The sequence below is a fragment of the Thalassophryne amazonica genome, chromosome 3, assembly GCF_902500255.1.
Source record: "Thalassophryne amazonica chromosome 3, fThaAma1.1, whole genome shotgun sequence".
In the NCBI taxonomy this organism is placed as follows: Eukaryota; Metazoa; Chordata; class Actinopteri; order Batrachoidiformes; family Batrachoididae; genus Thalassophryne; species Thalassophryne amazonica.
The window spans coordinates 128,332,151-128,397,447 of NC_047105.1; the positions used below are offsets into that span (position 1 = coordinate 128,332,151).

General features: G+C 43.3%; 1 long non-coding RNA gene across 1 annotated transcript; it reads left to right on the forward strand.

Moving 5' to 3' along the window:
* Positions 1-55,349: 55,349 nt before the first annotated feature.
* Positions 55,350-60,630, forward strand: LOC117507585. Its single transcript, XR_004559771.1, has 3 exons — positions 55,350-55,403; positions 60,354-60,424; positions 60,599-60,630. It is a non-coding gene; the product is annotated as an uncharacterized LOC117507585 (long non-coding RNA).
* Positions 60,631-65,297: the final 4,667 nt, after the last annotated feature.

Sequence of the window (65,297 nt, forward strand, 5' to 3'; positions counted from 1 at the left end):
TGCCTGGCTGCCTTTTGTTTCTGTCTTCTGTTCTGTCTTTTGTTTTTCCTTCCAGGTGGCATGCGTTCAGGACTGAGTGGCTGTGTGGCTGAGTTATCAGGACCTCACCCTGATCACCTGAAGCTTGTCATGTGCAGCTCGTCAGGACTCACAGCTGTGGTGCATCTTTATGGATTGGGGCATGGTTGCATTTAAGTCTGGAGTACACAGTGTGTATTTGCCAGAGACTCGACCTTGTGACCAGACGGGTGAGATCGTCGTCTAGAGAGCCATCTCATCATCATGGATGCAGAGACCGTACCAGGTTTGATGCCATGGTCTGTGAAAGAGGAGGGGGTGAGGTCTCACGCTCATCAGCACACTTCCTGAGGTACTTTAGGTTTTGTGACTAACATGGGTACAGTCAGTAAATGTGGTGTCCCTCACACCTTATTGAGCTGCTATGTTAGTCGTTTAATCAGCTTCCACTGCAGTGGAGAATTGAACTGGGTGTTTCCATGCCTGCAGGGTGGGAAGCTGATTGGTGATTAAGCCAGGAAGTGTTTGCTGTTTATGTACACCTTTGAGTGGTCTCTCTGTGTGTGGAGTGGTGGACTCACATGATGGTTTCTTCTTTCACAGACTCGGTTGGTCGCGGCCACCTGGGGGGTGTCGGCGGGGTCCTTGGGTCCGAACTGTTCTGGCTCCGGACCGTTTGTGCTGCTGGGAGCGCACCGTTATTCCACCTCACCAGACCGCGCACTCATTCGTTGTTATTTAGCACTCACTGTTATGTTATTAAATTCTGCTATCCTTTGTACCGTGCTCTGCTTATTTCATGCTTGGTCCTTCAAACGCTGGTCGGTCCTCCGCCCGCGTCCGACACATAACACTTCCTGCGGTTCTTCTGTCGGTAAGTCTGCTGAGTTACTGTCTGAGTCTGATGTCTCCTGTGGCCTGTCTATCTGTCGGTCTGCATCTCTGTCTGTCTGTTGGTCTGTGTCTCCAGTTGTTTCTGAGTCTGCATCTGAGTCTGTCGCTGCTCTATCTGGCAGGGATCCACTACTCTCTGAAGCCGTGCGTCGTCTTTGGTTTCTGGCTGCAGGGAGGCGTGGCCATCCCTTGGTGCTGCTGTAGAGTCCCTGGTTTCTCTCGCTTCCCCCCTTGGCCCGGCGGCTCTGCCAAGACGAGCTTGCCGAGGCCACAGGGGCGCTGGGCCACCAACCCTACAGCAGTGGTTTAAGTGGAACCAAGTGTCCTTACCGTCTACTTTGACTGCTGTTCATGAGGCAAGAATCACTTTAAAAGGACCTTCTCGGCGGGGCCTGTCCCACTTCTTTTTGAACACCTTGACGTAAACCAGATCACCAGGTTGAATGGTCTGATTTTCGAATGGAATCTCCACTTCTCTGTCTTCTGTGGCACCTCTGACCTACAAAAAGATAGTGTTGTGTATTTGGGTTAATTGTCTCAGATAATTATGCCATTCATCTTGTAGCTGCTCCAGTGATGGTCCTTCGTAGGGTCCTCTCAGGTATGGAATAGGCATCGGCCGACCTGTGAGAGCTTCAAATGGTGTCAGATGGGTTAGTCGGTTAGTTTGTGAGCGCACTGACAATAGAGCAAGCGGCAACGCATCCAGCCAGGTTAGTTTGCCATTGCTGTCTGCTATGATCTTTGCTAGTTTGCTCTTTAAAATGCCATTAGCCCGTTCCACCGCCCCATTTGATTGGGGGTGATAAACACACCCAAATTTTTGCTTAATCCCCAATTGTTTGAATGTTTCTTGTATGACCTTAGCTACAAAGGCCCTACCGTTGTCAGACGAGATAGTATCTGGAATACCAAATCTTGGGAAGACATCTCAACACAAGAACTTGGCTACCGTTTTATGGTCTTGGTTTGGGGAGGCTACTGCCTCAATCCATTGGCTAAATCTGCATATCACTACCAGAACATATCTCATCCGTGTGACTCAATTGTCGGCTCCCATGTCTATGAAATCCATCATGAGATGTCTAAATGGTCCATCAGGGACCAGAATGTGGGCTAGAGGTGCTGTGAATGTCTTCCGGACATTGTACTGCGCACACACCTCACATTCATTCAACAAACGGTCTCCCGTGGCTGCCATATACGGTGACCACCAGACATCTTTTAATTTTTTCATAATTTGAGCTCGCGAACAATGATCTGGTCCGTGGGCCCAAGTGATCGCATGTCGCAATAAATTGGTGGGTAACACAAAATGTCTATGACTACTGCGCCACAGTTTGTCAACTGGCCCTTGGCTATATGTTTCAATGGCTCCTCGTTTATCCCACATACGCTTTTCCTCTCCACTGGCCCTACTCTGAGCTACTATCAGTGCCTCAAGTGATACCAGTGGGGCACAATCTTGGATGGTTAATAATGGAAACATATTTTCCCCTTGTGCTCCCTTTCGTACTGCGTCATCTGCCAGGTTGTTACCTTGAGCTATAATATTATTGTTCTTTTGATGACCTGCACATTTAATGATGGCTACTGCAGATGGCAGCTGGAGGGCTTGTAACAGTTGGGAAATCGCTTCTCCATGAGTAACAGGGGTGCCATCTGCTCTCAGGAATCCCCTCTGTCTCCAATGTTGCATGTAATGACATACGCCATAAGCGTAGGCTGAATCTGTGTAGATGTTAACACGTTGATCTTTAGTTATTTGGCAAGCCATAGTTAAGGCTTTGATTTCTGCCAGTTGGGCTGAACAAGGCTGATCAATTCCCTGGGACTCCAGTAATTCAAAGGTCTCACCATCAGTGTTTAGTTTAACAATACCCATACCCGCATGCAATCCCGCGGCATCCCGAAACCATGAGCCGTCCACGAACAGGGTTAGATCTGCATCTATGTGTTGGGGAAAGTGTAGTGACACGGACCCACAACAGGGGGCGCAAATGAACGGTCAATAGATGAGCCAAAAAGGTAACAATTTAATGTTGTGAATGTGCACAACGATTATACAGACAATCACAGATTCAGATAGCAATCAATACACCAAGGTGATGTGTGGGCAGGCTCGAGGATAGAAGACGTCTGTCCTGAGAAGAGCCGGGACCACGCGATTTCCACCGCCACAGAACCTGGTGAATACTGGAGTCACCAAGTCCCGAATTCCCAGGTGATCACCGTCCCCGACTGTCGGATCTGGTACTGCTGGCGAGGAGCACAAACAGTGAGATGTGGGTGTGTGCACACCCAGTAACAAAAACAGTCAGAAGGTGGAAAGTCACCTCCACCTCTAATCACACACTCGTGCAGCTCCTGTTAAACCACTTATCTGGTTTGGGTGTGAAGCGAAGCCGTCGCTGTTCACACCAAATGCCAATCCACAGATAATGGAACGCCACAGGAATACGGCTGCAAAGAAGTTCAGGTTATAATTCAGGGTTTAGTTCAGCAGAGAAAATTACCTTCACAGGTAGATGATATCTCGGCAACGAGGTGGAGATGACGTCCGGTCTTTATGGAGTGAGATGATGAAGTGTAGATGGGTGACAGCTGTCAAGAGATAATGAGTGACAGCTGTCACCCCCAGCTGTGTCCGTGGCGGCAGCGCCCTCTCGTGCCTGAAGCTCGCACTTCAGGCAGGGCGCCCTCTGGTGGTGGGCCAGCAGTACCTCCTCTTCTGGCAGCCCACACAACACTATGACTTGGTTATACAAATCTTCCCTGGCTCTCAAGAATTTTTCAGTTTCCGCCACACAGTCATGTGGAGCGCCATCTAACGGTGTGGTCAATTTGGTGGCGGGGTTCACCGTGTGACAACGTTGTATTGTTATTTCTGGAGCGGACAACACAACTTCATATCCAGTGCGTCTAGCTTGTGTTAGGACAAAACGTTGACTGGTTAGCAGGGCATGTAATTGATGCGACGTGTACAACATTACTGCATGTCCCATGATTATGGATGATGCTTTTTGAAATGCAAAGGTAGCTGCTGCTAGACCCTGATAGCATGGTGGTAATCCCGTTTCAATGTTGTCAAGCTTTGTACTATAATAGGCCAATGGTTGTTTTCCTTCATTTGTTTCCTGCATTAGTACAGCACAAGCATAACCAGCTTTTTCAGTAACATACAAATGGAAAGGTTTCCCATAATCTGGGTTGCCTAACGCTGAAGCAGTTTGCATATCTGTTTTTAGGGCCTCAAAAGCTCCCGTTGCCTCATCTGTCCAGATGAGGAGAGCTGCATTGTTTGTTTGACCCGCAGCTCTGATCATGGCACGCAAAGGTGCGGTTTTTTAGCATAGTCACAAATCCACGGCCGACTGTAACCTGCCATCCCAAGGAATGAAAGCATTTGTCCCACTGTTGGGGTTTGGGAGCTTTGATTATAGCCTCCACTTGGCTTGGGGCTATACATCGCGTGGTCCCACACAACTGTCTCCCCAGGTATTCTACTTGTTGTTGGCAGAACTGCAATTTGTCCTTGCTCACCTTGTGACCTCCATCTGCAAGAGCATACAATACAGTTAATGAATCTGTCTCACATTGTTCTTGGGTCTCTGATGCAATGAGGAGATCATCCATATATGGGTATATCAAGGTGTTGTAAAATAGCTGGGGACAGGTTCAGTCCCTGAGGCAGACGTGTATAAGTTAATTGTTGTCCCAGAAATGTGAATGCAAACAAATGTTGTGAATCTAGGTGCACGGGCACACTAAAATAGGCTGAACACAAATTGATTACTGTGTACCATTTTGCTCCAGCAGGGAGGCTTGATAGTATAGTTTGTGGATCAGGAACCACAGGTGCATCCATTTCTATTATTGCATTGATAGGACGCAAATCATGTACCAGCCGGTACTCTTTGGTATTGTTTTTAGGGATAGGGTATATCGGAGTATTGCACGGGCTTGTAGATTTTATTCAAACTCCAGCTGCCATTAGTCCCTTGATTACTGGTTTTATGCCTTCAATAGCCTGAGGTTTTAATGGATACTGTCTTTAGTGAGGCAGTTTTGCTCCTGGTTTACATCTGTTTTGCTTTTGGACCACACCACCGGTGGTATTTGCTCTAACAATTTCTCTTGTTGGGCCGATAACACCATCTGTCCCTCTGGTCTAGGATTGAGCTCCACTTTTTGGGCTATAGCTTCATCATTTACTTTTAAGTTAATTCGTATAAACTGCTGGTCTTTTGACAGATGTACCTGTTGATTTCCATGTTTTTCCATTCTCTGACTTCTGAAACTGTCTTTACCATTGGGCCTAGGTCATGAGATTCGTACTTATCTGAAACTAGAAGGGTCACATGAGGCACGGCATTTGGCACTTGGTACCATTGCTGATCAGCTAAAGTTAGCTTGACAGAGGCTGCGGCCCCTTGGGGACCCAAATAGATTGCTGTAGTGGTTATGTGAAACAGCTGTTGATTCATCAATGCATCCCAGCAGTATGCATAATCAGTTTGTTCTTGTTTGGCATTGTACATCAGGGTGACATGCAGAGGTAATTTGAGCTGATGGGCTGCTGCATAGTGTTGTTCTGCCCAGGGCTTCAACTTTTCCCACTCCAGTTGGAGATTTGAGTTTTCTGGTTGTAACTTCAGCCAGTACACCATGGGTTGAATGGTTCGGACCCTATCTTCCATGTCCATAAGAACCATAACGTTGATAAGTGCTTCGTCAGGAAAGTGTATTTGCAGTCCTTGATGGGTACACACTATCTTGGTGTGTAGTTTGCATAGAATGTCTCTTCCAAGCAAGTTCACAGGTGTATTTTGTGCACACTCCTTGGAGACTCGCTGGCCCGAGGGTGTCCAGTCTGCTGACTTGTGGTGGGAGGGGATGTTTTCCAGTCGGCTTCTGACTGCAGGTGGAGATTCCTTTTGTCTCTCTTTTTCTCTCTCTCTGCTTCCCAGCTCGGTGTGCTGGCTATTGGTCTCTGTAGATTTTTCTCTGCCACCTTTTCTTTTTCTCTGCTGTAGCTTTCATGTTTCCTGTTTGAATAGAGCCAACACTTCTTCTTCAGCTCATTTTTGTTATTCATGTTTTTTTTCTGCTGGTTTTTAATTTTTTTTTTTTTTTTTTTTTTTTTTTTGTATTCCTACAGCAACTGCTTCACACATAACCAGATCAAACGACCCCTCTAACGGCCATTGCCTGCCTTCATTTGACCTCTTATGTCGCTTTTCTCATACATCGGTTGGTCTTAATGTATTTTCCTGGCAAACACTATGTGAAGTGTTCTTATGGTGTTCTGGTTGTCCTCAGGGGCTGTCCTGATCCAGACTTAACAGTTTTGCCAGTCTTGTATTTTAAATTCTTAAATGGATTAAATTTCCATCTATATTCTCCCTCTTTTTCTTTTTTTTTCTCAAATATGCAAATTTACCTGTTTCCCACTGAACCTTCCTTGGGACCACAGTCAGTCAGCCTAGGGAATAATTCTTCAACTGGATTGTTTGATAGTGTTATTAATTGATTTAATTGTTGTGTGTTGGGGGGGGTTTGGCTGGACAAGGTTGGGTTGTTTTGTGTTTATTTTCCTTCCCAGATGATTTGGGGCTGTTCTCTGAGGAAAATGTGCTGCAGAAGAGTCTCTCTCCTCTGTTACGATGATTGGCTGCACCTGTTGCATTCTCGTGCGGCTCTCTATCAGGACAATCCACGACACCTGTGATGTTCACGTGCAGATCTGAGGACTTCCAGCTGGTACCAATGTAGTGATGAGAACTACATTTAAACCAGCAGTGAGTTGGATAAGATTGCCGGAGAATATGACCTTGTGACGACCGTGTGGGGACGCTGAGGGCCGTTTCAGAGTCTGACATCGCACCTGTGAAGGAGGACGAGGGTGAGAGACAAACATTATCAGCACACGGCAGAGGTGAATATTCTGAAAAGTTTATCCGTGAATGTAAATTGGCGTCTTATACGCAGCTATAAGTAATTATTGGTGGAAAGTGTTTGGCGTGCTCCTCACGGCAGTGGCGTGTGGATTGCTGATCCTCCACTAGCTGTGAGCAGCAGCCTCCTTGAATTAAGTTGGAATTCAGACCTAAACGTGTAGCTGATAAGTTTGCCTCCAAACAATATTTCGTAGTAATAAGTGTTGAATAATTTCATCTCTGTTCCTCCTTCACAGAGTACAGTTCTGGGAAAAAGTCACCTGGGGGGGGTGTTGGCGGAACTCCTGAGTCCTGAACGTTCGGACTCCGACTGTTGAGACGCTGAGAGAGCGCGCCGCCTTTTCACCTCACCAGAACTTTAATTAATTAGTATTTTATGTATAGCACAAAGGGGAGAAAAATAAATGTGTTTTCTTTTTGGAGCTGCTTCTGATTATTTCATGCTGGGTTCAGTCAGATACTGGACCGCTCCTCAATCCGCATCTTATCCATAACATTAATGGTACTAACTTCTTTGTTAGGATCAGCACAAAGCAGTTCCAACTACGGGGTTAAACCTTGATGCCACAGTCGTCTTATCAGCAGCTCTTCTTTTGTTTCAAATTAACTATTTTAGTAATTTGCCATAATTTCTGATTAATCCGTTGTTCGTCCTGCCATTGTTCCGCTCCTGCCCTGTCATAAAAGGTCCTTTCCAGCCAAAAATGTGTCCTAATTCCCTGGGTTTCTATGTCTCCGTCAGTTGAGCAATGTTCAGGGAGTATTATCTCATCGTCACTTAAGTCTCCCATCAATGACTGTCCCAAGCATTGATCAGTCTGTCAGCTTTTCACTATAATCTGTTTACTTTAACTCTCTGTTTACTTTAACTCTTTTAGTTTGTAACCAATTTTATTTCTTTAGTCCTCTTACAACCCTAACACCTCCTAATGTCTTTGCTCCTGACTTTCTTTTTCCTTTCTAATATCTAACTTTCTGCTTCTCTCATTTTTCTGCTATGTTTGTTTATTATTTTCTCTTTCTTTGAAATAATATCTGCCTTATCTCTGTATTCACATAGCAGTCTCTTCTCCCGTTTTTCCTCCACTGCCTCTATTTCTCACTTTCCTCTTTGCCTGTCATGCACATTCCAATTCATCCTGCTGGGTTTAAACGCCTCCTCCTCCTCGCACACTTCACGTTAATCTTGTATGTCAGCCGGTCTGCAAGCACTCACAGCTCACTTGCCATCCCGCTCACTCTTACTGCCTTTTTCCCCTTTTTTTTTTTTTTTTTTTTTTTTTCACACGACACTCAAAATCTTAGTACACAAAAATTATTAAAAACAAATCCCTATACGTCTCTGTATTCGATTTCTGCTACAAACCTATTAAAACCCTAAATATTAAAACAACTCTACACGTCTGTTGTCTGACCCCTGTCACAGAAACTATTAAAACAAATTCTCCATATGTCTCTGTTACTCCGTAACTTTGTGGCCTCAGGCAATTTTCTTCTGCCACCTAAGACCTCAATGCGTTATATCTAAATTATCTCTGCCACCCTTTACTCCGTGGCTCCAAACAACTTATTTTGTCGCTTATAACACCAATGCGTCATAGTTAAATATCTCTTTTCACGTAGTCTTCCCTCAGTCGCTGCCAGCAGCTAATATATTATTTTAACAAGCCTTTCTGAGCGTACAGTATTTCATTTAGACAGCACTCCGTCTGTGCCAGCATTTAACATATTATTTTAACCTTAACAAGCCCCCCCGTAATACAGTATTTTATCTTTTGCTCTGTGTACCGCGTTCCCCGTGTGGCACAGTCGGGCTGCTCTGCCCTTTTATTTTTCTTCATTAATCACAGTATTCTCACTTATTTATTTCTCTCGCGCTCTGCAAGCGTACATTTTGTGCCTTCTGCACTAATCTTCTCTATTTTTTTGTTTTTTTCTTTTTTCCTATAAAAACATGTAGATTACCTTTATTGAGCTCTTTTACTTACTCTGCTGTGCTCCTCTGCACTTATTCTTTTTCTTTATTGAGCTTCCCGTGAGCTCAGCGTGTGCCTCTTGCACTATTTCTTTAATCTCTTTTTTTTCTCTATAAATACTTCTCTTTTTTTCTCACTTATTCTGCTTCAGTCTCTTTTTTTCTATAAATAAACTTAATGTATTTCTCCTGCGCTCTACAAGCGTATAGTATGTCTATCTTTTCTTTATTGAGCTCCCCGTGAGCTTAACGTGCCTTTGCACTAAAAGTCCTCTTTTTTTTCCTTTTTCCAATTCTTTTCTTATAAAAAACTCATATTACTGTGCACTTAATGACTTATTCTTCAGTATGCACTAATCTTCACTTCTGTATTTCTCTTATTTTCTGCTTCATTAATTCTCATGTATTCTGCACCGATTCTCCATTATTTTTATAGTTTTTCTCTTTTCTTAAAAAAGGACGTCATTTATCAAGCTCATTTTACTTACTGTCAGCTGTGCACTTTATTTATTCTCCTTATCACGTACGGTATTTCTATCGCCCCTCAGGCGCTTATCTTGTGCTTCTCTGCACTATTCTTTTAGTCTCTTTTTCTATAACACACACAAAAACAAGAAACATGCAAATAAACCAAACACCAGTATGCACCATTAAAAGCAACATTAAATCCTTATGGCGATAAGGAGAAAAAAAAAACTCAATATAAATTACAGGTCTGGAATAAATATGGATCAAAGCCAGAATGCAATATTTTTTTCTGCCCACATCTGGCTTTAAATCCCCTACAATGTCCATACAGAATTTAAATTACCGGACTGTTAATAGAATCCAGTTTGGTCATTAAAATATCCAGAATCCAGAAGAGCAGCAGCAGGAGGAGTTATGCCAAGCATGGCCAGCATCTGAGTTATTGAGCTGACGCAGCTGTCCCCAGCAGCCACCGCGGGAGGTGCAGCCTGGTCCCACTGTGATGTGGACACCACATTTGCAGGCCAAAATAATTTGTAATAGTTTATAAAAGGCACAAACCAGCAACTCACCAGTAAGAAGACGCACCGGTCTGCTCAAAACCCCAGGAGAGGCATACTCCCAGCCTCCAGACAACGTGCGTAAAAGCGCACAAAGCACCACACTAAAAGGAAGAAATGTCATTAAAAACGACAAAAGACAACTAAATGGGCCAAAAAGGCAAAGCCTGCTGCTTACCCCAAATCAAATACTGGTGGCCCAAACACGCCCGCGAACAGTGGTGTCTTTACCCCGATCGCAGTGGCGTGCAGAGTAAAGCAGCACTCCAAGCCACTAATAAAGAGCCACACAAAGCTCCAGAGAAGAGAAAAATGATTAGTGCACGCAGTCACCACAGCGTATAAAGCCACTCCAACACTGCCTCACAGGAGAGACCAGGAAGAAAAAAAAAGAGATCAGAACCACAAAATAGCTCTGAATTTATATCCCCTGCTTCCAACAAACGCAATCTAAACCCAGGTGCGCACAGAAACACAATCAAACCAGGGGCGCGCAAACAAGAGCTTCCGGAAACAGGTAGGGGAGGGCATGTTCACTCCACACTGCCACAGCTACTAAAACACTCCTCTCATCTAAAGACATTACAACCAGGGGTTGTAATGTAGGAGGAGAAGCTTTTTGAATCTTTTGTAAGACAGTCTGTTCGTCTTCAGAGAGAAGACAAGCTTGCCTGGCTGAACAGGCTCTCAACAGGTGCACTAGATCAGTGATTCTCAACCGGGGTGCCGCGGCACCCTAGGGTGCCGTGATCGATCGTCAGGGGTGCCGTGGGTATTTTTCATATTCGCGATTATTTTTCATATTCGCGATTACCGTGAATTATTTATTTTATCCACAAAGCATAAAACGACTCAGAATCTGATGTCAAACGTGCTGCAGCCTCGCTGTCGTCTTAAGGCGGGACAATAACAAGGAGGCTGACGGCCGATTAAAACAGTGCCGTCTCCTTCAAAAGCCGTCTAAAATGCGGAGCTGTTGGTGTGTGTGTCAGTGCCTGTGTGTGTGTGCGCGCGCGCGGAGTTAACAGGCTGCAGACTGCGAGGGGGGGGGGGGGTGAGAGAGATTCCTGAATGCAAGCGCGACACGTCAGTGCGCAGCGAGCGCGGAGCAGAGAGAGGATTTTAACCCAAGTGAACGTTAACAAAACGGAAACATGAAGCTGCCTTTACTTCTCTCTGAACTTTCTCTAAAGGTGTGATTCTGCCGTTACCGTCCTGTTCACACCATGTGTGCGTCGTATGCTGAATTTATGAGATCATGAGATGAAATAAATGGTCAAACATATTTAAAAAATGAAAATATATGAATGAACTGAGCCACAAAAAAAAAAAAAACAATGTTCAGACGCAGAGATCACAAAAAGCAGGTGAGAACTCTGAACTTTAACAGCTGTTATTTTCCAAGGTATTTATCTTGCTTCAATCTTGAGCTTAATGCAGTGTTTAAGCACAAAACGTGACTGATGAGGAGAAACAATTTCAGAAATGCAACAGAAACAACCACAAATCAGAAAAAGTTGGGACTGTATGTAAAATGAAGATAAAAATAAAAATGTTGCACCATTCCCAGTTTCTCCACTCACAGAAGCCAAACGTTCTTCCAGAGTTGTGTAATTATACAATAGTAGAATATAAAGAAGGGGAAAAAAAGAAAAAAAATAGACAATATATTCGTCAATCGCAATTATTTGTCTGACAATTAATCGTCTCCAGAAATTCGTAATCGTGACAGCCCTACTTGAGATCAGAGCGCAAAATGCTTGAGGATTTTCGAAATGTGGTGTTTTCTGTATCAATTTTCTATTGCGATAATTGGGTTCTGCGCAAAACCAGAGGTAATAGCATTATAATATTATTTGGTTGGTGGTGTGCCGCAGGATTTTGTAAATACAAAAAGGGTGCCGCGGCTCAAAAAAGGTTGAAAATCACTGCACTAGATGGAGTAGCAGCATTATAACGTAGTGAAATTTTCTTGATGAGAGAAAATCCACACAGAGAATTGAAGTTTTGTGCTGAAGATTTAAAATAGTTTGCCACCTGGTTTTCTGCTGAAGAGGAGGTGTCCTCCTCAACCTCCTCAAAGGAAAAGAAATTGTTCTCTTTGGCTGAATCTGTGTGATGTGAAGATGTGCTGGTACCTGGCTGTGGTTCTTCAAGGACAACTTTCCGGCACTCTGCCAGCAAAGTTTGAATTTTGGACGAGTTACGGCAGCAAGTATAGTCTCTTCATTTCCCAGGACATCACCAGCAAATCTGGTTTTGATAGCCTGAAACGATTACAGCAATGCTCACTTAATAAATAAAAAAAGTCAATTCAAGTTCTTACTGTGATGATGGTGTCAGGAAGATCACTCAGTATTTGCAGGCCACTTGTAAGGGCTTCTGTCTTCAGTATTAATGTCTCTATCGCTGGTAGGAGAGAACCATAAAAACAGCTGTCTTCCTCCCTGGAGTATATCCAAGGCAACTGTAAGGGGCTTCAATCGCAGTACAGTGCTCCTTTAAAAACTAGTGTTCCCTTTCTGTTATCACTGTCAGTCCTAATTTGGAGGAGATGGTGCTGAGGTCTACCATGGATATTTCACAGATTCGAGCCAGATCTGCTCGTTAGTCTGCATCTAAAAAGGAGTGTATCACACCTGGAGAGCTGTTGCACCAAGGTGGACTGACATGAATCATGGCTCCAACACGAGAGATGTCAATTGAAACAAAGGAGAGGATTATCAAACTCTTAAAAGAGGGTAAATCATCACGCAATGTTGCAAAAGATGTTTGGTTGTTCACAGTCAGCTGTGTCTAAACTCTGGACCCAAATACAAACAACATGGGAAGGTTGTTAAAGGCAAACATACTGGTAGACCAAGGAAGACATCAAAGTGTCAAGACAGAAAACTTAAAGCAATATGTCTCAAAAATCGAAAATGCACAACAAAACAAATGAGGAACGAATGGGAGGAAACTGGAGTCAAGGTCTGGACCGACTGTAAAAAAACCACCTAAAGGAAATGGGATTTACATACAGAAAAGCTAAACGAAAGCCATCATTAACACCTAAACAGATAAAATAAGGTTACAATGCTGCGTGTCAGGTAAAGGCACTGGGGAGATGGCTGTCATTACATCATCAATAAATGCACAAGTTTACGTTGATATTTTGGACACTTTTCTTATCCCATCAATTGAAAGGATGTTTGGGGATGATGAAATCATTTTTCAAGATGATAATGCATCTTGCCATAGAGCAAAAACTGTGAAAACATTCCTTGCAAAAAGACACATAGGGTCAATGTCATGGCCTGCAAATAGTCCAGATCTTGATCCAATTGAAAATCTTTGGTGGTAGTTGAAGAAAATGGTCCATGACAAGGCTCCAACCTGCAAAGCTGATCTGGCAACAGCAATCAAAGAAAGTTGGAGCCAGATTGAGAGTACTGTTTGTCACACATTAAGTCCATGCCTCAGAGACTGCAAGCTGTATAAAAGCCAGAGGTGGTTACAAACAAAATACTAGTGATGTGTTGGAGCGTTCTTTTGTTTTTCATGATTCCATAATTTTTTCTTCAGAATGAGTGATTCCATATTTTTTTCCCTCTGCTTGGTCTAAAAAAGTAACCGTTACTGACTGCCACAATTTTTTTTCCTTATTTCTTATAGTGTTTCTTAAAGCCAGAAAGTTGTCATTTGAAATGACTTGAGTTTGTGTCATGTCTGTGATCTGCTTTTTTTCTACAAAATTAAACAACTGAATGAACATCCTCCGAGGCCGGTGATTCCATAATTTTTGCCAGGGGTTGTACAAGGTACAAGCAGCTTTTGTGACACCAACTCAACTGTTTCAGCAGCCAAAGTCGATCGACTAGTCTTGTTGCAGAGGGCTGTACATTTGGCAGTAGTATTTCTGTAAATAGCCTTTGTGGCAGGATTTGACAGCAGCCACTTGTCAATATCTGTGTACGAAATCAGGTTTAGTGTGCGTGATGCACATCTCTTGTGGGGGGGCAAAGTGATCACAACATCACCATCATTATCATCAGTTACATGTAGAGCATTATTAATGTCTGTAATGCCAGACAGTCTGTAGTTTTCTCTGGGCCCCTCCCCAGTCAGATCGGGAGTGACATGTTTAGCCGCATGTTCTCCTTGAATTGCTGGCTGTCTGAGTGGTGTCCAAAAAATGAGGTGGGCTTCATAGATAATTGGCAAAGCTTCTGGGGAAAACCTGGTCTTGTTAGGAGAGATGGCATCCATCCCACTTTGGATGGAATCTGGCCAATTTTATTAACCCTCCAAACCGTGACTATCCAGGGTTGGGACCAGGAAGCAGAGTTGTAGTCTTACACACCTCTCTGCAGCTTCTCTCCCCCTGCCATCCCCCCAATACCGCATCCCCGTAGAGACGGTGCCTGCTCCCCAGACCACCAACAACCAGTAAAAATCTATTTAAGCATAAAATTCAAAAGAAAAAAATAATATAGCACCTTCAACTGCACCACAGACTAAAACAGTTAAATGTGGTCTATTAAACATTAGGTCTCTCTCTTCTAAGTCCCTGTTAGTAAATGATATAATAATTGATCAACATATTGATTTATTCTGCCTTACCGAAACCTGGTTACAGCAGGATGATTATGTTAGTTTAAATGAGTCAACACGCCCGAGTCACACTAACTGTCAGAGTGCTCGTAGCACGGGCCGAGGGGGGGGATTAGCAGCAATCTTCCACTCCAGCTTATTAATTAATCAAAAACCCAGACAGAGCTTTAATTCATTTGAAAGCTTGACTCTTAGTCTTGTCCATCCAAATTGGAAGTCCCAAAAAACAGTTTTATTTGTTGTTATCTATCGTCCACCTGGTCATTACTGTGAGTTTCTCTGTGAATTTTCAGACCTTTTGTCTGACTTAGTGATTAGCTCAGATAAGATAATTATAGTGGGCAATTTTAACATACACACATAGATGCTGAGAATGACAGCCTCAACACTGCATTTAATCTATTATTAGACTCATTGGCTTCGCTCAAAATGTAAATGAGTCCACCCACTACTTTAACCATACTTTAGATCTTGTTCTGACATATGGCATAGAAATGAAGACTTAACAGTATTCCCTGAAACCCCTTTTTGTCTGATCATTTCTTAATATTTACATTTACTTTAATAGACTACCTAGCAGTGGGGAATAAGTTTCATTACAGTAGAAGTCTTTCAGAAAGCGCTGTAACTAGATTTAAGGATATGATTCCTTCTTTGTTATGTTCTCCAATGCCATATACCAACACAGTGCAGAGTAACTACCTAAACTCTGTGAGTGAGATAGATTGTCTTGTCAATAGTTTTTACATCCTCATTGAGCACAACTTTGGATGCTGTAGCCTCCTCTGTAAAAGAGAGCCTTAAATCAGAAGTGCCTCGTGCATCGTCGTCGCAGCTCGGAGCATCCTTAAGGGGTCCTTAAACCTGTAGTTAATATCCTTATTCTCTGTGAAGCCCGTAAAATTTTCACCGAAAGCCAGATAAATTTTTCGAATGGTTTCTGTTATGTGGGCCGCTGAAGAGGAGGTACTGCTGGCCCACCACCACCAGAGGGCACCCTGCTTGGAGTGCGGGCTCCAAGCACGAGAGGGCGCCGGACCCTGAAGAAGTGACAGCTGTCATTCATCCCCTGCACCAGCTGTCACTCGTTCATCATCATCATCACCATCTTAAAAGCCGGATCGTGACTCCACCTCCTCGCCGAGAAATCGACTACCGTGAGGTAATCTCTCTGCTGATTAACACGTTGTGTAGGATTCTGAACTTCTGTTGCAGCCGGTATCCTGTGGTGTTCACCCTTATCTGGGAAGTGGCGTGGAGCGTGACGACGACAACCGCGCTACAGATAAGTGGTCACACTAGGAGCTGCACGGAGTGTGTGATTCGGAGGTGGAGGTTCTCCTCCTAACTGTGTACAGACTATAGACCGCTGAGTGTAAGGATTTACACTCATTCATCTTTCTCTGCTTTCTGCCAGCAGTACCAGGGTCGACAGCCGAAGACAGAGGTCACCTGGGGATTCGGGACTTGGCGGCTCCGGTGTTCTTCAGACCGGTGGTGGTGGAGGCCGTGTGGGACGCGGTCTCTCTCTCGTCGGGGTCTGCTATCTTCGAGCCTGCCCACACGTCACCTGGTGTTCATTGACTTTGTAATTTCTGTACGTTTAGTTGTGTATTGTCACAACAGTAAATTGTTACCTTTTGGCTTACTCATTGTCCGTTCATTTGCGCCCCCTGTTGTGGGTCCGTGCTACGACACCTTCCCAACAGTTTCTAGGTGCCAGTCTCTAACAGCTTCTGAAAAAATTCTGATGGAAAAAAAGTCCTTTTCATTCCGCCATTTCCAGAGAATGAAAATCCGATGAGGGGGTGGGACCACTCCTTCCACAAGGCGTGCTCACAGGCGAATGACGTCACCGACAGGCGTGGAAAAACTCACGCATGTGCACGAGGGTTCAAGCATGTCTGATGTAAAAACATATGAATGAAAGCCATATAGTTTTTGAAAAATATAAAAAGGACCGTTACTTTATGGACAGACCTCGTAGTTAGGGCTGGATCAGGTGATCCTGAACCATCCCTTAGTTATGCTGCTATAGACTTAGACTGCTGGGGGGTTCCCATGATGCACTGAGTGTTCTTTCTCTTTTTGTTCTGTATGTACCACGCTGCATTTAATCATTAGTGATTGATCTCTGCTCTCTTCCACAGCATGTCTTTTTCCTGGTTCTCTCCCTCAGCCCCAACCACTCCCAGCAGAAGACTGCCCCTCCCTGAGCCTGGTTCTGCTGGAGGTTTCTTCCTGTTAAAAGGGAGTTTTTCCTTCCCACTGTTGCCAAGTGCTTGCTCACAGGGGGTCGTTTTGACCGTTGGGGTTTTTCTGTAATTATTTTATGGCTTTTGCCTTACAATATAAAGCGCCTTGGGACAACTGTTTGTTGTGATTTGGTGCTATATAAATAAAATTGATTTGATTTGATTTGATTTTCAACATCTTCAGAATCACTCTCCTCAAGCGGCTGGTACCTCTTAAATGTTTTAACAAAATTAGAACCATTGTCAGTCACTGTTGCTCCAATCCGTTTTCTCAATACATGCATTATACATCTGTGATTGTTCCTCATTATTAATGTATCTGTAATGCATACTGAGACATCTGTCATTTTTGGCCACTTTTGTTGCAGACGACAACGAACACCCGACAGATGGGTGAGAACTGTTTTTCTTGGTACAAGCTTGAATGTGTGACTGGGGAGGTCACCGCATAGATAAAAACCCTGTAATGTCTTTAGAGCGTGTGACTGGTGAGGTCAGTGCATAGAAAAAAAGACCGCTTATGGGTCCGGAACAGAACAGCGCGTAAAATCTGTACAGTGTGGGTCGGTAAAACCTTCGGTGGATGGGCCGTAAAATTCTGGGATAAACACTTTCCTTAATATTGTCCACAGGAAATATTAAAAAATGGATGGAGTTGAAGCGTTATAACAGTGGAGTTAAAAGACGTGGTAACAGCTGAGGCATGATAACAGCAGTGTGAATCTGTTTGTGTGAATGTGTTTGTATGCATGAGTGCGTTCACAACTGAATCGCAGGTGGCCTGCCATCTGTCTAATCAGCAGACATTAAACAAAGCCACTGTTCTGTGAAGTAGGTTGTGAACATTCTATACTGCACCACACCTGTTTGAAAACCCATGAACCTGAAAAGAGGCGCCAGGCAAGGTTCACCCACCTCTCTGAGGTCGAAGTGGTGACACTTTTCAGGTTGATCAGTGACCAAACAGTAAAAAGGAAACAACAATCCGTTCATTTAGATCTCCCTATAAGATAACCCCACGAATGGCTAAAAATGGGAAATTGTTGTTCCTGTTGCACTGACGACACATAGCCGCAGTCTAATGATTTTAGGTTGATGAAGGTCAAATACCCAGGGTCGTCCAAACATCTAAAAGTGTGGCGAAAGAAGTTTAACTTCTCGGGAAATTACAGCCAGACACACGACAGAATTTGTTTATAAGATAAAAGATATAAGACTAAAGATTCTGCAAGAAGGCAGAAAAATATGGGTTAGAAATGCACAGAAGTGGAAAAATGAAGCCCACAACGACGGGAGGCCAAGAACAGGGCTAAAGAGAAATTAAGACAGGAACAAGATAGGATCAAAGAAATTTTTTACAATAAAAAAGAAGCGGATAATGAAACACTGGGGGGAGCCCAAAGACCCCCTCCAAATAATCCAGATGCAGCTTTGTATCCACCTGTAGATGATGCTGAGGCTGCAGTGAGTGCACCACTCCGCATTCCCCACCCCCATACTCTCATCAGATAACAGTTGACAGACTATCACCTGTGTTAAAACATTATACTGAAGAGCACCCTTCTCCGACCTCTCCAACGAAGTTGAGGGATGGCAAAGTTTTACCTCCACCCCTGCTTCCTCAGCAACCATCGAAAAAACGAAAGCCTAATCCTGAAATAAATCTCACTAGAGTGGAGATGTGTCCTCTGATTGAAGTAACAAATCCACAGACAGGTGCAGGCAGTGACCCAACGATGCTAGTATATCGTACCTGGATGCAGGAGGATGTGAAAAAGGCTTGTGAAAGCCTAACTCCTCCTGATGAAGATGTTGAGGCTTTTATCAATGATCTGAAACTCCTTAGAAATGTTGTGAAAGTGTAGGGACACGGACCCACAACAGGGGGCGCAAATGAACGGACAATGGAGGAAGTCAAATATCAACACTTTACTGTTGTGAAACAAGCACAACAATCACAACCAATAATAATAATTGTAGCGATAAGTCAATCACAACGGTGTCGTGTGGGCAGGCTCGAAGGTAGGAGACGTCCGTCCAAGCCGAACCGGAACCACACGATTTCCTCCGCCACCGAACCCCGGGAATACTGGAGCTGCCAAGTCCCGAACTCCAGGTGGCCACTGCCTCCGCTTGTCGGATCGGTACTGCTGGCGAGGACAGAAACAGTCAGATGGGGTGCGTCTGCACCCAGCAACACGTGGGGTGAAACACCACCTCCACCTCTAGTCAGGAAAAACACTGCAGGAATGTAAGTACTTATCCGTGTAGCAATCTCCTGCTGTTTTTCTCTCTGTACAAAGGCAAAAAAGTATTTTCTAGTCAAAGAATAATTCGCTGGCTGGATATGTTACCTTCTGGGTCGAACGATATCTCGGCAAAGAGGTGGAGATGTTGTCTGGCTGATATACCGACACTGATCCGACGAATGGTGACAGCTGTCAAAGATGATGAGCGGCAGCTGTCACTCTGGCTGCTCCTGTGAGGCGGCAGCGCCCTCTGGTGCCTGGAGCCCGCACTCCAGGCAGGGTGCCCTCTGGTGGTGGTGGGCCAGCAGTACCTCCTCTTCAGCGGCCCACACAACAAGAAAGTCATATCATCTAAATGGTGTCGAAACACAGCAGGTATTGATGACAGCCCTACAAAAACATTGGGCAACAGTAAGGGAGATTGGACACCTATGGAAGCAGGCGATCCACTTTGGCACCTGACAGTGGAGCTCTGGACACCCGCATTACAGCTGTATGTGGACGAATCAGAACCAAATTTAAAAAGAGAGCAGATTATTGTGAAATTGGGAATGTAAAACAAAAGATGGCGAGTCATTTGAGGACTACATCATAAGGATGACAAAGGCATTTAAAGCACATCGTGGTTTGCAAGAGAATAATGATGAGACGGACCATATAGACAACAATTGAAAAATGCACTGTATGCAAATTCCAGCACACCCATACATCAGTGGGTGAATAAACATTATATTGGACTTGCTAGTGGAACACTGGCTGATTACATTAACCATGCCACTCATGCTGAAAAAGTAACACAAACAAAAAAAGGACAACGACTTCTGGTGACATTACGGTGGCTGATTGGACACAACCAGGAGAAGTGTTTTTTGCTGGATGAGGATGAGGGAGTTTTTTGTGGGAGGAGCAGAGGTTGAGGATGCAGACATGGTGACTTTGATGGATTCAGTAAAGATGAAGTGTGCTGGCGGTGCCATAGGCCAGGCCATTTTGTGAGGGACTGTACACAGCCAGGCCCTCGGGGAGCCCCTCCTACTGGGAGGGCATGACTAACCGCCGGGCCCGAAAGAGACAATAACAAACAGTTTCAGTATGTGGGAGAGAGAGAGATGAGAAAGTTGTTGAGGTAGAGGAGTGGGAATGTAGTACAGATGATTTATGTGCCTTGAGAAACATTCTACTTTGTGATAATCCCGACAGACCTGTAGTGACTCGGCTGGTGAATGGAGTATATACAGAATTTTGTGTGACTCCGGAGCATGCAGGACTGTTTGTAGAGATCGTGGATTTGGCCTCAGCAGAAATAAAAGCCAAACCTTATGTATGAGAACTGCCAGTGGAGAATCTTGCAAAGCGTCAGTTCTCATACATCCCAGTTGGCCCTCTAACCTTCTGGGAAGAGATGTGATGATGGCACTAGGACTTAGTATTATCACTACCCAACAGGCCAAATGCTTGTCAAAAGACAGGACGAATTACTGTCAGGAGATCTTTTCGTAATAATAGTAATAGCGGTTCCCGCGCTATTATTGGTCATTGACATATCTCCAGGGCCTCCACATTGCGTCCCAGAAACACTGTTAAGACAAGCCGAAACACTTCCGCATCCCACTCATACTGAGTTTCATGCCTGATGATGGCCTGCATGTAACCATGTGTTACCACAGGTAGTACATAGAATGGACCAGAATAGAATAAAATTTAACAACATTTATTCTTTACATAGACAAGGAAGCCCACGGTAAGTTACACTTCATCTTGATCCGACCAATCTAAAACCATGCATTGAAAACGTAGATTCAAAGCAAAACACTACAAACGTAGGTAAACCCGCAGTAACATGCATTAAAATTCACTTTAAACCAAAAACACTGCAGGCAAATGAGGTCGAAAATGGTCCAAATCTGAATAGTGTAGCAGACAAATGGGAAGTGACAAACACAAATACAACCAAGAAAAATAAAATAAAAATTAAGAAAACTGAATTAGTCCGTTCATATAAACGCTATGTCACGGCAAAACAGATGTCCTACTCTGAATGGACTAACTCGAACAAAACACCAAACTTAAAAAACACAAAAAGATAGCTGGCAGCAGTACCAATTAAAACTGAAATAAGATAAGATAAGATAAGATAAGATAAGAAAGCCTTTATTCATCCCTCAATGGGGGAAATTTCAGTGTCACATCGCAGCATAGAACAGTAGCAGTAGATAGAAGGGCATGCAATAAACAAACAAGCATCTCACAAAAACAAGAACCAAAAAAAGCACTGAGTGCCGGGTAAAGCCGAGGCTACCATTGTTCAGTTCAATGCTGCACTGCTGGGATGATATACACTGTCAGGATGTAAAAGTGATCAGATAAAATGACTTCACCGTGAGATGTACGATAAGTTACTCTGATATTTACAATATGGACAGGTTAAAATATAAGTAATATATATACGAGGGCTGTCAATAAAGTATAGGTCCTTTTTATTTTTTTCAAAAACTATATGGAGTTCATTCATATGTTTTTACGTCAGACATGCTTGAACCCTCGTGCGCATGCGTGAGTTTTTCCACGCCTGTCGGTGACATCATCCGCCTGTGAGCACTCCTTGTGGGAGGAGTCGTCCAGCCCCTCGTCGGAATTCCTTTGTCTGAGAAGTTGCTGAGAGACTGGCGCTTTGTTTGATCAAAATTTTTTCTAAACCTGTGAGACACATCGAAGTGGACACGGTTCGAAAAATTAAGCTGGTTTTCAGTGAAAATTTTAACGGCTGATGAGAGATTTTGAGGTGATACTGTCGCTTTAAGGACTTCCCACAGTGCGAGACGTCGCGCAGCGCTCTCAGGCGCCGTCATCAGCCTGTTTCAAGCCGAAAACCTCCACATTTCAGGCTCTATTGATCCAGGACGTCGTGAGAGAACAGAGAAGTTTCAGAAGAAGTCAGTTTCAGCATTTTATCCGGATATTCCACTGTTAAAGGAGATTTTTTAATGAAAGATGTGCGTACGGGTCCGCGCGTCGGGACGCAGCCAGCGCGGTGCGGCGGCACACAAAAAACACCTCCGTGTTGATAACCATTTGTAAAATCCAGGCGGCTTTTGATGGCTTTCAGTGGAGTGAGTATATGAGAAATTGTTTAACAGCTGGACATGTTCCAACTTGTCCTTAAGGCTTCCAACAGAGGTGTTTTTTCCTGTGGCGGAGCGTCGCAGCGGCTGCGTCCCGACGCGCAGACCCGTACACACGTCTTTCATTAAAAAAATCTCCTTTAACAGTGGAATATCCGGATAAAATGCTGAAACCGACTTCTTCTGAAACTTCTCTGTTCTCTCATGACGTCCTGGATCAATAGAGCCTGAAATGTGGAGGTTTCAGCTTGAAACAGGCTGACGACAGTGCCTGGGAGCGCTGCACGACGTCTCGCACCGTGGGAAGTCCTTAAAGCGACAGTATCACCTCAAAATCTCTCATCAGCCGTTAAAATTTTCACTGAAAACCAACTTAATTTTTCGAACCGTGTCCACTTCGATGTGTCGCACAGGTTAGAAAAAATTTTGATCAAAACAAAGCGCCAGTCTCTCAGCAACTTCTCAGACAAAGGAATTCCGACGGGGTCTGGACGACTCCTCCACAAGGAGTGCTCACAGGCGAATGACGTCACCGACAGGCGTGGAAAAACTCACGCATGCGCACGAGGGTTCAAGCATGTCTGACGTAAAAACATATGAATGAATTCCATATAGTTTTTGAAAAAAATAAAAAGGACCTATACTTTATTGACAGACCTGTATGTAATATGTAATGTAATATATGTAAAGTGACTTGAGGCACCATAAGTTCAATTATTGCACCTAATAAATACAGCAGGTAATGACATGATTAATGACCTGGTTGCTATGGTTACCACAGTACTAGCATTGTTCATTGTACAGTCTGACAGCAGCCGGGAGAAACGATCTGCGGAATCTCTCCCTCACACAGCGAGGGTGGATGAGTCTGTCACTGAAACTGCTCTCCAGAGCAGACAGAACATCCAGCAGGGGGTGACATTCGTGGTCCAGCATAGATTTAAGTTTAGCCAGGACCCTCCTGTCCCCACCTCCTGCACAAAGTCCAGAGGACAGCCCAGGACAGAGCAGGATTTCCTTATGATCTTATCCAGTCTTTTCCTGTCCCTCTCTGTGATGCTGCTGCTCCAGCAGACCACACCATACAGGATGGCTGATGCCACCACAGAGTCATAGAAGGTCCTCAGGAGTGGCCCCCTCACTCCAAAAGACCTCAGCCTCCTCAGGAGGTAGAGGCAGCTCTGACCCTTCCTGTAATGTGCGTCGGTGTTGTGAGTCCAGTCCAGTTTGTTGTTCGATGAACACCCAGGTACTTATATGAGTCCACTCTCTCAATGTCCCTTCCCTGGATGTTCACTGTGGGGAGTGTAGTGGGGCGGCGTCTGAAGTCCACCACCATCTCCTTGGTCTTCCCCGCGTTGATGAGGAGGTGGTTCCTCTGACACCAGTCCACAAAGTCCTGCGTTAGTCCTCTGTACTCCGCATCATCGTCGTCCATAATGAGTCCAATGACAATAACAAAACAAAAAAGACAACATTACAATCAGTAAAACTACAACTTTAATTACACATTAAAATATTAAACACTGCATACCTGTTGTTGTTCTCCCACACCCAGTCACGCATACACACAATCCCGCCAGTCTTCCTCAACACACACAAATGTATTTGCAACCCAGATCACACCATAAAACACACAAGAAGGTAAAATCATATTTACCAAATTGTCCAGGCAAACGTTTCCACATGTGGGCCCAGCCAACCCACCGGAAACTGGCATCTCCGTGGCAAATCTACTATTTCCTTTTTTATAGGAAAATACTCAGGGGGAGGGTGACACCTAGTGCTGCCCTATGTTACACATGCACTATAAACTATCTGTCTATTCTGTACATGTTTTACTGACAGTCAAGGCATCATTGGTGCAGGAGTGCGCATTCCTAAAAATGCTATGACATGCTTTGATGGATACTCTGACCCTCACATCGCCCTGGCAAAACACCTGATGCTTCATGGTGTGACATAGGGATTTTTGTGACAAAGTGTATGGCTGCAAGGGACTGGACTCCAACAGAAGACGGGGGAGAACAGTCCTAGACTGGATGCCTACCGATACAGACTAAACTGGGCCATTCTAGCACATGCAAGGAGACCCCACACAAAGGTGAACCACATATGTACTATCAGAAGGTGATGACAACAACTTAACCACTGTACCCGAATGCCTGTGGTCACAGGGACCTGCTGACGTAGGCTAATAGAAGGAACACAACCAGTACAAATACAACCTAAATCTGAATACAGACCTTGCATGCGACAGTATCCTTAAAACCCGATGCTGTTGAAGGTATTGTCGTGGTCCTTCCATCTGTTGGTCTCAGGATTCCTTTTCAGATAACGCAAAAATGACTGCAGGTTGTTTTCCAGAGAGAAGTCACAACATTAAAAATAAACACAGCCTTGGACAGGACAAATGGACAGAGGTTAAGTTTAATCAAGAAGTCCAGCAAAACAGAACCCTTGACAAACTGAGTCTTTCATGCGAGAGACTGGAAACGGTCTATCTGCTGTGTCTTTTATAAGAAACCCGCGGGCATTGCTCCACCTCTGACATTTTATTTAATTATTTCCAAAACATGGTTTTCTAAGGACAGTGTCCTCGGATGCACCCTAAGCAGGTGTTAGCTCTTGACTGGTGTTTTTTCATGTGCTGCCAACTGCGCCTGTGGTGGCCTCATTCCCTGGCCAGCTGCAGCTCATCTCTGTTCGGCTGTCAGCCAGCACAGCTACTGAATTGGCACTCATAAGGCAGACACCTGTGAGGTCACCCAGAGGACATGTAGTTCAGATTGGGACACTTGATAAGTTCACCACAGTTTACACAGTTATTGAAAGATTGTATTGTAAAACAGGGCAGAAAACATAAGACTTGGTCCTTCTCTCTGCTCCTTTTCATTCAGGGTTTTGTGATGCTTTATTTCAGCTTTTCTGTTTTTCTATTTAAGAAAGAAAGAGAGAAACTAGAGACCAAAAAATTCCTCTACAGTTCCCCCCTCTGGGACTCGAAAGAGTCCCATCTTACCAAATATACCCTTGTGTTGTTTAATGACAGGACATCATCTGTGCCGTTTAAACAAAAAGTAACTTGAGGCATGCACTAAATAACAAAAGGGGTCCCTGTGACTCCTCTTTACCACTAACTCTTCAGATGCGCCACTGCAAGGGTCCCATTTTATAAATCAACCAATGTGCTAACTATGTGTGTGCTTTTAACTTTACCTGTGTTACGCAAATGATGGTAAGGATAGACATTTATCAGACCTTTGTTATTGACATATACCAATCCATTTCTCTTTTTCTTTTCTCTTTTTTTTTTCGTACACTCATTTCTGAAACAAGTCCATACTCCAAAAACCAAGTCCTTGTCCGTTTTCAGAACCACTAAATCAGTTCCGAGTCCCCCAATGTTCACTCAGCTCCAAGGTTTTGGGAGAAGTGGGGACTATGAGGGGGTTTGCCCTTCAGGGGCAGCGGCTTCTGCCCATGTGGCCAATGTCGGCTACCTCCCCTCATAGGCACTGTTGCTATCGGCACCTGTATTGTCTCCCTGGCATCTGCAGCGGAGGTGGTTCCCGGGGATCAGCAAGTCCTCCAAACGAAGGCAGAATTCCTGGGCCGTTCCTTGGTGTAGGCTGAGTTGGTGGGAGCCCTAGTCGCTCCGAGCTGAGACAACAGGTGTCCTCCTGGCGCCCAGATGGGAAGCTGCTGGATGGTTGGCTGTTGTGGCAGCACACCTTGTCTCGGCTGGCCTCCTATTGGATGGATTCCTATTGGTCAGAGGAGTCTGGTCTCTCAGCCATACTTCCGTGTCCTGGTAATTTATACATATACAGTCCATTACTACAACTCCATGTCATTCCTTCAGACATTGTCTATCCTATCTCTCATTGTTGTGGGTGCATGTGTTGTAAATGTAAATGTGCGTGCATATCTTCTCCCTTGTCTACAATATCACCAAGCACTGTCCATCCCTGTCCTCCCTTCTTTTGTTGGGGTATATGCCACAATGTTAGGTAGCTGGGGAATGTCAGGGAGGGCATTTGGTATTTCATCCATTTCCATATATTCTGGTTCTTTGTCTATTTCGTTTGCGTCTTCACCCAGGGCTCGGATGGCTAACAGGGGGAGTTGTCCTACTGTGGATGCAATCAATTATAACCAGAAATTTTATCAAGGAATACCACAACATATTACCCAGCAAGACCGCCACCCCTATAGCGCCAAGACTACACCTATCTGATATAACCAGTCTTTCCATGATATCCACCCTCTCCTTAAAGCCCCAAATAGCATAAACAGTGGGCCAATATTACTCCATTCCTACGATATATCCAGAATCGTCAGTTTCATTTCTCCCTCTGTGGAGTTACTTAATAGTTCTTGTTGCATCTCTCCATGTGTGATTAAGAGCTCTGTCAAATTTCCATCTTCCCCTGTTCGCATGGGAATAGCTGTGCAAACATTCGGTTGCTTTGATCATTATGCAAACTCCTTGCTCATCAGCCATCATCATCTTGATAGCTAATCTATTTTGCATTGTCATTAGCGAGGTGGCGTGCAGTTGTTCGGATAAGGCTCCTACAGCTGCCAATGTCCAATTCAAATATCTTTGTTGATTATACCACAAATAATTAATCCACTGCACCTCCTGGAACCTAGAACGAACTTTTGGAGTAACCCCGAACAGAGCCAATACCCATCCCCATTTGTCCCCGTCTTCTTCTGCTTTAACTCTGCTACTGTCTATGGCTTCTAATTGTCGGGGTATCCCTTCTGGTATCCCGTTTTTTACTGTGATGTTGTAGTCTGTTTTAAATGTCATTATCCTCTTTCTTACGAAGTTTCTGTGGCATGGTTTGTATTGAATTTGGCATTTCAATTACTGTTATTGCTCCTGTGAGCATCACGGGAGCACAAAGTCCTTTCCAATTAGGGGACAGAGATGACAGGAATTTCTTTTTTTGTCCGCATGTCCAAAAGATGTCAGCTAAGGGTACCGTTCCCTTAGCTAAATTCGGAATAGATACCCATGAAGCATGGGTGAGATTCAGTCCAATTACAGACCCCCCTGTGGCCGGTACTATTTGTTCACACTGTATGCCTGCTGCTGGCAGGGTGTGACATACGGTAATGTTCCATGATGCTTTGGCTGGTTTATATTCTTGCTACTTTTGCATACACTGTATGTGGTGTTTTGACTGGGTCATCCCAACCTGCCAATTGCTTATGTATTGTGCTACTAAGCCTTTAGCTATACAAAATGGGTATATCATCCCTTTCTCTATTTAATCATAGGTGGGAAGGTTCCTTCTGTACTTAGAGGCACTGGACAAAATTTACTGTCGGCAGCATATTTTTCATCACCTACTGCCATTTTCATAACACATTGTGGATAGCACTCTGCTTGGAATGAGTTATGTTGGGGCTCCTATAACAGTTGTTGATATCAGGTAGGGTTTAGCCTGAGGTATCACATTTTTTCCGGTGACAGGCTACGCAAGGCTTCTCGCTGATCTGCCTAGCCGAAAATTTTAACCATTGGTAAAATAAATTGGTCTTCAAACCTTGTGTGCAGGCTAGGTCTGTACTGGGATACCATCTCCCTAAGTGACTGCTTGTTTCTAGGCTTCCTAATTGTCCTCTTTTTCCTTAGTTTGATTTTTACCCATTCGTGGCTTCATGTACTTCATGTACAGTTACGTCTTGCTTGGTTTCCCTGCATCCTTTTTTATCACAAATTACTCTATGTTGATTGTTCTCTCTTCACATTTGGTGCTAATGGCTTCACCTAATATGTAATCCCCCAGCTGTCCCTGTAGTTATATGTTCTTATAGGCTCTTGATTTAATGTATGCCAAATTATATGTTTTTCCTGTTGTTAGAGTGCCTTGTTCGGTTGCTATTGCGGCCATGCCCACAGCACAGTCAGTTGTATGTTTTGAATGTCTGTCTCCGCCCATACCAACCACCAGTAGTACTGTCAATCCCTTGAATAGTTCCCTGATCATTGTTCTGGTGTTGGTTGAGGTGTGCCACTAGATGTGCTACTGAATGGACTGTTGCTAGATGAGCTATCACTCGGGGTGTGTGGTGTATCTGTGCTTTGTCTGGTTTGTTCTTCCTGTTGTATGGCTGGGGTGCCTGGCTGCCTTTTGTTTCTGTCTTCTGTTCTGTCTTTTGTTTTTCCTTCCAGGTGGCATGCGTTCAGGACTGAGTGGCTGTGTGGCTGAGTTATCAGGACCTCACCCTGATCACCTGAAGCTTGTCATGTGCAGCTCGTCAGGACTCACAGCTGTGGTGCATCTTTATGGATTGGGGCATGGTTGCATTTAAGTCTGGAGTACACAGTGTGTATTTGCCAGAGACTCGACCTTGTGACCAGACGGGTGAGATCGTCGTTCTAGAGAGCCATCTCATCATCATGGAGCGAGGACCGTACCAGGTTTGATGCCATGGTCTGTGAAAGAGGAGGGGGTGAGGTCTCACGCTCATCAGCACACTTCCTGAGGTACTTTAGGTTTTGTGACTAACATGGGTACAGTCAGTAAATGTGGTGTCCCTCACACCTTATTGAGCTGCTATGTTAGTCGTTTAATCAGCTTCCACTGCAGTGGAGAATTGAACTGGGTGTTCCATGCCTGCAGGGTGGGAAGCTGATTGGTGATTAAGCCAGGAAGTGTTTGCTGTTTATGTACACCTTTGAGTGGTCTCTCTGTGTGTGGAGTGGTGGACTCACATGATGGTTTCTTCTTTCACAGACTCGGTTGGTCGCGGCCACCTGGGGGGTGTCGGCGGGGTCCTTGGGTCCGAACTGTTCTGGCTCCGGACCGTTTGTGCTGCTGGGAGCGCACCGTTATTCCACCTCACCAGACCGCGCACTCATTCGTTGTTATTTAGCACTCACTGTTATGTTATTAAATTCTGCTATCCTTTGTACCGTGCTCTGCTTATTTCATGCTTGGTCCTTCAAACGCTGGTCGGTCTCCGCCGCGTCCGACACATAACCACTTCCTGCGGTTCTTCTGTCGGTAAGTCTGGCTGAGTTACTGTCTGAGTCTGATGTCTCTTGTGGCCTGTCTATCTGTCGGTCTGCATCTCTGTCTGTCTGTTGGTCTGTGTCTCCAGTTGTTTCTGAGTCTGCATCTGAGTCTGTCGCTGCTCTATCTGGCAGGGATCCACTACTCTCTGAAGCCGTGCGTCGGTCTTTGGTTTCTGGCTGCAGGGAGGCGTGGCCATCCCTTGGTGCTTGCTGTAGAGTCCCTGGTTTCTCTCGCTTCCCCCCTTGGCCCGGCGGCTCTGCCAAGACGAGCTTGCCGAGGCCACAGGGGCGCTGGGCCACCAACCCTACAGCAGTGGTTTAAGTGGAACCAAGTGTCCTTACCGTCTACTTTGACTGCTGTTCATGAGGCAAGAATCACTTTAAAAGGACCTTCTCGGCGGGGCCTGTCCCACTTCTTTTTGAACACCTTGACGTAAACCAGATCACCAGGTTGAATGGTCTGATTTTCGATGGAATCTCCACTTCTCTGTCTTCTGTGGCACCTCTGACCTACAAAAAGATAGTGTTGTGTATTTGGGTTAATTGTCTCAGATAATTATGCCATTCATCTTGTAGCTGCTCCCAGTGATGGTCCTTCGTAGGGTCCTCTCAGGTATGGAATAGGCATCGGCCGACCTGTGAGAGCTTCAAATGGTGTCAGATGGGTTAGTCGGTTAGTTTGTGAGCGCACTGACAATAGAGCAAGCGGCAACGCATCCAGCCAGGTTAGTTTGCCATTGCTGTCTGCTATGATCTTTGCTAGTTTGCTCTTTAAAATGCCATTAGCCCGTTCCACCGCCCCATTTGATTGGGGGTGATAAACACACCCCAAATTTTTGCTTAATCCCCAATTGTTGAATGTTTCTTGTATGACCTTAGCTACAAGGCCCTACCGTTGTCAGACGAGATAGTATCTGGAATACCAAATCTTGGGAAGACATCTCAACACAAGAACTTGGCTACCGTTTTATGGTCTTGGTTTGGGGAGGCTACTGCCTCAATCCATTGGCTAAATCTGCATATCACTACCAGAACATATCTCATCCGTGTGACTCAATTGTCGGCTCCCATGTCTATGAAATCCATCATGAGATGTCTAAATGGTCCATCAGGGACCAGAATGTGGGCTAGAGGTGCTGTGAATGTCTTCCGGACATTGTACTGCGCACCACACCTCACATTCATTCAACAAACGGTCTCCCGTGGCTGCCATATACGGTGACCACCAGACATCTTTTAATTTTTTCATAATTTGAGCTCGCGAACAATGATCTGGTCCGTGGGCCCAAGTGATCGCATGTCGCAATAAATTGGTGGGTAACACAAAATGTCTATGACTACTGCGCCACAGTTTGTCAACTGGCCCTTGGCTATATGTTTCAATGGCTCCTCGTTTATCCCACATACGCTTTTCCTCTCCACTGGCCCTACTCTGAGCTACTATCAGTGCCTCAAGTGATACCAGTGGGGCACAATCTTGGATGGTTAATAATGGAAACATATTTTCCCCTTGTGCTCCCTTTCGTACTGCGTCATCTGCCAGGTTGTTACCTTGAGCTATAATATTATTGTTCTTTTGATGACCTGCACATTTAATGATGGCTACTGCAGATGGCAGCTGGAGGGCTTGTAACAGTTGGGAAATCGCTTCTCCATGAGTAACAGGGGTGCCATCTGCTCTCAGGAATCCCCTCTGTCTCCAAATGTTTGCATGTACATGACATACGCCATAAGCGTAGGCTGAATCTGTGTAGATGTTAACACGTTGATCTTTAGTTATTTGGCAAGCCATAGTTAAGGCTTTGATTTCTGCCAGTTGGGCTGAACAAGGCTGATCAATTCCCTGGGACTCCAGTAATTCAAAGGTCTCCCATCAGTGTTAGTTTAACAATACCCATACCCGCATGCAATCCCGCGGCATCCCGAAACCATGAGCCGTCCACGAACAGGGTAGATCTGCATCTATGTGTTGGGGAAAGTGTAGTGACACGGACCCACAACAGGGGGCGCAAATGAACGGTCAATAGATGAGCCAAAAAGGTAACAATTTAATGTTGTGAATGTGCACAACGATATACAGACAATCACAGATTCAGATAGCAATCAATACACCAAGGTGATGTGTGGGCAGGCTCGAGGATAGAAGACGTCTGTCCTGAGAAGAGCCGGGACCACGCGATTTCCACCGCCACAGAACCTGGTGAATACTGGAGTCACCAAGTCCCGAATTCCCAGGTGATCACCGTCCCCGACTGTCGGATCTGGTACTGCTGGCGAGGAGCACAAACAGTGAGATGTGGGTGTGTGCACACCCAGTAACAAAAACAGTCAGAAGGTGGAAAGTCACCTCCACCTCTAATCACACACTCGTGCAGCTCCTGTTAAACCACTTATCTGGTTTGGGTGTGAAGCGAAGCCGTCGCTGTTCACACCAAATGCCAATCCACAGATAATGGAACGCCACAGGAATACGGCTGCAAAGAAGTTCAGGTTATAATTCAGGGTTTAGTTCAGCAGAGAAAATTACCTTCACAGGTAGATGATATCTCGGCAACGAGGTGGAGATGACGTCCGGTCTTTATGGAGTGAGATGATGAAGTGTAGATGGGTGACAGCTGTCAAGAGATAATGAGTGACAGCTGTCACCCCAGCTGTGTCCGTGGCGGCAGCGCCCTCTCGTGCCTGAAGCTCGCACTTCAGGCAGGGCGCCCTCTGGTGGTGGGCCAGCAGTACCTCCTCTTCTGGCAGCCCACACAACACTATGACTTGGTTATACAAATCTTCCCTGGCTCTCAAGAATTTTTCAGTTTCCGCCACACAGTCATGTGGAGCGCCATCTAACGGTTGTGGTCAATTTGGTGGCGGGGTTCACCGTGTGACAACGTTGTATTGTTATTTCTGGAGCGGACAACAAACTTCATATCCAGTGCGTCTAGCTTGTGTTAGGACAAAACGTTGACTGGTTAGCAGGGCATGTAATTGATGCGACGTGTACAACATTACTGCATGTCCCATGATTATGGATGATGCTTTTTGAAATGCAAAGGTAGCTGCTGCTAGACCCTGATAGCATGGTGGTAATCCCGTTTCAATGTTGTCAAGCTTTGTACTATAATAGGCCAATGGTTGTTTTCCTTCATTTGTTTCCTGCATTAGTACAGCACAAGCATAACCAGCTTTTTCAGTAACATACAAATGGAAAGGTTTCCCATAATCTGGGTTGCCTAACGCTGAAGCAGTTTGCATATCTGTTTTTAGGGCCTCAAAAGCTCCCGTTGCCTCATCTGTCCAGATGAGGAGAGCTGCATTGTTTGTTTGACCCGCAGCTCTGATCATGGCACGCAAAGGTGCGGTTTTTATAGCATAGTCACAAATCCACGGCCGACTGTAACCTGCCATCCCAAGGAATGAAAGCATTTGTCCCACTGTTGGGGTTTGGGAGCTTTGATTATAGCCTCCACTTGGCTTGGGGCTATACATCGCGTGGTCCCACACAACTGTCTCCCCAGGTATTCTACTTGTTGTTGGCAGAACTGCAATTTGTCCTTGCTCACCTTGTGACCTCCATCTGCAAGAGCATACAATACAGTTAATGAATCTGTCTCACATTGTTCTTGGGTCTCTGATGCAATGAGGAGATCATCCATATATGGGTATATCAAGGTGTTGTAAATAGCTGGGGACAGGTTCAGTCCCTGAGGCAGACGTGTATAAGTTAATTGTTGTCCCAGAAATGTGAATGCAAACAAATGTTGTGAATCTAGGTGCACGGGCACACTAAAATAGGCTGAACACAAATTGATTACTGTGTACCATTTTGCTCCAGCAGGGAGGCTTGATAGTATAGTTTGTGGATCAGGAACCACAGGTGCATCCATTTCTATTATTGCATTGATAGGACGCAAATCATGTACCAGCCGGTACTCTTTGGTATTGTTTTTAGGGATAGGGTATATCGGAGTATTGCACGGGCTTGTAGATTTTATTCAAACTCCAGCTGCCATTAGTCCCTTGATTACTGGTTTTATGCCTTCAATAGCCTGAGGTTTTAATGGATACTGTCTTTAGTGAGGCAGTTTTGCTCCTGGTTTACATCTGTTTTGCTTTTGGACCACACCACCGGTGGTATTTGCTCTAACAATTTCTCTTGTTGGGCCGATAACACCATCTGTCCCTCTGGTCTAGGATTGAGCTCCACTTTTTGGGCTATAGCTTCATCATTTACTTTTAAGTTAATTCGTATAAACTGCTGGTCTTTTGACAGATGTACCTGTTGATTTTCCATGTTTTTCCATTCTCTGACTTCTGAAACTGTCTTTACCATTGGGCCTAGGTCATGAGATTCGTACTTATCTGAAACTAGAAGGGTCACATGAGGCACGGCATTTGGCACTTGGTACCATTGCTGATCAGCTAAAGTTAGCTTGACAGAGGCTGCGGCCCCTTGGGGACCCAAATAGATTGCTGTAGTGGTTATGTGAAACAGCTGTTGATTCATCAATGCATCCCAGCAGTATGCATAATCAGTTTGTTCTTGTTTGGCATTGTACATCAGGGTGACATGCAGAGGTAATTTGAGCTGATGGGCTGCTGCATAGTGTTGTTCTGCCCAGGGCTTCAACTTTTCCCACTCCAGTTGGAGATTTGAGTTTTCTGGTTGTAACTTCAGCCAGTACACCATGGGTTGAATGGTTCGGACCCTATCTTCCATGTCCATAAGAACCATAACGTTGATAAGTGCTTCGTCAGGAAAGTGTATTTGCAGTCCTTGATGGGTACACACTATCTTGGTGTGTAGTTTGCATAGAATGTCTCTTCCAAGCAAGTTCACAGGTGTATTTTGTGCACCACTCCTTGGAGACTCGCTGGCCCGAGGGTGTCCAGTCTGCTGACTTGTGGTGGGAGGGGATGTTTTCCAGTCGGCTTCTGACTGCAGGTGGAGATTCCTTTTGTCTCTCTTTTTCTCTCTCTCTGCTTCCCAGCTCGGTGTGCTGGCTATTGGTCTCTGTAGATTTTTCTCTGCCACCTTTTCTTTTTCTCTGCTGTAGCTTTCATGTTTCCTGTTTGAATAGAGCCAACACTTCTTCTTCAGCTCATTTTTGTTATTCATGTTTTTTTTCTGCTGGTTTTTAATTTTTTTTTTTTTTTTTTTTTTTTTTTGTATTCCTACAGCAACTGCTTCACACATAACCAGATCAAACGACCCCTCTAATGGCCATTGCCTGCCTTCATTTGACCTCTTATGTCGCTTTTCTCATACATCGGTTGGTCTTAATGTATTTTCCTGGCAAACACTATGTGAAGTGTTCTTATGGTGTTCTGGTTGTCCTCAGGGGCTGTCCTGATCCAGACTTAACAGTTTTGCCAGTCTTGTATTTTAAATTCTTAAATGGATTAAATTTCCATCTATATTCTCCCTCTTTTTCTTTTTTTTTCTCAAATATGCAAATTTACCTGTTTCCCACTGAACCTTCCTTGGGACCACAGTCAGTCAGCCTAGGGAATAATTCTTCAACTGGATTGTTTGATAGTGTTATTAATTGATTTAATTGTTGTGTGTTGGGGGGGGTTTGGCTGGACAAGGTTGGGTTGTTTTGTGTTTATTTTCCTTCCCAGGTGATTTGGGGCTGTTCTCTGAGGAAATGTGCTGCAGAAGAGTCTCTCTCCTCTGTTACGATGATTGGCTGCACCTGTTGCATTCTCGTGCGGCTCTCTATCAGGACAATCCACGACACCTGTGATGTTCACGTGCAGATCTGAGGACTTCCAGCTGGTACCAATGTAGTGATGAAGAACTACATTTAAACCAGCAGTGAGTTGGATAAGATTGCCGGAGAATATGACCTTGTGACGACCGTGTGGGGACGCTGAGGGCCGTTTCAGAGTCTGACATCGCACCTGTGAAGGAGGACGAGGGTGAGAGACAAACATTATCAGCACACGGCAGAGGTGAATATTCTGAAAAGTTTATCCGTGAATGTAAATTGGCGTCTTATACGCAGCTATAAGTAATTATTGGTGGAAAGTGTTTGGCGTGCTCCTCACGGCAGTGGCGTGTGGATTGCTGATCCTCCACTAGCTGTGAGCAGCAGCCTCCTTGAATTAAGTTGGAATTCAGACCTAAACGTGTAGCTGATAAGTTTGCCTCCAAACAATATTTCGTAGTAATAAGTGTTGAATAATTTCATCTCTGTTCCTCCTTCACAGAGTACAGTTCTGGGAAAAAGTCACCTGGGGGGGGTGTTGGCGGAACTCCTGAGTCCTGAACGTTCGGACTCCGACTGTTGAGACGCTGAGAGAGCGCGCCGCCTTTTCACCTCACCAGAACTTTAATTAATTAGTATTTTATGTATAGCACAAAGGGGAGAAAAATAAATGTGTTTTCTTTTTGGAGCTGCTTCTGATTATTTCATGCTGGGTTCAGTCAGATACTGGACCGCTCCTCAATCCGCATCTTATCCATAACATTAATGGTATACTAACTTCTTTGTTAGGATCAGCACAAAGCAGTTCCAACTACGGGGTTAAACCTTGATGCCACAGTCGTCTTATCAGCAGCTCTTCTTTTGTTTCAAATTAACTATTTTAGTAATTTGCCATAATTTCTGATTAATCCGTTGTTCGTCCTGCCATTGTTCCGCTCCTGCCCTGTCATAAAAGGTCCTTTCCAGCCAAAAATGTGTCCTAATTCCCTGGGTTTCTATGTCTCCGTCAGTTGAGCAATGTTCAGGGAGTATTATCTCATCGTCACTTAAGTCTCCCATCAATGACTGTCCCAAGCATTGATCAGTCTGTCAGCTTTTCACTATAATCTGTTTACTTTAACTCTCTGTTTACTTTAACTCTTTTAGTTTGTAACCAATTTTATTTCTTTAGTCCTCTTACAACCCTAACACCTCCTAATGTCTTTGCTCCTGACTTTCTTTTTCCTTTCTAATATCTAACTTTCTGCTTCTCTCATCTTTTTCTGCTATGTTTGTTTATTATTTTCTCTTTCTTTGAAATAATATCTGCCTTATCTCTGTATTCACATAGCAGTCTCTTCTCCCGTCTTTTCCTCCACTGCCTCTATTTCTCACTTTCCTCTTTGCCTGTCATGCACATTCCAATTCATCCTGCTGGGTTTAAACGCCTCCTCCTCCTCCTCGCACACTTCACGTTAATCTTGTATGTCAGCCGGTCTGCAAGCACTCACAGCTCACTTGCCATCCCGCTCACTCTTACTGCTCCTTTTTTCCCCCTTTTTTTTTTTTTTTTTTTTTTTTTCTCACACGACACTCAAAATCTTAGTACACAAAAATTATTAAAAACAAATCCCTATACGTCTCTGTATTCGATTTCTGCTACAAACCTATTAAAACCCTAAATATTAAAACAACTCTACACGTCTGTTGTCTGACCCCTGTCACAGAAACTATTAAAACAAATTCTCCATATGTCTCTGTTACTCCGTAACTTTGTGGCCTCAGGCAATTTTCTTCTGCCACCTAAGACCTCAATGCGTTATATCTAAATTATCTCTGCCACCCTTTACTCCGTGGCTCCAAACAACTTATTTTGTCGCTTATAACACCAATGCGTCATAGTTAAATATCTCTTTTCACGTAGTCTTCCCTCAGTCGCTGCCAGCAGCTAATATATTATTTTAACAAGCTCCTTTCTGAGCGTACAGTATTTAATTTAGACAGCACTCCGTCTGTGCCAGCATTTAACATATTATTTTAACCTTAACAAGCCCCCCCCGTAATACAGTATTTTATCTTTTGCTCTGTGCCTACCGCGTTCCCCGTGTGGCACAGTCGGGCTGCTCTGCCCTTTTTATTTTTCTTCATTAATCACAGTATTCTCACTTATTTATTTCTCTCGCGCTCTGCAAGCGTACATTTTGTGCCTTCTGCACTAATCTTCTCTATTTTTTTTTGTTTTTTTCTTTTTTCCTATAAAAACATGTAGATTACCTTTATTGAGCTCTTTTACTTACTCTGCTGTGCTCCTCTGCACTTATTCTTTTTCTTTATTGAGCTTCCCGTGAGCTCAGCGTGTGCCTCTTGCACTATTTTCTTTAATCTCTTTTTTTTCTCTATAAATACTTCTCTTTTTTTCTCACTTATTCTGCTTCAGTCTCTTTTTTTCTATAAATAAACTTAATGTATTTCTCCTGCGCTCTACAAGCGTATAGTATGTCTAATCTTTTCTTTATTGAGCTCCCCGTGAGCTTAACGTGCCTTTGCACTAAAAGTCCTCTTTTTTTTCCTTTTTCCAATTCTTTTCTTATAAAAAACTCATATTACTGTGCACTTAATGACTTATTCTTCAGTATGCACTAATCTTCACTTCTGTATTTCTCTTATTTTCTGCTTCATTAATTCTCATGTATTCTGCACCGATTCTCCATTATTTTTATAGTTTTTCTCTTTTCTTAAAAAAGGACGTCATTTATCAAGCTCATTTTACTTACTGTCAGCTGTGCACTTTATTTATTCTCCTTATCACGTACGGTATTTCTATCGCCCCTCAGGCGCTTATCTTGTGCTTCTCTGCACTATTCTCTTTTAGTCTCTTTTTCTATAAATAAACTTGTATTACCTTGTACCTATTCGTCAGTATGCTTCCCCAAATTAGCCCCTACAGTGCATGTTATCAGCCGGCATGTTAGTAATGAATTTTAACACCAATTATTCCCCAAGCATCCAGGTTAGTTCTCCATGCACGCTTTCTGCATCAGAGTTCATGAACATTTCTAATCTTCCACTCACACAGACACTCCCTTCCCCTGGGACACACATTCACTCTCTGGGCATTTGTCCACAAGGCCTGAGAATTTTCAATTTTAGCTAAGGTTCTTTTAGGTAAGAGGCAGCTTGTAATTTATAGCTTTCACCTGCAACTTGGGCGGACTCCAGACCCACTCCTCCAGAACGTGCAGAGTTTTATAAAAAGGTTTCTGCTTACCTTTTGATGTGATCACTGATTTACGTTCTGGAAGGGTGGTCCGGACCGACCCACGTCGCTGTGACCTCTGATCCCTCCTGACGGTGGCTCACCAATTTATGTCGTGGTCCTTCCCTCTGTTGGTCTCAGGATTCCTTTTCAGATAACGCAAAAATGACTGCAGGTTGTTTTCCAGAGAGAAGTCACAACATTAAAAATAAACACAGCCTTGGACAGGACAAATGGACAGAGGTTAAGTTTAATCAAGACGTCCAGCAAAACAGAACCCTTGACAAACTGAGTCTTTCACGCGAGAGACTGGAAACGGTCTATCTGCTGTGTCTTTTATAAGAAACCCGCAGGCATTGCTCCACCTCAGACATTTTATTTAATTATTTCCAAAACATGGTTTTCTAAGGACAGTGTCCTCGGATGCACCCTAAGCAGGTGTTAGCTCTTGACTGGTGTTTTTTTTTTAAACATCATGTGCTGCCAAAGAAAGAGAGAACTAGAGACCAAAAAATTCCTCTACAGTATAAGGCCTGTAATTGAGGCTTTGTTGTCCGGGGAAGTGCTAATTGAATGTCCTGGCTCACCTTGTTTGGTTTTCAGTAGTGGATATAAGCAATGCATTCTTCTGTATTCCAATTCACAAAGATAGTCAATTTTGCTTTGCTTTCACATTTGAGAGGAAAAGATACACATATACCAGATTACCTCAGGGTTTTTCTGAAAGCCCTACTATTTTTTCACAAGCTATGTCTAGCAATTTGGCAAAATTCATTACACCTAATGGAAGTGAAATATTGCTGTATGTTGATGACATTTTAGTGGCATCAGAGACAAAGGAAGCCTGCGCTCAAGACATTTTAGCTCTACTGACTTTTTTGGCTCAGAACGGTCATAAAGCCAGTAAGAACAAACTCCAGTATTGTCAGTCACAAGTAAAATATTTAGGACACAATCTCTGGTCACACCATTTTTGAAGACAGAAAAACAGCAATATTGCAAGCTCCTAAACCACTCAGAAAAAAAAAAAACAGATGATGTCCTTTCTGGGCCTAACTAACTATTGCAGACAGTGGATACCAAACTTTTGCTGAAATAACAGGGCCCCTCTCAAACATGATTTATGGGGAAAATCTTCCCATGTCAGCTACTCTGACATGGACGGAACAGGCTGAACAAGCTTTTTGTGATGTTAAAAAGGCCTTAACCTCTACCACAACTTTGGCCTTACCAGATTACAACAAACCTTTTGTTCAGATGGTTGATTGCAAAGGCGACTTCATGACATAAGTGCTCACACAGCAATATGGCAGTAAACTCCGTCCAGTGGCCTTTTTTTCCACAAGATTGGATCCTGTGGCCAGGGCGCTGCCACCCTATGTCCGTGCAGTGGTCGCTGCCTCCTTGGCTGTGCGCGCCTCAGCTGGAATAGTTTTGTTTCATTCTCTAACCCTGAGAGTGCCTCATGCTGTGTCTGCACTTTTGGTACAAACAAATATGACCTTCCTCTCCCCAGCTAGACATTTGTCATGTATGACTACCTTGTCAATCAATCAATCAATCAACTTTTTTCTTATATAGCGCCAAATCACAACAAACAGTTGCCCCAAGGCGCTCCATATTGTAAGGCAAGGCCATACAATAATTATGAAAAACCCCAACGGTCAAAACGACCCCCCATGAGCAAGCACCTGGCCACAGCGGGAAGGAAAAACCCCCCCTTAACAGGAAGAAACCTCCAGCAGAACCAGGCTCAGGGAGGGGCAGTCCTCTGCTGAGACTGGTTGGGGCTGAGGGAAAGAACCAGGAAAAAGACATGCCGAGAAGGGGGGCAGAGATCGATCACTAATGATTAAGTGCAGAGTGATGCATACGGAGCAAAAAGAGAAAGAAACAGTGCATCATGGGAACCCCCCCCACAGTCTACGTCTAAAGCAACATAACCAAGGGATGGTCCAGGGTCACCCGATCCAGCCCTAACTATAAACCTTAGCGAAAAGGAAAGTTTTAAGCCTAATCTTAAAAGTAGAGAGGGTATCTGTCTCCCTGATCTGAATTGGGAGCTGGTTCCACAGGAGAGGAGCCTGAAAGCTGAAGGCTCTGCCTCCCATTCTACTCTTACAAACCCTAGGAACTACAAGTAAGCCCGCAGTCTGAGAGCGAAGCGCTCTAATGGGGTAATATGGTACTACGAGGTCCCTAAGATAAGATGGGACCTGATTATTCAAAACCTTATAAGTAAGAAGAAGAATTTTAAATTCTATTCTAGAATTAACAGGAAGCCAATGAAGAGAGGCCAACACGGGTGAGATATGCTCTCTCCTGCTAGTCCCCGTCAGTACTCTAGCTGCAGCATTCTGAACCAACTGAAGGCTTCTTAGGGAACTTTTAGGACAACCTGATAATAATGAATTACAGTAGTCCAGCCTAGAGGAAATAAATGCATGAATTAGTTTTTCAGCATCACTCTGAGACAAGACCTTTCTGATTTTAGAGATATTGCGTAAATGCAAAAAGGCAGTCCTACATATTTGTTTAATATGCGCTTTGAATGACATATCCTGATCAAAAATGACTCCAAGATTTCTCACATAACCATACATAACCAACTAACAAAGATAGATTGATCATATTTAAGATTGAAGCATTAAATAATGGTAGGACTTCCTTGAGCAGCCTGGCAGGAATGGGGTCTAATAAACATGTTGATGGTTTGGATGAAGTAACTAATGAAAATAACTCAGACAGAACAATCGGAGAGAAAGAGTCTAACCAAATACCGGCATCACTGAAAGCAGCCAAAGATAACGATACATCTTTGGGATGGTTATGAGTAATTTTTTCTCTAATAGTCAAAATTTTGTTAGCAAAGAAAGTCATGAAGTCATTACTAGTTAAAGTTAATGGAATACTCAGCTCAATAGAGCTCTGACTCTTTGTCAGCCTGGCTACAGTGCTGAAAAGAAACCTGGGGTTGTCCTTGTTGTCCCAGTCACATCTTACTGTGGAAAGATGTTCTGTTTTAAACCCAGCTACACTTCTCCCTGTTGAGGGAGAGGGACAACCACATGACTGTCTCGCTGAATCTGAGGAAATTCACAAACCCCATTCTGATTTGAAAGATACGCCACTTCCTAATTCTGAAGTTATTTTCGTTGACGGGTCTTGCAAGAAAAATGTTGATGGTACCAATGCTTCAGGCTATGCTGTAGTCTCTTCTAACAACATCCTTATTGCTCAATCTTTACCTAATCATATGTCAGTGCAGGCTGCAGAGCTCATAGCCTTGACTGAGGCCTGCAAATTAATGAAAGGTAAAAGAGTGACTATATATACTGACAGTCAATACGCATTCTCTACAGTTCATGTTTTTGCCCAATATTGGAAAAACCGGGGGATGATTTCACCGTCAGGCAAACCAGTGTTACATAAAGATCTATTGCTGTCTTTCAATCAATCAATCAATTTTTTTATATAGCGCCAAATCACAACAAACAGTTGCCCCAAGGCGCTTTATATTGTAAGGCAAGGCCATACAATAATTATGTAAAACCCCAACGGTCAAAACGACCCCCTGTGAGCAAGCACTTGGCTACAGTGGGAAGGAAAAACTCCCTTTTAACAGGAAGAAACCTCCAGCAGAACCAGGCTCAGGGAGGGGCAGTCTTCTGCTGGGACTGGTTGGGGCTGAGGGAGAGAACCAGGAAAAAGACATGCTGTGGAGGGGAGCAGAGATCGATCACTAATGATTAAATGCAGAGTGGTGCATACAGAGCAAAAAGAGAAAGAAACAATGCATCATGGGAACCCCCCAGCAGTCTATGTCTATAGCAGCATAACTAAGGGATGGTTCAGGGTCACCTGATCCAGCCCTGTTGCAAACAGTCCAGCTCCCTGCAGCGGTTGCCATCTATAAGTGTGCTACACACAGTACCAGTCAGGACTCCGTTTCCTGCAGAAATCGTTTTGCAGATGAAACTGCTAAATCTGCAGCCCAGGGAGGACTGACGGTTTTGCTCGCTGCAACTGACAGCATAGATCGACAAATTCGTAAAGACATGCAAAATAATGCTTCAACATCAGAAAAGTGTTGTGAAAGTGTAGTGACATGGACCCACAACAGGGGGCGTAAATGAACGGACAATGAAAGAGTCGAATATAAACACTTTACTGTTGTGAATGAGCACAACACAGAGGAATGTGAAATTTTGCACAGTCAATCACAAGGGTGACGTGTGGGCAGGCTCGAGGATAGAAGACGTCTGTCCTGAGATGAACCGGAACCACACGATTTCCTCCGCCACCGAACCCGGAGAATACTGGAGCCGCCAAGTCCCGAGTCCCCAGGTGGCCACCGCCCTCGAAGGTCGGATCTGGTACTGCTGGCGAGGAGCAGAGACAATAAGATATGGGTGTGTGCACACCCAGTAGCAACAACGGTGGGAATGCCACCTCCACCTCTAACACACACTCGTGCAGCTCCTGTCTACCCACTTATCTGGTAGAGGTGTGCAGCGGAGCCGTTGCTGGTCACACCGTACGCCGGTCTCACAGACACGGAACACCACAGGAAAACGGCTGCAAAAAAGAGTTCAGACTGATACACAGTTCACTTTCAAGGCTGAGAATACTACCTGAACGGTTTGACGATATCTCAGCGATGAGGTGGAGATGACGTCCGGGTTTTATGGAGTGAGATGATGAAGCATGAATGAGTGACAGCTGTCAGGAGATAATGAGTGACAGCTGTCACCCCCGGCTGTGTCCGTGGTGGCAGCGCCCTCTCGTGCCTGAAGCCCGCACTTCAGGCAGGGCGCCCTCTGGTGGTGGGCCAGCAGTACCTCCTCTTCTGGCAGCCCACACAACAAAAAGGCTCTTTGGGAGCATCACAGTGTGCACCAAAATGAAGATGCCATTTATGCCTGACCCTCGAAAAAATCAGTCTTGCCACGCAACCTCTTTAGGTGGGCTGCTGTTTTGAGTCATGGACCGTGCCATGTCTCTACAGGGGGGATGTTTAGACTGGTTAATCACCATTTTTTAACGTTCAGGTTTCAGGCATATCCAAAAAACTACTGCAAAGCATGTTTAATTTGTGCAAAACACAACCCGCAGGGAAATGAGAGGCCAAAATGAGGGAAATTCCCAGCACCTAAATATCCATTCCAAATAATACACATGGACTTCATTGAATTAAACCAATACTGCCTAGTGTTGATAGATGCATATAGTAAATGGGTGGAAATATTCCCTGTTAAACATGCCGATGCTCTGACAGTGGCAAAGATTCTCTGTATAGATATAATACCGAGACATGATGTACCAGAAACATTATACAAAGATAATGGCTCACATTTTGTAAATAAAATCATTCAGCATTTAACGGATCACTTGAGAATAAATGCAAAAACACACTGTGCTTATCACCCCCAAAGTGCAGGTTTAATGGAAAGGACGAATGACATAATTAAGAATAGACTAAAAAAAATGCATGGACGAAATAGGAAGAAACTGGATTTATTGCCTAGATTTAATAAAGTTGTACATGCATTTAACGCCCAGTTTAGAAATTGGTCTTACTCCATCTGAAATCCTGTATGGCAGGCCCTACAGGTTGCCAGATTTGCAGGCAATAATGGGGCCTGACAGTGAAGATGAGGAATTAGTTGATTATATGAGAAGAGTGTTGAACCACAAAGACGTAATACATGCTAACACAATGCCAGATTCTCCTGTTTCTATGCAGGAAACCGAGAATTCGATCCAGATTGGTGACTGGGTGCTGATAAAGGTCATTAAGAGAAAGACCTGGTCATCTCCAAAGTGGGAACCACCCCCACTGCAGTAAAAATTGCAGAGAGGTCATCTTGGGTGCATCTATCCCACTGGAAAAGGTAAAGATATCTGAAAGACACTAAACCAGATGAAGGAGACAGCGTGTAAAGGTGTCGGTTGACGGCCTGTATAGGTCCAGCAATGGCTGGAAGCATGTCTGTCCCTCCATAGAATCAAGGCAACAGTCCAAAAGAGGGTGACCGGAGTGTGATCAGAGAACAAAAATGAAGATAAAGTTGAACCAGACAAGAAAACCCAAGCCCCTCAAGGGTCCTGAAGCAGACGGGAAACCAGCTAAAACTGAGAAGAATCCTATCAACACAAGCCAGGATGAGAAGTAGGCGGACTACAAGCTTGAAATGGAGCAAAAGAAGTAGACGAGACCAGACCAGGAAGAGAAGCAGATGCATCTAATTCCTCGTGAACAGAATACGAGGAAATCCTGTTCCATTCCTGTGTACCTGTGTGCGTAAAACATTAAGGACAGGACACAGGACAAAGTACATAACATATTATTGTACTTCCAACTGCAGCATGCTTTACACATACTGCTATAGTACAGATTCATGCATTACATCTGAAGGAAAAACAGCATAAAAAGAGTTCCTGGTTCCTTCAGTCCCCAAGCCCAGAACTGCTGAACTGAAATCCTGAACTGTCACCAAAGAAAGAAGACCTCTTCTCTCCAAGCATAGAACTGTAAAAAAAGAAAAGAAAAGAAGAGATATATTACTTAAACTGTTCCAGCTGTGGAAAGATTTGCCGCCAGAGTGGGGTGTAAAGTTCACACTTTACTGATAATCCTGATGATTATTGCTATAATTGTGGCATCTACTGTGTGGTGGCATGATAATATATATACACAGCTTGAAAAATCGGACCAGAAGCAAGTAAGCCCACAATCAAGTTTTGAATGGATGTTTGATATGCCACGTAACCCATATCAGATGAATATGCAGCTTCTAAATGTCAGCCTTTTGTTTCCACATGTGTTAGCATCACCAATTGATCCCATGGTACTTACTCAATCAGTTCACCGATATACGGGCTCCTTTATAACCACCAAGGCACCAAAAAACATATCATTTAAAAATTTCTTGCCTGCAGAAGGCCACTCGATACACCTGTACACACTAATCTTTTCCTTGATCCTGGAGCTCGACTCACCTGTTATGCAAACAACCAGCCTTTATGTTCTGACCCAATTACCAATTTGGGAAAGATAGCTAAGCCGCTGTGTGAGATCATTTTGGGGCCGTGTACTCGTCTGTCAGATGGAAGTCTTAAAGGGTCCCTGCCACGCCATGACGTTTTTACATATTCTTGAAGAATAAAAAAAAAGCTTTTTCCACATGTAGACCTTACCTGTGTGAAGCACTTTGAGGCAACTCTGTTGTGATTTGGCGCTATATAAATAAATAAAAAATTGATCTGCTCTGTGTCAGCCTGATCCCGTCAGATCTCAGAAGCTAAGCAGTGCGGGACCTGGTTAGTACTTGGAGGGGAGACCTCTTTGGAACACCAGCGGCTGTGTGTGTTTCTCCAGGTAACACTGGAGTTGCGCCAGGAAGGGCATCCGGTGTAAAACCTGTGCCAAATATCAATGCGGATCTGGTTGTATCCGCTGTGGCAACCCCGAACACAAAACGGGAGCAGCCGAATGGACAACCATAAATGAAAATAAATTGAAATTGAAAATGTTGTCTTTGTTTTTTACCATAAAATTACACTGAACAAGTATTTAGACATTTCGTTACCATCTGAGAATTTGAATTTACCGCCTCAGATTTGACCTACTTTTTCGCTGCAACGGATGTGACGTCATGTGAGTAAATGTGTCGAAGAGCGACTCTTTTTATAAATACGGCAGACACGGACAGCGAAGGCATAGTGAGCGATCATAGCGAAGATATAAGTGACATATTGATTGTTTTTGAAGCAGATGAGGAAATTTCTGATGAACCACGGTGAAAATAATGAGGGACTCCAGCCGTATATTTTCGAGCCGTACACGACAGAAGACGAGGATGAAGCGCAGCTGTCAGGGGATGACAACAACAATGCTGTTGAGGAGGATATAAGCCACTTACAAAACACAGAATGGTTTGTTCACTCACCACCTTTTCTTATAAATGATCATTTATTCCTGGCACGGTGTGCTTGTGTATGAAAAAATGATTTCAGCAGCACAGGAGTTTGTTCTAAAATCACTGAATATAAAGTTTCTGTACATTCTGTATATATTTAATCATTTATGTCAGTTTCTTGTGATTGCTAATTCTTCACATTTTATTCAAAGCAAATGATTGCAAATCTTTATCTGAAAAGCTGTAGACCACATGGGATGGGGAAAAAGATTTCTAAATAAAAGAAAATTTTACTTCTATATCTGTTGTCAAATTTTATCAGATATAATATTGTAGAAAAATGTTTATGCTAAATGGAGACTTTCCTGTCTAAAATACACATACAGAACATCTGTAATCAAATTGTATCACATCTAATCTACTTTGAATGAACAGAAGTCTGATCAAAAAACAGGCTGTTCAGTTTATATGCATATGTACGAGGTCTGTTAGAAAAGTATCCGACCTTTTTATTTTTTGCAAAAACCTGATGGATTTGAATCAAGCGTGCTTGCATGAGCCAACCTTGAACCTTCGTGCGCATGCATGAATTTTTTCACGCCTGTCGATTGCGTCATTTGCTGGTAAGCAGCCTTTGTGTGAGGATGGGTGGAGTCTCATCGGATTTTCTTTGCAAGGAAATGGCAGAACGACTGGAGCAGCGTGACTGCATCAAATTTTGCCAGAAACTGGGCGACAGCCAGGTGGAAACCATTCGGATTATTCAGGCGGCTTTCGGTGATGATCCTATGGGCATCACACAGATTAAGGAGTGGTACAACTGGTTTAAAGACGTCCGCACAACGGTGGAGAGCGAGCCACGCTCCGGGTGGCTATCAACATGCCGAAATGACCAGATCATTTCCAAAGTGAACGCTGTGATGATATGGGACCGTCGTGTGACTATCCGAGAAATTGCGGAAGAGGTGGACATCAGCACTTTTTCGGCACATTCCACTGTGACAGAAGATTTGGCCATGAAAAGAGTTGCAGCAAAATTCATGCCGATGGCTTCGGCACGAAGCTGATGATGGAGCAAAAGCACCTTCGTGTTGAAGTCTAACAGGACATGTTGTGACATGCTCACCTCTTCCACAATTTCTCGGATAGTCACATGACTGAAAAGCCACCGAAAGCCGTCTGAATCTTCCGAATGGTTTCCACCTGGCTGTCGCCCCGTTTCTGGCAAAATTTGATGCAGTCGCGCTGCTCCAGTCGTTCCGCCATTTCCTTGCAAAGAAAATCCGACAAGAGACTCCACCCATCCTCACACAAAGGCCGCTTACCAGCAAATGACGCAATCGACAGGCGTAAAAAAATTCACGCATGCGCACGAAGGCTCAAGGCTGGCTCATGCAAGCACACGTGATTCAAATACATCAGGTTTTTGCAAAAAATGAAAAGGTCGGATACTTTTCTAACAGACCTCGTATATTTGGAAAACACAAAAATATCAATGTTCTGGTTTTTTTTTCAGGTGTTCATGTGAACACAGTCAGCCGATGCCACTCGTGATCGAGTCTCGCTGTTGCAGGGAAATTTCTGCAGTCCTGACAGAGATGCAACATGGTGGCGAAAATCCTCAATGTGTCACACAGCTGGCTAGTTTCTCGATTGTGTGTTTGGATGCAGACGTCCTCAGAGTGGCACACTATGCCTACATGATGCTCCACAGTACGAGTCAGCACATGAAATTAGTTAGTAGTTAGTTATTAGTTAGAAAGTTTCATTTACATGGTTTATAGAAAAAAGTAAAAAATATTAAAATACAAAAAGAATGAACTGTTGTTTTGAATATCAATCCATGCTATTTTTTTGTTGCAGAAAGTATCATCATATTGTATATCGGCAATTTGTGCGGTTGTGCTGGGGACACTTGGGAAGGCACAGAAGGTTGCCACTACCAGCTTGTGTTGTATTCAAAATGAGGAGTACTTTTCCATCACCATCACCAGCTAGTTTTTTCCAACTTCGCCTTTTGGCTAAAATAAAGCACTTTCTCAGTAGACGTGATCTTGAGACGGCCATTCATGCTTTCATCAGCTCCAGACTTGATTATTGTAATGCACTTTATTCGGGCATTAATCAGTCGTCTCTTGCACGTCTCCAGTTGGTGCAGAATGCTGCTGCTCGTCTTTTGACAAACACTTTTAGACGTGAGCATATTACGCCCATCCTGTACTCACTCCACTGGCTTCCAGTTCGTTTTAGAATTGATTTTAAAATTTTAATGTTTGTTTTTAAAGCTATTTATGGCCTTGCACCTCCCTACTTGTCTGAAATTTTAACTTTGCGCACCTACAGTAGGACATTAAGGGCGTCTGGCCAGCTTTACTTAGATGTTCCAAGGTCAAGATATAAACGCTGGGGTGATCATGCTTTCGCGGTAGCTGGCCCCAGACTGTGGAATGAGCTACCTCTTGAGTTGACGTACTATTCCTGACCTAGCACTTTTTAAATCTAAGTTAAAGACTTATTTATTTAAACTGGCTTTTAACACTTAGTGGGGAGGTGACATGTTCTGTTATTTTTATGTTCTTTTTTTATGTGTTGTTTTAAAATTTTATTTTATATGTGTTTTATTTTTGTAAATTTGTGTTTTTAATGTTAAGCACTTTGGACACCAGTCGGTGCTGTAAAGCGCTTTATAAATAAATGTTGATTGATTGATTGATTGATTGATCATCTGACTACACTGGCTTCCAGTTTCCTCCTCTGAGTGAGGGGTCGGGCTCATCGGTGGTACCTGGTCCGCTTGGCAGCATCAGCCTCAGCTTTGTCCATTCACGTTGGCTGCTCAGTGGAGGAGGATCATTGGTGGGGATTTCTGGTTAGTTTGGTGTTTTGCAGATCTGAAGAACCTCTTTTGCTATGTTGCTCACATAGACTGAATAAAATGTTTTTTTTAACAAATTGTAAAACACTTCTCATTTGAATGAAACAATGTGAAACTTATGTGAAATTGTATTTTTATTCACTTTATCATGCTATATAAAAATATACAAATAATCTGTTTTGTTTTTTTTGTTTGTTTTTTCATTTTCCACATATCACATGTTGGATATGTGGCTAACTTTCTCACTGTGAATCCTGCTCTTTTCCACTAAGGAAAGTATATTGTGAACCTTGGTCTCCCTCGCTTTGTCTGCTTTTGTTGTCTCCCTGCATTTTCATTAAAATGAAGGGTTGCCACCAAAGTCCTAAAACGGAAGTTAAAACAAAATTAATAATAAAAAAAATAGCTTATATACATAAAAAAGTGCTGTTTGAAAGTTAGGGTGATATTGAGATAACAGACAACTTAACTGCAAAGCTGACCCTGATATGAGAAGGAGACTCGATCACGAGTGGCATCGGCTGACTGTGTTCTCATGAGCACCTGAAAAAAACAGAACATTGACAATTGATATGTCACTTAAATCTTCGCTATAATCGCTCACTATGCCTTCGCTGTCGGTGTCTGCCGTATTGGTAAACAGACACATTTACTCACATGACGTCACATCCGTCGCAGCGAAAAAGTAGGTCAAGTCGGAGGCGGTAAATACAAATTCTCAGATGGGTAATGAAACGTCTAAATCCTTGTTCAATGTTGTGTGGGCCGCCAGAAGAGGAGGTACTGCTGGCCCACCACCAGAGGGCGCCCTGCCTGAAGTGCGGGCTTCAGGCACGAGAGGGCGCTGCCGCCACGGACACAGCCGGGGGTGACAGCTGTCACTCATTATCTCTTGACAGCTGTCACCCATCTACACTTCATCATACTACTCCATAAAACCCGGACGTCATCTCCATCTCGTTGCTGAGATATCATCGACCTGTAAAGGTAAACTCTCAGCCGTTCTGTTCGGTACCAAACGCACTTGTATTTGTGCTCTGAGTGTTTCTGTGGCTACTTTCAGCTGGGTGCTGGGTTTTGTGGACTGTGTAGGAGTGACGCTCTTCACCCCTCACGCCAAAACAGATAAGTAGCTCTCAGGCTCTGCACAACTGTGTTACTGTGTTTGAGGTGGAGGTGGAATCCCCACCATTGTTGTTACTGGGTGTACACACACCCACATCTTATTGTTTCTGCTCCTCGCCAGCAGTATCAGATCCGACATTCGGAGACGGTGGCCACCTGGGGACTCGGGACTTGGCGGCTCCAGTATTTTCCCCCGGGTTCGGTGGCAGAGGAAATCCTGTGGTTCCGGTTCTTCTCAGGACAGACGTCTTCTATCCTTGAGCCTGCCCACACGTCACCTTTGTGGATTGACTGTTTGCAAAATTCTGTATTCCTCTGTATTGTGGTTGTGCTCATTCACAACAGTAAAGCGTTCATATTCGACTCTTTCATTGTCCGTTCATTTACGCCCCCTGTTGTGGGTCCGTGTCACTACACTTTCCCAACATTCAGTGTAATTTTATGGTAAAAAAAACAAACACAACACGTGGAAAAAGCTTTTTTTATTCTTCAAGAATATGTAAAAATGCCATGGCGTGGCGGGGACCCTTTAATAATACCCAGGCTCCCTATGGTGGTAAATGCATAGATTACTTCCAAGCTCTGGACCCGATGGGAACCTATGCTTAGGTGAGCATGTATTGACTGTGTTGCCATAACACCTTCATAGCCCTCCCAGCGGGATGGACAGACAGATGTGCCCCAATAAACATGGCTCAGCACTCCTACGTTGTAGCCGCTCACCTCTCAACCAGTCATCACTTTAAGCGTGACTTGGCTCCCCACGACTCTGTATTGGGAACAAATGTGCCTCTGGACGCAAAGCTGTGGTCTACAGACCAGAAAGTCCTCCTGTCACTCTTCCCCTGGTTGGGCGTGGGCAAGGTGATGTTACGCGTGGAGACTAAATTATTGATTTAGTTATTTTGTGAATTCCACTGTTGAGGCTCTTAGAGGCATACGGGCGGAGTTGACAGCTCTGAAGATAATGGAAATGCAAGATCGAATGGTTTTCGATCAATTAACTGCGGCCTTGGGTGGTGTGTGTGCCATGGTGGGAGAACATTGCTGTACATTCATCCCTGACAACGATGATGATGGAGGTTCAATAGATCTGGCCATCCAGAATTTAACAATGTTAAGAAACACTGTGAGTAGGGATTTCATTACAGATAATAGCTGGTCCTCGTGGTTCTTTTCTGGACCGTGGTATCACATCCTGTTAAAACTGCTTACGCCGATTATTGTATTATTGGGCCTGCTGAGTGTTATGATTTGCTGCATAATTCCATTCATATGATCATTGATCCAACAAATGATTTCGGGCACAGTCAATGGTTTGCTGCTACATCGTGATTACGTAGCTCTGCTGCAGTCTGATCCTGATTCCTGTCACCCCATTAAGGTGGGAAAATATGATGGTTGGAAACATTGCTTCTTCCGGTTGTAAGATTTTGATGTTTCTATAAACATGATCGGGCTACCGAAAATCCAGTGATGGAAGTGGTGGCTTTGTGGTAGTGAGAATATAGGCATCAACATTGATAAACAAGGGGGAAAAATGTTAGGTTGTAAATATATGTTACATATATGATCGGCCTTGAGCAGGAACATTGCGCCCTGTTCACACCAGCTCAAGCTGGTCCTGTTTTGTCTCTGTTTAAGAAATCCATAATAATGCCATATCTATATGAAAGCAGACTGTGAGACTCCAAGATGTTTTTATGTTATGTCTCTGGTTATGTTTCTGTATCTGCCTGTATTCATTTTTGCTTCAATAAAACACAGGAGACTGGGGGCGGTACCTTCAGAGCTGACTGGTGGGTGGTGAAGGGGGTCCTGCTCATCCAGCTCTCTCCTGTACAGGAAAGAAATTCAGTGTTTCTGTGTGGTCATTTCTGTGATAAATTTGAGTTTGTCTTTTCCAGCAGGTTCAACTTTGACATCTATCACTCCATGATAATATCCATCTTAGATTATGGTTGTGTGATTTTTGGTTCAGCTGCCAAATCTGTCCTCTGTAAGTTGGACCGGATTCAGGCTCAGGCTTTGAGAATCTGTGCGGGTGCCTTCAAAATGACTCCCATTCCAGCTTTACGAGTACTTATCGAAATGAGGGAAACATCTTTGGAAATCAGGAGGAAAAAGCTCGGGCTCCATTACTGGGCTAAGCAGGGCCGGTGCTAACCATTTGGGTCTCCTCAGCACAAATGCTTTGTGGTGCCCCCCCCCCCCCCCCCCCCCCCTTCACTATGTATATTACTTACCGAAAAAATTTGCACTTATTAAGTACAAATGCACAACAGAATTAACTCAACAGAGGAACTTTACCATCTCTATACAGAGACCATTCTGCTGTTGTGTTGAACTATGTTAGATATTTTCACGACTACCAGTTGTCAGACAACCTACAGAGGCACACGTCTGCATTTCCTCACTGCAAAATCAGCTATCAGGTCATCATATGACGGTTTCTGAGCCACGTCCCGATTGATGCTGATGACAGACCACTTAAATGTTCCTCTTCCATTGATGAACGCAGGTAGGTTTTAATAAGTTTGAGCTTTGAGAAGCTTCGCTCAGCAGAGGCAACTGTGACAGGGAGAGTAAAGGCCCCCTGACACGAGCATGTCTTTGACTCACACACTAGCACGACCTATGTCGTGCTGGAGAGTAAACCCGTCTTTAACGGGTGCAGACAAGATGCGAGAGGGGTGCTGGTGCATGCTATTGTGCACAGAGAATTTTGAAATGTTCAAAAAATCTTTCAGGCATAAATGTCATGTTATGTGGTACGATCTAATCGCCAACACCATGTGCAGCTCATCAAGTGGAGTAAAGAAGAAGTGAACAGAGTGAGTGGTGACGTCAGCAGATCACATCAGAACGCAGCTCGTCTGAACGATTATAACAAGAAGTTAAATCTGTTAACTTCCTCTGTGATTCAGGAAGTGATTACAGCCGACACAAAATAATTATTTGATATACACAGCGTCCAGCGCAGAGCGTGTGGCAAGCGGTAGAACAAAGAATGGCATCCAGCTGGGAACACAGTGGGTGGGATCGTCATGACGATGTGCGTGCCACTGCGTGAATCAAAGACATGCTTGTGTCAGGGGGCCTTAAGTACAATACGAAGATCAACCCACAGATTGGGATATACCTCTAGAAGCTGATTGTCATGCAGAAATGAACTCAGAGGGGAGGTGATGGTCTAGTGGTTAAGTGTTGGGCTTGAGACCAGAGGATCCTCAGTTCAAATCCCAGCCTGAGCGGAAAATCACTAAGTGCCCTTGGGCAAGCTCCTTAATCCCCTAGTTGCTCCCGGTGTGTAGTGAGTACCTTGTATGGCAGCACCCTCACATCGGGGTGAATGTGAGGCGTTATTGTAAAGCGCTTTGAGCGTCAGATGCAGACGGAAAAGCGCTATATAAATACAGTCCATTTACCATTTAGAGCTGACTTTCAAAGGACCTCTCTGCACAATTTCCACACGATCAGCATCTAAAATGTGAGCTGGTCATAGAGCTGGATCAGTTGGAGGGGGCACATGTGTCTCTACAGTGTCACGTGCTGAAGGCCTCTCAGTGACAGGACTCCCTCCGCCAGGGGGGAGACTGGAGAGAGGACCACAGAGGAGATTCATCTTTATCTCAACCAATTGGTCTATATTACTTTTGTATTGTTTATACCTATTAACATGCTTCACACAAATGTTAGATATATGGTTACTAGTACCCTTGTAAAGTACAGAATAGTGATTCATAGGATGGAAACACTACAGATAGATTCCAGCCAGAGAATCCTTTAATCAGCTTTATTCCAAACAGCAGGTCATCAATATGCAGTGTGTGTGTGTGTGTGTGTGTGTGTGTGTGTGTGTGTGTGTGTGTGTGTGTGTGTGTGTGTGTGGTCTAAACAGAAAGATAGAAATGAAGAATACAATTAGTATGAAAGTGAATAAACAACAAGCAAATAAGTAAAGTAATAAACATAAACTACTCTGCCTATTTTCACTGTTCCAACAGCAGCGAACATAAACTCTAAACATAAAACCTGCTGTGTGTCTGTCTGAGCAGGAAAACACAGTGTGATAACAATCATAGTTAAGAACCTAATGAACACAATAAATGCACAGCATGGATACACAAAAAAAATGTGACATACGTCCGTCTCAATGCCAACATTCAGATGTATCAAAAGTGAAATGACCCTGGAAATGTGCGGTGCGTCATGTAAAAATCCTGGCTGGCGTACCCATATTTCTACAGCTGTTGTTACACTGCAGACACGTAGAGGTTCATGCTGGGAGCCGTCAATAGTGTGAAAACATGAAGTCATCAAAGTGACGTGCACACCAGAGACACACTGATGAGCAATGAACACACCCACGTGTGTGCTGTTATATGGGTGGATGTAAAAACACACACAAAGTGATTATGGTGCTGTTTGGTCAATCAGGAGGAGACAATTGACAAAAACTGAGTCTGCTAAAGTTGGTGGGTGAGTTGGGATGGTACGCCTCTGGGTCCAACTGCTTTCATTAAAACTCTTAAACAAGACACCAAGTCACCTGATGATAGTCCTGATTGTAAAGACTAAAAAAATGCTTCTTACAATAACTTGTGTTTCTTGTGTGTCAAATGAAACCAGTCAGTTTTTCAGAGAAACTCAACCATATTTACACATCCATGTTTTTTCTGATGACCTGCAGATCGACACCATGGACCAGCTGCCCTCTGACCTCCAGGACATGTTGGACCGTATGTTGATGCTGCAGAATATGATGGCCCAGCCCCCCCGTCCATACCCCTCCATGTATGGACATCTTGTTCCAGAACAAGTAAGATCCACACTGACACAACACGAGGAAATATCACTGCAAAACCTGGGAATTTAGTTTATTCAGAGAAAACTTATTGGCTGAAACTCGGGGTGGGCAGTACACCAGCGTCACAGTCATCCCCGGTGTGATAGTGCACCACAGTATGGAAACAATACCATCAACACTGTAATAACACACACTGGGCTAATTTTTATAAAACACTAAAGAAACGAACATGAAAGATAATGTCAAACATACATTAGTTTTGAGATCAATGTGTCACATCAGGGCCTCCAAGAGTGATGCAGGGCTGCTAAAGTAGGTGGGTGACTTGATATAGTACAACTTTGTGTCCAGCTGCTTTCCGAAGAGTCACCTGATGATAGTCATTATTCCATTGATTAAAGAAGAAATGCTTATAACAAAAATGTGTTTCTTGTGTGTCAAATGAAACCAGGCAACCTTTTGGAGAAAAACAAACCATATTTACACATCCATGTTTTGTTCTGATAACCTGCAGATTAACACCATGGACCAGTTCACCTCTGACATGATGGGCCAGTCCATTCCGTCCATGTACAGACATCTCGTCCCAGAAGAACAGGTTGGTTCCACACTGACAGGACACGTGGAAATATCACTGCAAAGCCTGATAAGTTAGTTCAACTCCAACAGTCGGAGGAAACTTATTGGTTTAATCTAGACATAGGTGCCAACCTGATTCTAGAAAAGGCAAAGAGGGTGCAGGTTGTTTTGTAACCACCAATTCCACCAGGTGATTTCACTGATTAACAGCAGACAGTTCATCAATGAAATCCCATACCAGTCATGCTGACGCTCCACCTCTTTATCCTTATATGGGTTAATGGAGGCGGAGTCAGACCCTTCCAAGATGGCAACATTTGGAACCTCCCCATTTGAGCTTCAAACATGCTCTTCAGAACACCTCTGGGTGTCATCACACAAATGAAAAACGTGATCCAAATGGCAACAGTGTTAGAGAAATTGTAAATATACGAGGTCTGTGAGAAAAGTATCCGACCTTTTTATTTTGTGCAAAAAATATATGGATTTGATTCATATGTTTTTACATCAGCCAAGCTTGAACCTTCGTGCACATGCGTGAGTTTTTTCACGCCTGTCTGTTGTGTCATTCACCTGTGGGCAGGCTTTGAGTGAGCACTGGTCAACCCCTCTTGTCGTTTTTTCATTGCGAGGAAATGGCAGAATGATTTTGGCTTTGTTCCATCAGAATTTTTTCAGAAACTGTTAGAGACAGGCAGCTGGAAACCATTCGGAAAATTCACATGGCTTTCGGTGAAAATTTTATGGGCTTCACAGAAATTAAGGAGTGTTACTACCGCTTTAAGGACGGCCCACAATGGCACAAGGCGCGCCGCGCTCCGAGCCGTGATCGACAGGCAGGAACCACCAGATCATTTCTAAATGGATGGCTGTGTCGATCCGGGACCGTCGTGTGCAGTTTCTCTGGTTATGCTTGACATCAGCCATTTTCCAGCAGATTTCACTTTTAACAAGAGATTTTGTCATGGAAAGCCGCGCTGAGGCTTCGCGCGTCATGACAGAGCCGCTGATGGAGCGAGACAAAGAACACCTCCGTTTTGGAGTGTTAGAGGACAAGTTGGGACATGCCCAGCTCTCCACAATTTCTCTTATACTCACTCGACTGGTAAGCCACTGAAAGCCAAGATAGGCATGTCCCAAATTGTCCTCTGACACTCCAAAACGGAGGTGTTCTTTGTCTCGCTCTATCAGCGGCTCCGTCATGACGCGCAAAGCCTCCGCGCGGCTTTCCATGACAAAATCTCTTGTTAAAAGTGAAATCTGCTGGAAAATGGCTGATGTCTAGCTCTTGTGATAACCAGAGAAATTGCACACGACGGTCCCGGATCGACACAGCCATCCATTTAGAAATGATCTGGTGGTTTCTGCCTGTTGATCGCGGCTCGGAGTGCGGCGCACCATGCGCCATTGTGGGCCATCCTTAAAGCGGTAGTAACACTCCTTAATTTCTGTGAAGCCCATAAAATTTTCACCGAAAGCCATGTGAATTTTCCGAATGGTTTCCAGCTGCCTGTCTCTAACAGTTTCTGAAAAAATTCTGATGGAACAAAGCCCAAATCATTCCGCCATTTCCTCGCAATGAAAAAACGACAAGAGGGGTGGACCAGTGCTCACTCAAAGCCTGCCCACAGGCGAATGACGCAACCGACAGGCGTGAAAAAACTCACGCATGCGCACGAAGGTTCAAGCTTGACTGACGTAAAACAGTGGTGGGCACAGATAACCAAAAAATTAACTTTGATAATGGATAATAAGATAACTGAAAAGTTATCTTTGATAAAGATAAACCGATAAACCACCAAAAAATGTATCGGAAGTTACAGATAATCGATAACCGATAAATTCCGGTGTTATCTATGGGACATTTGCAGTTACTAAAGATTTGAAATTGATTTTTAACACGATTGCTTATGAAAGCATCAAAAGCGATAAAAGACCTAAAAAATAAGCAAGAATGTTTGACCCATGGTGCCCCCTGCAGGAAATAGCACAGACAAATCTTGAGGGCACCCACGAAATTAACTTTTTATTAATCATTATCATTTTTCTTTCAACATTCTACCTCTGCTGGAAGCTCTTATTTACAACAACGCTCCCACCACAGCAGTACCTCAAAAGCAGTCATAAAGCCAACACTTTATCTATTTCAACACTCCGGTCAGGCGGAGGTCTTGAAAAATAAAGTCATACTAACTTATGGTTTTTTGAAAATACTGATAGAATAACTCCATTAATGTCAATTCTGTCATTTGTACAAAGTTAAAACATAACATATATCTTTTAATGTTGAATAAGGCACTAATTCTGAGGTTTTGTAACAAACACAGACCACAAAGCATTCTGGGTAAAAGTGCTAAACAGTGATTGGTTCAGTAATCCATTATGTAAACCAACACGTTAATGTGACGTGTGTCGTGTGTTGGTTTAAAGATAAATGTGCTTTTGTAAAATATTCCATTTTTATTTGTAAAAACAGGCATTTTTACGGAGCCCTGGAAGTGTCATCGCAATTGCATGTTTTAAAACTTTTATGATATTGTAAAACGTGCACTCAATATTAGTAAGTAAGTAAGTAAATTTATTTATATAGTGCCTTTCACAGACATAAGGCCATGTACACACGTTGTCGGGTATTTGTAAAACCGAATATCTTACCCTTTCAGTTTGGGGAAAAACTTCATCCATACTATGTCGTTTAAAAAAAAAAATCCATCCACATCGAACCGTATAAATGTGTTGTAATTAGTCTGCCAAACCTTTGGGTGGCGGTACTGATTAAAATTCTATCCAATCAGGAGCCTTATTCTCTTGTCGTCACTTCCACAAAAACTAAAAACATGGCGCCAACCTCGTTCGTGTGGACCGATAAGGAGTCGGAATTACTTCTAACCGTAGTTTTAGAATACAAAGTTAACAAATATATGCACACAAAAAGCGCCTGGACAATGGACAATACCAACACTTTGAGAGAAGCCATGTACCCAGACGTTTAATACTGCCATGAACACTCCTGGCCAGTAGATGGCAGTAGCGGCCTTGAAAAAAATGTCAAACAAAATTCCAGATAATCCGTGTCTGCTACATTTAAGATGCATGGAATTTAACAAACGCAAATACATTAACGTCTATAAACCCAGAGAATGTATTCACGAGAGTTTTAGGCACTAGAGTTTAATGCTGTTATCTGTGGACCCTGAACAGAGTGTCTGAAATGCATTTGTCCTGTCGTGAACGTCTGAGATTACTTTATGCTACCCATAATGCATTGCTGCCTGGCACAGCATGTGCTCACAAAACCTTAAAAATTAGCACATTACTTTAAAACGAAAACATATATCTGATATTTTCACTTTATAAACTTCAGACATGACAATAATTTAAAATAACTTGTCTAAAATGAGTGGTTAAAATTTGAACCATAAGTTAAACATGTATGCCTCTGGATGACTTGGTGACATTGCGATTATATTATTATGGTGTTGAAGAGACTTTTTTTTTGGTCACCAGTTCTCCTTTGCTTACAGACGATAGAATAGTTTCTGTTTGCAGAGGATAGAACAACATGTCTATTACGAAACTTTTAACAAGTAGGTCTCAACAGCTTTAACAGTTTTAAAAATGTTTTTCACTGTTTAACTTAGTTTAGTACATTATCGGTTTAAAGGTTATCGGACGGTAATTCATCGGAAGATAATTAGTCCGATGATGGTTTTTAAATTTATCTAAAAAGATAATCCGATAATGAAAACATTATCTTCGATAATTATCTGTTATCGGATTATTGGAAGTGTGCCCACCACTGACGTAAAAACATATGAATCAAATCCATATATTTTTTGCATAAAATAAAAAGGTCGGATATTTTTCTCACAGACCTTGTATGTTATCATTTATAATGTCTTTCTTATACATTGGTTGAGGGTTTTCATTTTCTAGTAAACCACTGATCATTTACTGTGAAATGCCTTTTTGTTGCCTTTGAGGAGAATTGAATGTCTGAGAATGTGAACCATATCAGCTAAGCTAACCTCTAGTGCTTAGAGAATGAGCTGAGTATAGGAGTGTAAGTTTAATAAGCTAACCGTCCTTGAAGGGGAATGGTACGACCCTGTGAAACCAGTTGCAGCCGGTTCTGACTGTTGGAAAAACCCATGATAATGTCTTATCTGTATGGACACAGACTCTGAAATGATTTATGCCTGCTTTTCACCCTCTTATGTGTTTGAGTAAATAAAAGGCTGGGAGGGAGACACAGGCCTTCAGAGAGGGGAAGGTAGAACGAAGGGTCCTGCTGTCTCTCTCTCTCTCTCTCCTCGAAGCGAGTAAGAATCACAGTGCCTCTGATGGTCATTTTCTGTGACCCCGACAAACAATAACACATTATTGATTTGGTGATTGGATCATTACATCCCAAATATTTCCAAATGTCAATAACAAGAGCAAATTAATTAAATGTCTTATTTTTATTGTGACTTTAAAAATACATTTAATATTTAAAATGTGCACATCAGTGTTCAAATGTGACATGAGGTCATTTGTTCTAAACTTGTCTCGGGGCTGTGATCAGTGTCAATTTGGTATCAAACATGGATTTGGGCAGCAGGTGTCTCAGTAGTTCACACTGTTCATTCACAGTAAGAAGGTTCTGGGGTCGCGACCCGCCTGGTCCTTTCTATGTGGAGTTTGTGTGTTCTCGATGTGGTTGTGTGGGTTTCCTCTGGGTGTGTTTGTCCATCTACATGTGTCCCTCTGATGTCCCAGGTCTGTCCCACCTTCCCCCAGTGACCGCTGGGATTGGCTCCGCCTCCCCCGAGACTCTTAATTGGAATAAGCAGATTCAGAAAATTAATAAACAGGATGGGTTCCTGCCCCCTCGTTCCAGTCTGTGTGTTATTTCAAAGAGAAAATGTTTCCTGTGATGTTTGATTGCTGCCGTCAGCTGGACTCACACCTTCACCTTCACCTGCAGGTTCAACAGGGGGCGGGGCCAGCCGAAGAACCTGTGGCCAACCACGAGCTCCAGAACACCACCAACATGAGGTGAGTTCAGAGAATCTGATCTGTGGACTCAAAACTCTGCATGCTTCATGGCTGACCTCTGACCTTTAATGTGGAACATGATTCTACTGTTGAAGTGTTTGGTGACAAATGATAGTATTAAATGTTTGTTAGCTGCTGACTCAGCGTGTGTTCATCTTGTCTTTTGATTGACAGCTGTGCCATCTGTCTGATGGACTACGTGGTTGGCGAGAAGATCCTCCTCCTCACGTGCAACCACGTCTTCCACGCCGTCTGTGTGCGGACGTGGTTACAGGTATCAGAGACTGTCCTCTCTCTTAAAGTCACACTTTATGGAAAACATTTCAGCAGCACAAAATTAAAACACGTCACTGATACAAATAAAAGTCACTTCCTTCATTTCCACATCACGCTGGGTTCACTTCCACACGCTGCAGCTTTGGGCTGATTTTGGGGACAATGTGGGTTTTTTGTTCAGTCCAACTTGGTTCATGTCTCACCTCTGCTGTTAGCACAGAATTATAGCATTAGCATGAATGCTGGTACATACAAATACATTGGTGCTAAACATTAGCATGCTAACTGTTGTGTTTGCCAGAGTTGTATAAAGTACCTGAAAATCACACTTAAGTAAAAGTACAGATACCCATTAAAAAAAAGACCTTGGTCGAAGTTCAAGTCACAGATTGAAGTGCTACTCAAGTAAAAGTCTTAAAGTATCTAGTATTTATTGTACTTAAGTACGACAAGTAATGTACAACTAAATGTACTCAAGTATTGAAAGTAAAAGTACAAGTAAATGTTAATAATCAAAAACAGACTGATTTTTTTTTATATATATTACAAAGTTTATCTAGGCTTGTAAATGACTGGTAGTATTAGTCAAAATACTGAAAATTGTGCACATCACACAAAAACACTTCAGAAACAAGGTTTCAAAACCTAAACGAGAGTAGGCTACTCACTAGGTGTTCACAGGAAACAGTTATTTATTTCTATATGTATTTATTTATTTTCATTGTTAGTTTTATCTTTTCTGTTGTGTTTTGTTTCATTAGGTTCTTTTTGTCTCTTTGTCTAAAATTGTATTTTAACATTATTAGTCTATTATTAGACTATTATTGTCTATTATGTAGACTATTATTGTTGTTGCTATTATTAATATATGAATAAAAATAAATTTAAAAAATTACAATTACGACAACGAACGCTGAGCCATTAATTAAACAGAAAACAAATCAACACAAACGTGCTGATGCGAGCAGCTTAATGCTAACTTTAACATTGAAAACGCCATAGACATGCTAAGTCTTTAGTATCGGTCCCGTTTTTAAGTTATAACATACATCTATCAACTGTTTCAGAAGACAATAACAGATCGGTTTAACGTAAAAATATTAAATATTACTCACAAATGCTGTTCGGGGTTTTAGCGGGGAAAAATTAGGATAAAGTGAAAATAAAACAATGAATCCATGAATCGTAGATCGAAGCACTGCTTTGATCTGCGAATCACTGCTTCGATTGGTTCAAGGTTCAAAGCAAAGCCGCGCTGCAGAAAAGTTGATTACAGACCCGCTGCAGGTCTGTAATCAATGTAGAGAAATGATCATATTCCTGACAAACAAGCGCGCAACTGCAAAAAAGCCTATCGGACATGCCTCATGACAAATCAGCTTGACTTCATTGCAGTCACTGGTGTCTCTGGGTGAAAACACGACTTTTCTTGTGTGTGTTTTTTTGTAACGAGTAACGGCATGGCCCATAGGAAATGTATCGGAGTAGAAGTATGCAATTAACGTCGGAAATGTAGTGAAGTAAAAGTGAAAGTAAGCTGAATTTAAAAAACTCAAGTAAAGTACAAAGTCTCCCAAAACGTACTTAAGTACAGTACTGAAGTATTTTTACTTCGTTACTATACAACAGTGGTGTTTGCTAACAGAATATTAATTGTTGCATAAAAGTTTATTTAATGTTTCTGTGCAGACAGTCTGTCACTGTTTGCTCGAATCACAAAGAAAATTATTAATCTGGAATTAAAACTTTACCAGCTGTATATTTATTGTCATTAACTGCGTCTCCTATTGGTTTGTTTGATTAGTTTGTTTTTCTTTTTTTTCCAGGTCTTTTTTAAATCAAATGTTTCTCATGTCTGGTTATAAGATAAAACTGACAAATGTGTTTTTTCCTCTTCAACAGGAGAAGAGCACCTGCCCTGTCTGCAGAGCTGATGCATGACATCACTCCCCAAAATTAATAAAGACATCTTTGAATATTTATTTTGTCTTTCTTTACCTTTGTGAAACATTGAAAATGACAGCAAATGTTTTTTCAAAGGTTTGAATTTACAGAGACACAAGAATCAGAAAAAAGACTAAACTGTGACAAGAGTCCAAATTCTGTCCCGTATAACATAAAAATATAAGTACATAAATACATACAAATGTTTACAAGTCAAACAAAAATTCTTTGCTCTACAAGTGTAAATGTACCAGGCTGAGGGCATCATTCAGCAGCTGGACCATGAATCTGGTCGACCGTGTGTCCTTGACTCCTTCTGGGACCCCGACCCACCTCTTGTTCCTCCTCCTGGCTCCTCCCCTCCAGGTCCTCACGTCTGTCCCTCAGTGATTTGTCCTGAGTTTAAGAGCAGAAACGGTGGAGTCCTCTGGAGTTTACTGATCACTGTCCTCTGTGGACCGATTTCTATTCAATACATCGGATGCAGGCTGTGAGCTGTTGCCAGAGCGCCTCCATCATGATTAGCGTTATTATGCGTCGTCAGGCATTAGATTAAATAGAAATAGATTATTTTATGACTAAAACTTCGTTTAAAGTGATCTGAAAATGCTGTTTTGTGCAGCATTCAGGTGCGACAACAAGCTGACAAAGGAGTATCAGCTTAAATAAATAAAAATATACTTTTGTGGAGTGAGCTTTCATAAATGATGTGGTGGGAAAGACTAAAATTGCTTTATAAAGGTTAGAAAATTATTTATTTTTTGTGTCGGTGTGTATTCTGTAAAGTAGTGACTTTCGTTTAGTGATTCATTTAGAAGTCTCACTTTCATAAGTGTCAATTTATCCCTTTTTATTTAGCCTGTTTTTTTTCCCTTCACATCAGGTTTTCCATCCTGAGATATTCTGTAAGAGCAAATTCATAGAATGGAAATGTTTTTTTCTCAGTTTGGAGGGTCACATGACAGTGGCTTTGACATTGTATATTCTACTAAAATAAGAATATACACGAATGAGATTAATTTCTCTGTGATATATTCAGTGTAAACAGTGTAGTGCAGATTTCTTTCAACTTGGTCCAAAAATTATTGAAAAATCTTACTTTCACCCTGGCTGGTGTGACTGTTTCATTTTATTGATTTATTTTATTTGATATTTTCGTGGTGAAGCGCTCCATAAAAGCAGCGCTGCAGGTTGATTAAGAGCAGTCTTTAATGTCAATATCTGTTACGGCCCGGCTCAAAAGCCGCAACAAAAAGTGAGGCACACACGGATGCCCCCCCCACACACACACACACACGCACACAAAACATAGGTCCCACCAGGACCCTGTGCAATGTGGCTCCTATAAAGGGGCGCGCGACAAAGCGTCCGCTACCAGATTTTCTGCTCCTTTAATATGTTTTATGTCCAAATGATACATTTGGAGGTACAGAGACCACCGCAACGAACACTGATTAGGCGCCTTAACAGAGGTCAAAAATGTTAGTGGATTATGGTCAATATAAACAGTAATTTTGGCACCACCACACAAATACACTTCAAAATGCTTTAAGGCCAAAATCAACGCAAGTGTCTCTTTTTCAACAGTTGAATAATTTAGCTGGTGTTTGTCAAATTTCTTTGAAAATAGCTAACAGGTCATCCAAACCAAAATTATCAGATTGTGTCAGAACCGCTCCAGCCCCCACATGACTTGCATCCATGTACAACTGAAATGGTTGGTTTAAACGTGGGGCGGCCAACACCGGAGCTGCACAGAGGAGCTTCTTCACACTTACAAACGCCTGTTCAGCATGACACCTACGCAAATGACCAAACAACACATCCAAATTTGACAAGACTTCTGAGTTCTTAAGACGCTCCTGTGTAAGAGCACTGTCCAAAGTACCAGCTTCACTGTCACCCCCACTGATTGGTGGCAGTAAGCTGTCCAAGGTACCATAACTGTCAAGAGTCCCAATAGATCTACTTGCCACATACAACCCCTGGCAAAATATTATAGAATCACCGGCATCGGAGGATGTTCATTCAGTTGTTTAATTTTGTAGAAAAAAAAAACAAAACATCACAGACATGACACAAAACTAAAGTCATTTCAAATGGCAACTCTTCATCAATCTGGCTCCAACTTTCTCTGATTGCTGTTGCCAGATCAGCTTTACAGGTTGGAGCCTTGTCATGGACCATTTTCTTCAACTTCCACCAAAGATTTTCAATTGGATTAAAGATGTGGACTATTTGCAGGCCATGACATTGGCCCTATGTGTCTTTCTGCAAAGAATGTTTTCACAGTTTTTGCTCTATGGCAAGATGCATTATCATCTTGGAAAAATGATTTCATCATCCCCAAACATCCTTTCAATTGATGGGATAAGAAGTGTCCAAAATATCAACGTAAACTTGTGCATTTATTGATGATGTAATGACAGCCATCTCCCCAGTGCCTTTACCTGACATGCAGCCCCATATCATCAATGACTGTGGAAATTTACATGTTCTCTTCAGGCAGTCAACTTTATAAATCTCATTGGAACGGCACCAAACAAAAGTTCCAGCACCATCACCTTGCCCAATGCAGATTCGAGATTTATCACTGAATATGACTTTCATCCAGTCATCCACAGTCCACGATTGCTTTTCCTTAGCCCACTGT